General features: G+C 37.3%; 5 protein-coding genes across 13 annotated transcripts in view; 1 reads left to right on the top strand and 4 right to left on the bottom strand.

Moving 5' to 3' along the window:
- Window positions 1-6,319: 6,319 nt before the first annotated feature.
- On the bottom strand, window positions 6,320-7,959 carry twist1b (twist family bHLH transcription factor 1b). Of its 4 annotated transcripts, none has more exons than XM_079893655.1 (2): window positions 7,229-7,959; window positions 6,320-6,825 (listed from the first exon to the last, which is right to left on the bottom strand). In XM_079893655.1, exon 1 carries the CDS (start codon window positions 7,776-7,778, stop codon window positions 7,269-7,271), a length of 510 nt encoding a protein of 169 aa, XP_079749781.1. In that variant the 5' UTR covers window positions 7,779-7,959; the 3' UTR covers window positions 6,320-6,825; window positions 7,229-7,268. The 4 variants fall into 4 exon arrangements, with proteins under 4 accessions (XP_079749781.1, XP_079749782.1, XP_079749783.1 ...); XM_079893656.1 differs by having other exon boundaries at window positions 7,270-7,959; XM_079893657.1 differs by having other exon boundaries at window positions 6,321-6,825; window positions 7,362-7,959.
- A 16,988-nt stretch (window positions 7,960-24,947) lies between these two features.
- tmem196b (transmembrane protein 196b) lies at window positions 24,948-29,838 on the bottom strand. 5 transcript variants are annotated; one of them, XM_079893652.1, is made up of 4 exons: window positions 29,469-29,838; window positions 28,435-28,491; window positions 27,944-28,207; window positions 24,948-26,376 (listed from the first exon to the last, which is right to left on the bottom strand). In XM_079893652.1, the coding sequence occupies exons 1-4, from the start codon at window positions 29,631-29,633 to the stop codon at window positions 26,362-26,364; spliced, it is 501 nt and encodes a 166-aa protein (XP_079749778.1). In that variant the 5' UTR covers window positions 29,634-29,838; the 3' UTR covers window positions 24,948-26,361. The 5 variants fall into 5 exon arrangements, with proteins under 5 accessions (XP_079749778.1, XP_079749779.1, XP_079749776.1 ...); XM_079893653.1 differs by having other exon boundaries at window positions 27,953-28,207; XM_079893650.1 differs by having other exon boundaries at window positions 24,954-26,376; window positions 27,936-28,207.
- Window positions 29,839-38,083: 8,245 nt separating this feature from the next.
- Window positions 38,084-43,471, bottom strand: macc1 (MET transcriptional regulator MACC1). The gene is made up of 5 exons (XM_079894803.1): window positions 43,372-43,471; window positions 41,923-42,081; window positions 39,645-41,683; window positions 39,368-39,556; window positions 38,084-39,199 (listed from the first exon to the last, which is right to left on the bottom strand). The coding sequence occupies exons 2-5, from the start codon at window positions 42,038-42,040 to the stop codon at window positions 38,996-38,998; spliced, it is 2,550 nt and encodes an 849-aa protein (XP_079750929.1). The 5' UTR covers window positions 42,041-42,081; window positions 43,372-43,471; the 3' UTR covers window positions 38,084-38,995.
- Window positions 43,472-48,106: 4,635 nt separating this feature from the next.
- On the top strand, window positions 48,107-68,811 carry abcb5 (ATP-binding cassette, sub-family B (MDR/TAP), member 5). 2 transcript variants are annotated; one of them, XM_079894163.1, is made up of 29 exons: window positions 48,107-48,177; window positions 49,057-49,099; window positions 49,401-49,512; window positions 51,300-51,363; window positions 51,494-51,644; window positions 51,875-51,959; window positions 52,134-52,325; window positions 52,442-52,613; window positions 54,177-54,301; window positions 54,470-54,647; window positions 54,735-54,848; window positions 54,940-55,050; window positions 55,735-55,860; window positions 56,012-56,215; window positions 57,029-57,199; window positions 59,523-59,684; window positions 60,747-60,965; window positions 61,117-61,266; window positions 61,369-61,473; window positions 61,909-61,986; window positions 62,117-62,200; window positions 63,617-63,820; window positions 63,949-64,049; window positions 65,294-65,434; window positions 65,526-65,682; window positions 65,767-65,964; window positions 66,060-66,266; window positions 67,190-67,336; window positions 68,148-68,811. In XM_079894163.1, the coding sequence occupies exons 2-29, from the start codon at window positions 49,081-49,083 to the stop codon at window positions 68,346-68,348; spliced, it is 3,978 nt and encodes a 1,325-aa protein (XP_079750289.1). In that variant the 5' UTR covers window positions 48,107-48,177; window positions 49,057-49,080; the 3' UTR covers window positions 68,349-68,811. The 2 variants fall into 2 exon arrangements, with proteins under 2 accessions (XP_079750289.1, XP_079750288.1); XM_079894162.1 differs by having other exon boundaries at window positions 49,057-49,132.
- A 1,799-nt stretch (window positions 68,812-70,610) lies between these two features.
- sp8b (sp8 transcription factor b) overlaps window positions 70,611-71,867 on the bottom strand; it is a 2,390-nt gene continuing 1,133 nt past the window's right edge. The window contains exon 2 of the mRNA XM_079894164.1: window positions 70,611-71,867. This exon is cut by the window's right edge and continues 640 nt beyond it. Coding sequence (XP_079750290.1) covers window positions 71,161-71,867 — 707 coding nt within the window. The 3' untranslated portion in view covers window positions 70,611-71,160.

The following is a 71,867-nucleotide window of genomic DNA, read 5'->3' as shown; positions in this document are numbered from 1 at the left end:
AAATAAATGTTTGATATATTTACGGTAGGAAATTTACAAAATATCTTCATGGAACATGATCTTTACTTAATATCCTAACGATTTTTGGCATAAAAGAAAAATCGATAATTTTGACCCATACAACCTATTGTTGGCTATTGCCACAAATATATAGCCTGGTTCTACCAGACTCTCATACATTTCATTTGTACAGAGAGTCTGGCCTCTCTCCATTGACAAGCGTTAACTTCCTTGTAGGCCGGTACTCTGTTGAAGTTTAAAACTATTGGATCTGCCCAGAGTCACTCTGGATCTGCCATAACCAATCGCTAACGTTTGGTCGTGACGTAACCCTATACTCAAACTAGCGCAGGACCTCAACGTCATCGTTCTCAGCCACTCCCTCTGTTCGCTGATTGGGCCGGTAAAAAAATGATCGGAGAAAACCAAAGAATACACCACAATCCCAGACTAGTACTGAAGGGAAATAAAATTGAGCGGAAGTACACAGGAAGGCGGAGCCAGGCTAACAAATATACCCATGTGACTTGTGACTGGTTTTGTGGTCCAGGGTCACATATGATCAATAAGTTATGACAACATATGTTGTTGTCATCCAAGTATTTAAAGTACATTAAAAAGTTATACAAGATTCAACTCAAATTTTTAAGTACAATCAACTTGTATTGTTTAGGTCATTTCAACTTAAATTACATTAAACTGACTTTACTTTTATTTTACCATGTAGTCACAAGACATTTTCCTTCATAACAGGTTGGAGCCAGATGAGGCATTTACTGCCAAACAGAAGATATGGTGTTAAGTGATACAATATGAGCTGCTTGATAAAATTTCAGAATTTGATTACTTTGTCTTGGGGATACTTTGTTTACCATTTAACAAAGCTAAAGCACCAATTCACTGAAATAACAAAAGCGACGTAACAGTATGCTACAAATAAATGGATAATACAGTGATGTTATTAAAGGAGCAATTCACCCACAAATAAAAATTCTGTCATCATTTACTCACCCTCATTCCGTTCCTTTCTTCTGCGGGACATAAATGAAGATATTTTGACGAATGTTTCAGCTGATTTTGTCCATGCAAAGAAAGTCAATGGGGTCCAAAAGTCTGTCAAATGAAATCATTGATCAACTTGTTTGATGTTATTGGGTTGATGTTATTGACATTTAAATATGTTGCAATATTTGATTTGCGCTCTGTCATGAGTTAATCAATGTTTTTGGACCCCATTGACATATGGACAAAAACAACTGAGGCATATCAAATATCTTCTTTTGTCTTCCACAGAAGAAAATGATGTGATTTTGGAAAGGCACTAGTAAATCTTCATTTTTGGGAGAACTATTCCTTAATTCATAATGTGAATGTACTCGGTAAATACATATAATTATAGGATCATGTTAAATTATGGCAGCTTAAAATGATATTTTAGGTCCAGGATGTATTTCTTAAGCTCGTTTACGAATCCCATTTTTCGTATTCTTTTTCGTCTGAGCACCCAGTAAACACCACTAAACATTAACAGGAAAGTTTGAAAGCAGGACAAAAACGGCTTTAACTTCCACGTTCTGTTTATCCGTCCCGCAAAAGACAAGTCTATTTATGGACAAGCAGATTGCACAAATAAACAGTTCTCTAGATATGAAAACTCTGCCTTTATTATCCATGAAACATCACAATGGATTTGTGTACTTCTCGTGCAGTGTTCTGATTGCCTGTTTATTTTCGCAGCAGCCCTCCTGAGCCAGTGGATGCTGGGCCAACCACCGCGAGGTGCCAAGTCTCTCCAGCCATTTCCTGTGTGTGACATCATTGTGTATCCCCTAGCGGCAGCATGATGCGTGTCTTGTCTGCTCCCTGGGTGGCGTGTGCTAAGCATTGCGTAAACATCGGGGTTCAGCGCTCTCTTTGTTGAGTGAGTTTGAAAGGGGACTTTTGATGCTCTGTCACTCTTAATGCTACACTTGCAGCACTAGGCCAAAGGCAACCAAACGGTCAGTTTTTATCATTCCCAAAAAGCAAAAGGATGACAGTTTTCTCAGTGGTAGTGGTAGTATTCTTAAAGGCATTTTTCATTCCTGATTTCGGATTTTAACTGCACTATTTAGCTGAAAAGACCCATAATGTGCCTGTAGGTTTTTGTCTCCTATATGCGATCAACATTACAAAGCAACATTAGTGATAATAAATGTGAGCATATTCAGTTATATATATATATATATATCGCCACCTTGGAATTATACGGTCTGTCTGCATTCTGAGCAGTTTTGATATATTGAGCTTAAAGTTTTTGCATTTCATTCTCCTTTGTGGATAGATCCTTTTTGTTTTCTAAAAAAAAAGTCCCAAAATGTACGCAACTTATGTATATGTGAATAACTCAATTTTGACACAAATGCAGATGATATATATATACATATTAGGCCTACATCTTAAAACATCTTAAAACATCTTAACATCCGATTTCAAAACATCTGATAATATATATTTTTTCTCTATTCTTTTTCCTGATGGAGTTTGGGTTTCTTGCCACTGTCAAGGCTTGCTTAGTTGAGGATACTTAATATTCAACCATATTATTGATCTGACTGTTCTGATGCTGTTTAATGAGAACTGAACTGGATGATGACATCAGTTTGGCAAAACTGCATTATAGATGAAATTAACTAACTTAATAATTGATGATCTTCACAACGGAACTGAATCAACACTGAACTGACCTCAGCTGAACAACAGCCAAAATGCATCATTTTCCTGTTATCACTGTAAAGCTGCTTCAAAACAATCTGTAGTGTATAAAGCGCTATATAAGTGAAGGTGACTTGACTTAACTTTATACAGTAGGCCTATATATATATATATATATATACTACCATGAATTGTGCATTGCATATTTTTGGTATAAAATCGATTCAAAGTAAGGTTTGCTTTTTACAGAAGTAAGCAGCATTTTTGATTCATCTTACAATAAAATATGTATTATCAATAAAAATAAACTTAAAATAAGTATATTATAAGTTTCTAAAAGTTCACATTTTTGTTTGAACTTTTTTCACATGAATTATTAAATGATCTTGACATACAACATACAATTTGACCGCTTTTCTATATTTATTGTCAGATGTTTTGCTCTTCAATTATTATATTGAAATTTAATTGTGTGACTTAATTCACTTTGCTCAGATAGGAAATCGGAAGTTAAGGGATTTTAAGATGTAGGCCTACAGTTTCTGTTTTATATAACCCTAACTCTGATTCCAGGAACAAACCTTGACCTGAGCATAACTGTAACACTGCACCATCTCCAGATTGTTACTCTAATGTCCCTCGGTTAAAGAGCCTACGCCTTTAATGTCGAAATTGCAGCATGTCAGATGACAAATGTTTTTTTCAAAAGTACTTTTATTTGTTTATTTTATTTATTTACGATAAATGTGAACCACACATGTTTAAACGGTTAACAGTTAAAACAAATAAAACTATGGAAGGCTCAAAAGTTATCATTAATAGTGCTAACCGACAGGTGTTAGCATGTTAAATAAATGTACAACTCAAAACATAAAAGCTTAAAATCTTGCACATAAAAATATATAATGTTTGCGATACAGAAATTCAAGGGGGGAAAACCGTTAGCCTGTTTGGGAATGGTATAGGCTTAGTAATTTAGCTAAAAAAGAATTGATAAAACATGTTGCTGCACGGCCCACTTCCGTTAAATCACAACGCATGCATGAACACCGTGTCTTTTTTACCCTACAAAATTGAAAGATGAAGTAGGCCTATATCATCGCATCCAGTAAACATTAAATGGAGCATCAGTTTTCGCACGCTTAAAATGATTGCTGCAAGTTGCACCTGTTTCCAGGAGCAGAAGATCTGCTTGTCGTTTTAGTGGAAAATGATTTTCCTTCATAAAGTGAATTGCCAGCAGTTGTTGAGCTGTTGCTTTAGCGAGCCAGCTGTGCTCGCTTTGACTTCCATCTCCACTTTCTTTCTTTTTTACACTACATAAAGGTTCGTTTCGCTTTTTTAAAATACTTATTTTGATCATTTTGGTTTTCACGGAACAAAGAATCACTTTTTAATATAGATTATAGACTTTTAAGAACTCTGCAACCCACGAAAATGTTAAGTTATAATATGTAGCCTAAGACCCGAAATTCCATATTTGTTAGGCTAATATTAAAAATAACAGTAAAAATAATAGGCTACTGCATAACACTGGTCTGGTCTGTTATTTAGGCAGGTTTAGGAAAGCTGATTACTGACATCAGAGCAACTTTACGCGTCAAATATCATTATCGGGTCATAATAAAAGTAGTAATTATATGTGACACCACATCAGAATTATCATTTAGGGTGTAAAGTATAGCGAATCATTTATAGATATATTCTTATTTCTGGCGTTCAAGACAAGTAGGCCACAAACTCATTCACGTTTCGACCGAACGTAAAAACAAACAAACAAGCAAACAAACAAAAGTCAAACATATGCACAATGTTGGATAAGCAGCACCGTCATAGGCTACAGTACCTGTTGGAACAGCGATTCTACACGGGTTTCTTTATTTGGGAAACTCCCACTCGCGTTCTTCTCGACACTGGATCCCACGGGCCGTGATTTAGAGCAAAAGTCTGAAATCACCGTATAGACCGCGAATCTCCGAGGACAACGAGCGTCACTCCACGCGCGTCTATTCCTTCAAGAAAAGCCGACGCTTTGTTTCTAAGTTTTTCAGTATAGTCTATTTAAAGGCGGACCTCAACATCTGAACATCTGCTCAATTCACGTGACTCTAAAATGCTAACATCTGTTCAAAATAAGTTTCATTCGTGTGCCTCTAACATCCATCTGCCAAAAGCCTTACAAGTGGAAATGAACTCAAAACTTTTCTCCTGAAGTTCACTGGGAACTTTATGACGTTTATGTCAAAATGAGAACCAGTTAGGGCACTTAGAAATGTTGTCCACAATAAATTATTCCTAAATCATTTTTTTTTTTTTTTTTTGGATGTAATTCGTTTGTATGTCTCTCAAGGTTTTTTTTATTTTATTTAGGTTAACATTACAGTTGCTCAGCAAGCATACAGGCCAGCTTCATCCACCCCACCTTCCCATGTCCTGCTGAAGGCAGCTTAAATTTCATAGACATCTGGGAATTCCATACATGCCTCAAAATCCAATTACACACCTTCAAACGTGCACGTGCTTTTATTTCAAATATTCCATGTTTCCAAAATACTTTCCCAGACTTCATATAAAACCAAAGTCAACTGACAGTATACTACATATACCTTTATTTAACGCCATACACTGTAAAAAGAAAAAGGGAAACCGTTGCGTTAAAATTATCAAGAAAATAAAAAGCAAAATAAACTTCATGCGTAATTGAAAAAAAAAAAAATGTTATGTGAACTTGACAATTCCAAATAGCCTAACTTAATTTTTTATCATTTACGCACGAAGTTTGTTAAGCCTACTTAATATTTTTTAAGGCAACGTGTTTCCTAACTTTTTTTAAGTTATGTCAACTGATCACTTTTTGCAGTGCAAACCACAGATGTAACGAAAAATGTAACGAAGGCCTTTCGCAGTTATAGCAATTTAAGCATTTAATTAATCATTCGATTTCATCCAGTGAATTGAATTATACTTGGTGTACTTTTTATAAATTGCAATGCTCTTATTTTTTTTTTTTTTTTTTTACAAATGAATTAAACCGGACAATAACATCACAACACAGACAAAACTAATGAGTAGCTTGCTTTTTTTCCTGCACACAGTATTTCTGGAGCAGCCTCTGGCTATACATCCATTTCAGTCCCTGGGGATTTGACCCTATGACACACGTGCGTATTTGTGAAGCTCAAGCTTGATGAAACTGATGATATTTAGTGCAACTGTAAAAAAAAAAAAAAGTTTTTAGACTTAAATTTTAGTGGTACATGCCATGAATCCACCCCCCCCCCCCCCCCAGAAAAAGCATCTATGATGCGTTCTTACGTGATAATGCACCACTTTCTCTCCATTTTATAAGGAGATAATATAATCTATATTGTATTGATAAAAATTGTCACTTTTTTTTAAAACTAAAGATAAAAAATTAGGCTATACCTCATTGTTTTGATCAGAATTTTTTTTTTTTTTATTAACTTTTGTCTCTGATTTGCTTTTCATGTCAGTCAACCCGTGATAATAACACTAAAGGAATGGTAATAATGAGTATTTACTGTATTTCCCCTTTCTAAATGTTTCCTAAATTTTCCTGAATCGGACACACGAATGACGTGAATGAATTATTATACTATAACGTGAAATATTTCTTAAAGGTTCTTCATTTTTATTGCAGAAATACACATTTATTTACAGAAGTAACAAAAAAATAAGAATGCATTTCGACACAGGATACATTTGCCTTCATTTCAAATAGTGTGTCATCAATAAATAAATAGAATTGTACTAAAACTTTGCATTTTGCACAGGGTTCGAACTAGAGGCTTCATTCCGTCTTCTCATCAACAGTCCTTGTGATGCAATTTCACTTTCTCAAAGAAAGCTATGCACAACTGAATCTTCAAAAAACTAAAAATTAAAAAAATAAAAGACATGCATATGCACACATTTCCAACATTCGTCGTCAATAACACTCGCAAGGAAGTCCATATGCAGCGCACGCGCAACAAATCGCTGTCCGTGGCCTTCTCTCGATAATAGCCATGACCTCTGTTGGAACATTTGCCGTTTCCCCCAAGATTATGTAGAAATCTAGCATTGTGTTGACGCATTGGTCCTCGTGTTTTCCAAGTTCGTGGCTTTCACCTGCGAATAATAGCATGATTTAGGCGGGACAATATAAAACATTATTTACAGAAACCCCTTGTTCTGAGAAAATTCGAATCGATTGTGGAAATGATGTGCTACAATAGGCCGTACTGATAGTAAACAATGCATTAGCCTACATAATGCAATAGCTGTTTAGCAACTTTTTTAGATGTAAGCTACATTTTGACCAATCTTCATTGTTTATTTGCGCTATTACCATCTCTAAATAGAGAGGCAGTTTGTCTCAAAATAAAGCCTTACTGCAAGTAAACAAATCCGATCTGATTACATGCAACAGTTGTTGGCTTTGCAACGTGTGCCTAAACGTGTAGAATTTAGTTCAGGTTTAATCGTTTACAAAGCTACACCATTAAAGGCGATGGATATTGTGAAAGCGTACCATCTGAAAACAAAAACAAAAAAAAAAGTTTCCCTGCGCACTAGTGAGATGCAGACATGGACCAAGCGCCCTCCATCCTCCAAACCGAGAACGCGTAGCTCAAGCGCTCGTGAGCAACATAACTACAACTTGCCATCTTGGAGTCCAGCTCGTCACTCTGTAGAACCTGACAGAGAAAATCGATGTACCTGGCGGCGAGTTTCAGCGTCTGTATTTTGCTCAGTTTATCGGACGGTAAAGTTGGGATGATTTTGCGCAAAGACGCAAACGCTTCGTTGAGCGACTGCGTCCTCTGTCGCTCGCGCACGTTCGCCATCACGCGCTGTGTCTGCAGCTCCTCGAAAGACTGAGGGCTGTTGCTGCTGTTGCTAGACTTTTTCCCCCTTTTCCCAAGGGTCGAGCTATCGGAATCCTCCCCGTTTTTCCTGCTGGACCGTCTTTTCCTCGCGCTCCTCTTCGGTGGCCTGTCGGGCTCTCCGTCGCTGTTGCTGAGACTGTCCGCGAGAGACACTGGGGAGCTGGAGGAGTCTCGCGCGGGCTCTTCGGGCATCTCGCTCAAGTCTGCTGAAAGCGCGTGCGGATAGAGACGTTATTCCCTCATGAGGGTGAAATACAATTCCAAGCGTATGTTTCTTATTCTGGAGGAAATAACTAGGTATCCTGGATTCCAAGCAACTTTGAGTTAGGTTGAAAGGGAAAAAGTTGGGGAGTTCTTATAGTCTGGTGAAGTGTTTGTGAGAAGAGAGATGATTGGCCAAGAAGGTTTAAGACGTGAGAAGGAGGGTGGGGGGAACTTTTAAACTCAAGATATTTTCCTTGTCAAGTCTGACAGTTCTTTGGTGAACAGAAAAAAATAGCGATTGCACGCTCAACTAACCGAAATGATTCGTTGTGCTTTGATTCGATTTTAAAACAACGAACGCAAAGTCAGGACATTTTTTAATCAACTCGGTATTTCCTGTGAAATTATAACCTCCTACTCTTTAATTCGTTTATTGGGTCTTTCATCACACGAACATATTTTATTTGAACCAAAATCACAACGACCACAACATTTAGTTTCTGAGAATGTTTTATTTTTTTTATAATATAGTCCATTGAAACATTACACTTAGGCCTATCATGTCAACAATTTTCAATAACACTATCTGAAGAAACGTGTTTTTTTTACGAAGTAAACACGCATTAGACAAAAGTGTATCTTATTTGTGTTTAGAAATTAATGATTAATTATACATTTAGAACTATGTCTGAAAATATATTCAAATAAGTGGAATTTAGACTCAATGTAGTAATTTCCATGAAATATACATTACATAATCTGTCTTGATTGTGACAGCCTTTCACTTGGGAGAACAATTTGAAATCCAAAACCAAGACATAAAACCTAAACATGTTAAGTGTAAAGGATCAGAATCTATTTATTTTTAACACATAAATAAAATACTATCCACTGTAACACTGCACAGACTTGTAAGTTTATAGTTTTGTTTATATAAAGTGAACTGATAAATGTTCTCCACCAGGGGTCGTGATATTCTGGTTGATGTAGTAGTTTGTTCATTCCATAGTCATAATACTAGAGTTACAAGTGTTTGAATTTAATTGGCAGTGGACTCAATCATCAAAGACACAAAATTATCTTGAAATCATTCAGAAAAACATACTGATCTGGGAGGTAACTTTATGACATTTACAGTTTACACTTTCACAGCTCACCTGATAATAATGTCAAATCATCCAATTTTAAGGCAGAACGATCTCAAGACAGAAAGTAGAAACAAATACTCACTGTAAAAAATGATATGATCAATAAGTTATACAACATATGTTTTTAAATTGCTTTAAGTTAAACAAGATTCTTTTAAAGTCAGTTTAATGCAATTTAAGTTGGAATTACTAAAACATCCAAGGTGATTGTACTTAAAAATGTAAGGCAGCAATTTGTCTTACATTTCCACCCTGTGATGCTTCATATTCTAACCCAGGGACAACATTACAGAGTACACAACACACAGTATATCTGAAGATCTTTCAGCTACCAGCCGATAATAACCCTAACACTTATTACAGCCTTACCAAAGGGACATATATTATCTTGTTTATGTCCAATATTCACCTCTTGCATAATTTAAAGTTGTTGCACAATTTGTGCAGCCAGGGCGGGGGACTGATAAACACGGGGATTTTGGTTCGGCTCAGTCCAATGTTTGTGCAGTCCTGTTTCAGCTCCTTGGGTCTCTTAAAAGTCAGGTCCTGGATTTACATTATACATCTAACACCACACACGTGGCATATAATCGATTTCCCTGCACATGACTGCTGAGTGAGTGAGGATTTTGACTTGCACTAAGTATGTGATGATGATTCATGCTCTGACTCAAATATCGAGAAGTCCAAGAATCGGATATTTTACAGTTCCTCCCGTCAGGCCAGATCCAGCACTGCTCTGGAGCCAGACCAATGACTGCATTATCATGTATTAGCCGCAGTGTGAAAGGAACATCCTTGTCTCTTTGGGCCTTTACTCCTGTCAAGTGCTGAAACAAACCATCAACATTGTATGTCTGCGTGTTTTAATATATGTTTCGAATTCACCACAAAATCATCAGCAACTGGTCTTGAAGGGGAGGCATAAGCTTTGATTTTCAAAATGTTGAAGGCTCATTAGGGGTTCTGCTCAAGCATATCCATCCCTTTCTCAGGATATCCTAACCAAGTTGTTCTTCCATCTTCCACTGTATATTTGGTAGGCCAAACAAGCCTGTAAGTCATTTATAGATAGAAAAAGGAAACCTGTTGCCTTCATGAAATATACTTCATGCGTAATTGAAAAAATTAAGTTATGTGGAAGTTCACATAACTTTATTTTTTCAATTACGCACAAAGATTATTTACTTAAAGTCCCCCTGTGGTGAAATTCAAGTTTTTAATGTTGTTTATATGTCTATGTGGTGTTTTTAATATGCTTTAAGACAAACCATGTACAAATAAGTTATCACCATTCCTGAGTATTTTCTCCTTTAAACTGCAGTGAACCAAAGACAGTCTCGAAAACTCGGTTTGAAATCGCTGGTGCTTTTGACGTCACAAACTACCTTTGCCAATCACGTCAATGTGTGATCGTCAACGAGTGGATCTCTGAGCTGGTGTGAGTGAATGGAGGCGGGGATAATTTACATATTCATGTAATATTCATATTCATATTGCATATTCATAGAACTGCAAGCTATTTTAATGCATGAATAATTTATTTTCAAGAAAAAAACGTTAAAAGTAATTTTGGTGATCAAAGATGAGTTTTAAGGGATAAAATTCTTGACTACAGGGGGATTTTAATAATTTTAAGGCAACGGGTTTCCTCACTTTTTTAAGTAAATCAACTGATCACTTTTTACAGGTAGATGTTTGCTGGAGGGCTTGGGTTAGCAGTTTATTCTCATTATATTAAGGCCCTCAGTGAACTAACGCCATGATGAGAGGCAGACTCCAGACATCATATCGGCTCTTGATAGGACCTGTCTGGACCGAAAAAGAGAGCGGATATGGGTGAAGATTAGAGAGGTGAGGATGAATATAAACAGATCTAGTCTGTCTGGATCTGAGGACTGGACTATGAATGAGTGCTTTCAGTGAATAGGACTGTGCTGGTCTGGATGTAGCTAGTGTCAGACGTCACGCCCACAAACCGTTGGCTAAACGTCTGATATGCAAGGCACACAAATGGAAAACACTTTGGGAGTTTCAAAGTTGTCATCTGATTGGTCGCATCCTACAGGATTTCCAGGAGATGTGTGTGTCGTGTTCTTAGACAGTCCGCCTGGAAACAAAGCCTCATGGCCGTCATGCCAAGAGTGAGTCAACTGTGTGTATATATAAGCCTCCAATAATGCTGATAGGATAGACGTCTTAATTGCTGATGACGTTGATTGGATAGAATATTTGAACGTGCTTCTCCTGAACTTTGTTAATGAAACATCATTTCTACACGATTTTAGTCCTGATTTTCCACTCGCCAATGGAGATCACCCACAAAAACCTGAAATCGGAGTCAAATTTTTGCTCGTTCACATGGGTGACGATTGCTATGTTTGAATAGAAGCAGCAAAGACGCAATTTGAGAGAAGTGCCGATGTGTCGCAGATGCCCGTAAGATATTTAGCAGGTTAAATATCTATACCTGTCTTCAATGTGTGATATAAGTCCTGTGAAATGGGTATTGACTAAAACTAATTGGCGACAGATAGTTGTGTAGCAAGAAAAGAAAAGCAAACCAATGACTGTGAAAGTCATAAACCTTATGCGCCAGAGAAACGAGCGCACAGCCATCTTTAGAATTTTGCGTTTGAACTTCCGTTTTTGGGGTAGCTTAGTATATTTCTATGGCATCGCTTTCTGTTAGCTGGTGAGGTGGATTTATTTAGTGTAGAGTTAACGAAAGTTAGCATGATCATTGTATTGTTTGATGCGGGTTAGTCGTAACATATGTCAGTAGACTGGGAAGATTTTGAAAGGAGTGGTTCAGTAAGATGTTGTGGAAATACAAACCGGAAGACAACGAGCATAGTGCTGAAAAGGGGCGGGGCTACATAAGGTGTATAGTGCGTGGCATTAAAGGGGGGGTGAAAGTTTTTTACACTGTTAAAGAGTTGGATTCCCATGCTAAACATGGACAAAGTTTCAAAAATTAAATTGTACGTTTGAAGGAGTATTTCTGGGCAAAAATACTCCTTCCGGTTTGTCACAAGTTTCGGAAAGTTTTTTTCGAGTATGGGCCTGTGTGACGTCAGATGGGGCGGAATTTCCTTATACGGGTCCTAAGGGCACTTCTCCCAGAAGGGCGCGCGCGTACACCGCAAGGTAGTGTCTGCAGTCCAGTACTTTTTAACATAATGATAAATCACATTTTTGATCGAATTGATGGAAGTATAGGCAAGTCGTTATATGCAGATGACGGAGCCCTTTGGATGCGGGGACGTAATCTGAAGTACCTGGAAAAGAAGATGCAGGATGCAATTGTGGTGGTGGAGGAATGGGCTAATAAGTGGGGCTTTAGAATGTCTGTTGCTAAGACCCAAGTTATTTGCTTTTCAAGACGACATAAAGACATTACATTAAAACTTTACGAGCAAAAGTTGGAACAAGTAAGTGCTGTGAGGTTTTTGGGAGTTATATTTGACGAGAAACTTACATGGAAGCAGCATATAGAGTATGTTCAAATCAAATGTAAAAAAGTTAATAATTTGTTGAGGTGTTTGTCTGGTCAGGACTGGGGAGCTGCAAGAGGAGCATTGTTGAGGATTTACCAGACACTCATGAGGTCTTCCCTTGATTATGGCTGTTTATCATATATGGGAGCAGCTGAAAGTCATTTGATTAGGTTGGACAGAGAACAATCACAAGGGTTGCGTATTTGTTGTGGAGCTTTTAGATCGTCTCCTGTTGCTGCTTTGCAGGTTGAGTCTGGAGAACTTCCGATGCGGTTAAGGAGAGTTAAGCTAATGTATGCGTACTGGGTCAATCTCCAGGGTCATAGCTATGTTCACCCAGTAAAAGCTGTGTTGCAGGATTCTTGGGAACATCAAGAGTCTGTTTACTATAGCTTTGGGTGGATTGGGGATATTAAAGCTCAGAATGTAGGCCTGACACAATTTAAGTTCAGTTCGACTGTCCCATGTTCATCCATACTTCCATGGTTGTTTGTTATGCCAGTAGTGGACTTGCAGCTACAACTGGCATTGGAAAAGAAAAGTAGGGGTACCCCAGAATGGCTTGTTGTTCAAAATTATTTTGAGCAGTTTAAAGAGCACCTTGTACTGTATACTGATGGGTCTAAAGATCTCAACAATGGCAGAACAGGAGCGGCAGTGAGTATTCCACAATATAACATCAAAATTAAAAGAAGAACTTCTGATTATATTGCAGTGTATACTGTTGAACTCACTGCCATTGCTTTAGCTCTTAATTGGCTGCTTATGAATTGCATTGGGGGCATAAACAGAGCTGTAGTTGCCTCAGACAGTCAAGCTGCATTATTGAGCATAAAAACAGGAAAGTCATGCAGACTAGATCTAATATACAAAATTGACCATATATTGTTTCAGCTGCATAGTAAAGATGTTTGTGTTCAGTTTGTCTGCCCATGTAGGTGTTGATGGAAATGAAGAGGTGGATATTCTAGCTAAACAGGCCTTGAAATTGGATGTGGTTAACATCAATGTCCCTTTGTGCAAAGCTGAAGGGAAATCTATTATTCAGAATAAAGTGATGGGGATGTGGCAAGAACAGTGGGATAGTAATGACACTGGCAGACATCTTTACTGTGTGCAAAGAAATGTGGGAGTGGGTAGGTCTAGGGATGGAAGCCGGAGAGAAGAGGCAGTGATGACACGTTTGAGGATTGGCCATTCAGGTCTCAATAAATCTTTGTTCCATATAGGGAAACATCAGACAGGAGTCTGTGATTATTGCGGTCAGCCAGAAACAGCTGAACATGTCCTAATAGAGTGCAATAATTACATGGAAGAGCGTAGTTGTTTAACATCAGTCCTATATAAAGAAGGGAAAGCGCTTACTTTAGTTAATCTCTTAGGAGATGTATCTAAAAATGTTAAAAATCAAGTTATGAGGTTTCTTAAAAATACGGGGTTGTTTTACCGTATTTAATATGTACATATTTATATCATAGGAATAGATGCGCATAGGTGAATAATTCCCTCTGACTATTCTCGATGACCACACTCCTGTCCGGTAGTTGGCGGTAAATGCACCTTAAGTTGGTTTGCCAACCGCCAGTTAAACTCTAAAAGAAGAAGAAGAAGAAGAAGAAGGGCGCGCGCGCACCCGTAGACCAGAGCGAGAGAGCGGCCCTGTCCCAATATCCGCACTTCCGCCCTTGTGCCCCTCAATGCGCGTTCTCGCTAAGGGGTGCAAGACCGTAGGGTGTCCCGATCCTCTAATGGTGTTCTCCAGGGGTGATCATCAGTGCACTTAATGCACCCCTTTCGCAAGTGCGCATCAGAGCTCACTTTGCTATAGGCTATTACCCAGAATCCTTGTAGTGTCGTGACGTTTCGAACAGCTAACCAATGGGGGAGCAAAACGGTTGCGTCGGACGCCGGGAAAACTCAGAAGAAAAAGGAAGCCGGTGTTGATCTGTTCTCGCGATAACCTGTAGCTAACGTGAGCTGTTTTAGTGTTATTATGTGGTAGTTTTATGTAGAATGCTAAATCCCGCTGCTATATGCAAGGTAAGATTAAATTATATTGTATATGTACATTGTGTATATTCTATAGCTAATATTTAAAATCTCAAGTTGCTTCAATAGCAGAGAAAGACCGCGAAATTTAAAAATACTACTGTTATTGTGTCACGAAATGTAGTTTTAAGAGTTTTTCAGTCGAGAATGTAGTTGTTTCAATCTCAAATATGTTGTTTGTTTATACAGATAGCGCCTATTTAAAATTTTGATCTGACGTTTTCGGAGTTGTGAGATCCAAGGGATCACCGGGCGCTCAGCGCTCATGTATCCCGCCTGGAACAGCCTTACCTCGGCTAGTGCTCGTACCTCGGCTAGTGCTTCTGACGTGCTTCTGACGCTGGCTGATGTCTTTAGTCTAGTGGTTAACATGAGATATAATTCGTCTTGTGTATATCTAACGGACGATCTTTGATCTCATTAATATATCATTTGTTCCCTGGCAAATCGTTTTGGCTGAAGGCAAAGTTTAGTTTCATAACTTTATATAAATTATTTAGGCTATTTATCTTTAACGTTGTAGCCTGCTGACTTATGTTTGACTGTGAATCGTTTAAATTACTTTATTTCTTGACTTGTATAGCCATGTTTGCTCTCCTGATCACAACAGAAGTGACGTAGATAGTGACGTGTGCAAAACGGTCCCAATTCTGCTCTTCACAGCTTCGGGCCCTTGCGCACTTACTCCGCTAAGTGCACTTTCAGCAAGTGTCCACTTCGAGGAAGTCCTTAGGCCGTAGTGTGAATATTGGGACAGGGCCAGCGAAAGCAGTACGCCCATCAAAGCGCTGTGCTCGGCTTTAGGGAAGTTCAGTTCGACGCCGGATTTGCAGATCGTCTAATGTTTAAGGATGGAGCAGTCCCAACGATAAAGGTTCACGGTCGTGCGTTGTAACCGCAGGCGGTGAGTAAAACTGCTTCAAATGTCTGTGTGTTGTTAGCTATCGGCGCGTAAGCACCGCCCACACGGCACGCCTCCAGCCGCTCGTTTTTTTCCGGAAAGACTCGGTACAGCCTATCTTTCTTTTAGAAATATAATAAAACTAAAGACTTTTTGGAGATATGAAAGATGCAATACTACTCTATAGGTACTCAAGATTAACATGAGATTGAACGGAACCCCCCCCCCCCCCCCTTTAATGAACGGAATTCGGTCCTTCAGTCCTTTACTGAATCAACATTTGGCTTTTCCTCTTTTTACCAGAGATAAAGTTTAGCATGACAAGTCTGCTCTGACAGCATTCATTTTTCCAATTCAGAGCCATTTTCAATCAAATTTCAGTAAATTTGCTGAATTTATATTTAATAAATCTGTTTGAGGCCCATGATCTGCTTTATGCTTTTAGATTAGACACTGTTCCATTGTTTTAATGTTCTTGGGGCCACTGAGTTGCTCCACACCAGTCCAAATCATTACTCAGAATGTCATGGCAGACCACACACACACACACACACACACACACACACACACACACACACACACACTGTGGTATTTTTTGTGGGTAACTTTGATCAATTTTACCTTTTGTGTTATGACAAGTAATTTAGAAAATGTTTTTATTTCTCTTGAAGGGAGAGTTCACCCAAAAATGAAAATTCTGTCATCATTTACTCACCCTCATGTTTTCCAAATTTGTATGAGTTTCTTTCATCTGTTGAACACAAAATATATTTTGAAGAATGTTGGTAACCGAACAGTTGACGGTAGCTATTGACTACCATAATCATTTTTTCCCCATTCTAGATGTCAATGGCATTATCATCCCGCACATGCTAATCTTATATATAAATATCTTACAGTTTAAATGTAAATACATATTGTTCTTAATCTTCCCCCATCTTACCATAAATCGCAGGGCATCTGTGGCACAGTGACATCAATAGAAAATGCCAGATACATTGCCTATAGATCACTATATGATTATGCTTGAAGTAGATTAAAGGTTCTTTCAGCAGATCTGTTACTAACACAGTTCAATGATTCAGCGTTTCTTGAAACCATAGTTCCAATCAACGTTCGTAAACAGCATTGCAAACCTTTGTTTGTATAATTTTAGGAATTGATCGTGCTCTTGTCTTGGGCACATTAAGCAAGCTAACATGCAGTACAGGCCAACATATCTTTTATCCCATATATATATATATATATATATATATATATATATATATATATACACACATATATACATTTCAATCAATATATTTTAGCGTGTTAACAATGAAGAGGCAACATATAGCCTATGGTAGTAAAATGTACACCAATTACAATTATATACTGCACGACATGATTACGTGCTTGTTGTTGTTTTGAGTAAATTAACTATAAAAAATTGACATTAATTGCAATCTTGAATTGATTAATTAGCAGAAGTTATTACTCCATCACTTGCATGTGACGTCATTTACAACAGTCCTATATTAGGGGCTTTCGCACTGGATAGTTATAGGCACTCATTTATAGGAACCAGCCACCTAGGCGGTCCACTAAGAACTAAATTTTCCCCTAGGACCATTTTCCTGGTGCGCCAGTAGAAACTCTGAAGAGACGTAAGATGGCCGACAGCGACATCATTTAAGCACAGCATTTAACGTCAACTGGAGGATGGAGGATGCCATGATCTATTGAGAAGTGACTGGACTTTTGCGTCGGTCCATCCATCTTTTCATTGTTCGTGGACTATAGTATATGTAAACTGTGTGTCTTTTTAAAAATGGCAGGTGCTGGTGTTTTGTATGGCATGCGTTTGACCAATCAACATACACTTGCACCACTGCTAGTTCCTATTGTTCTGGGTTAGACCCTACTCTGAAGTAGGAGCTAATTTAGTGCCCCCAAAAGGCATTCCTATATTTAAGTTGTTCCCAGTTCCCGAACACTCCAAAAAGTGGGTACTTCTGCCAATAGTTATAGGCACTATGAAAATGTTCCTCAGGTGCGAAAGCCCTTATTGTTGAACCAATGTGGTTCGAACGATGGAGTTGCAACCATGTTATTGCAGTTTTGGGAAACAGTCGCAACTAGCTAGTTAATTTCTCCAACGACGCATCATAAGTTTAGTTAACTTACGTTGTTGTACAGGAAACGCACCCTTGGTGTGTTCCAGTATGCTATGAATCAAAGTGAAATACTTGGTTATCAACATACTTGACTATCTATTTAAACTTGAGTTATATTACTGCATGCCTGTTTGTTGGTGTGTGTGTGCGATGACAGTCAGGGTCACATAGAGTGCTACAGCTGTGTGTGGGGATGAATATGGGACGTTGGGGTAACAGGCAGAGGTTGAGGGTTGTAGGCTGAGGGAGTGCAAGCAGGGGAGGGACCAGGCGTCCCGTGCCAAAAACAACAGAGAAAGGGGACGGATGCTCCCGCTGGCTCTGCAGCCTGCACTCGAGGGAAGCATAGCCACAACGTCCTCCCACCAACACTCCTAAACTCTGCAGCTGGGGGAAGAGAGGGAGAGATGCAGAAAGGGAGAGATTGTGTTTAGGGGTCATGCACTGGTTGTCTGAGGTATTAAAATTTGTGTGACCCTTTCGATTCAAGTGGGGTAGTTAGAGCCACAGACGTCTGAATATTTTTCGTTTTGTCAGCTTTAAGGCCTCGCGTTACACTGACGATAATTTTTTTGGGAGGTTTTTAGAAACAGGAGATCTCCAAAAATGTGTGGGAGCAGCAACAATATCTCTCCTCTTGTCTGCACCATCACAATTTTTCCATCACACCAACCGTTCAATTCACCTACAAGCGTAGTTTTCCCAGGGAACTACTCCTGCCTGTCAGTACACAATCACTGGCCTGCTAAACAATGTTTTTCTTGGAACGATCCGCAGACAGCCACAGTTTCTTTATTATGCACTGGCAGAAATGTGTGGTGAAAACTCACTTTAGCCCAAAGAATAATCTGAATTCATGATATTGGGCTGAATATCACGTTACCTCTCGGAGCTTCTGGCGGCTTGTTTGTTTAACTTTAATGAAGTGACTTAACGGCACAACTATGAGGTTCCCATCTCAGCCAGTGCGAATTGCTCAAGGGAGACAGACGGATGGACAGAACGAGTAAGACAGAGTGTGAGAGGGAGAAAAGCAAAGAGTTTGCGAGACAGGCAACTAGAGTTGGAGAAAGTCAAATAGCTCACGGAAGGCAGAGCGTGAGAGTGAGACGAACAGCTTGAGAGATACAGTCGGTGAGCGAGAGGAACAGGCAGCGTGAGAGAGAAAGTCTGCGAGGAAAGAGGTGCAAAGTGAGCAGTGAGAACTCCACCACCCTTCAGCCCTTCCCTGCAGGACGCTGAAAGCTACACCCCTCCTGAGTGATCTCCAGGCCACGGTTCCTGGAAACGCCACTTTGAACTTAGTGCTGCCCTATAGACGCTTTCTCCTGAGATATGTAGGGTTCTGCTGAGATGGGGCTCAACGAAAAAGAGAGATTACTACAGCCACTGTATAAGAATGTTGGTGTGCGACGATACATATACGTGAAATAAGGCAGACAAATCATCAAGCACAAGTCTATAGTTGTGTCCCAAGAGATATACAATACACATTGCACTTATACTATGCACTATGTACTAAATTTTATAAGGCTATTGTGTAATCCAACATCAGAGCCTGATAGCTCCGGTTAATTAAGCGTATCATCATTTTGGAATTTTAATGTGAATGCACTCAATCTATTTATACTACAAAATGTAATAGAATAGTGCATAAGTATGTGAATTTAAATATGATTTACCAAATAAATAGGCATGAATAAAGGTGGTGTCCTCCATGATTCGTGTTGTTAATGCACTTATATTATGCACTGTGTACTCAGTTTTATAAGGATATTTTGTAATCCATTCCTGTTCTTTCCGACAACAAAGCACTTGAATGTGACAAGCTCGTAATCATGACTTCAAAAGTTGGCAGTATATATGTCCGACAGCACGTGAAGGCAGCATTAGTAGAGATTCCCTAAAAGGGATTTTAGTTATAGTTTGATTTTTTTTTTTTACCGTTTTCTTGAATTATTTTTCATTTGCAACTAAATTGTGAACTTTTATAAATATACAAATAGCACAACAGCAAAACAGATACAGCACATCTGGCAATTATTTAATGCATCATTATGCAAAAACCATGAGCGTTCTCAGCACGAAAGACCCACAACTGACAGATCAACAGGCCCCTTTTTTTTCCAATACAGGAAGAATTGTTTGAGAAACAGAAATTTAACCAATTACAATGTGGAGTGTGTAAATGATGGTGTTAACTGTGAGTGAATGTGATTTCACCAAGTACAACTTGTTCCTGGATCAACATCTTTGTTGAACCTGGAACAACATTCCAGTCAACCAGTCAGATTTGAGGGACAAGTTTACAGTTTATGTGAAATTTAGGCTTACAACCAGCGTTAGGTGCTTCTACATCAGTGTTATTCATCTGACATTTCCCTCTGATTTTAGGGATAAATTATGGGTAGGGTTCGGTCTAGGGGTAGGGATATGATTAGGATTACATTTTAAGACAGGGATGTTGTTCCAGGATCAACAAAATTATGTTGATCCAGGAACGTGTCTTGGCAAAATCACGGTGACCGTTAACTGTGACAGGTTAATTGACAGGCTGTTTTATGGTATTACGGCTTTATGACATGGTAGTTTGGTCAAAAAGCCTACTCAAAAGTATTTACTTTTTCTTTTCAAAAAGAATACTCACTTTTAGGGCATATAAGTAGGCAAACTAGTATGTAATATGGTGTTTTGGTCCATTCTAACATACTAACTGATGAGAGCATGCTTGGTACACATTATGTTTAACTGGCTATTTTAGTTATGCATGCATTTGCAGCGACTAATGTTATTGCATCCTGTAGATTTGAAAAATGTAATGCCTTAGTAAAATAAAATATTAAAAAGTTCACTTTAAGAGGTTAATATGCAGTTTCATGAATTTCAGTGAACATAATAAGTTATTTAATATACTCACTTAACCGAGTACACCTTTGCAACCACTTACCTTAAAAATGTGGACAAATCAAAAATCTGTTTTTTTTTTTTACATCATTTTCAGTAGCCACTGGAAACAGAATGAGTGAGGTCTGTGTAAAGCCTTTTTTGTACTTAAAAAGATTTAAGTACAAAAAAATGTGTGCACGTATGCATGTGTGTTAGAGCAGGTATTTGAATGTGCACCTGCAGTTCACGCCTATAACAGCCATCTGCTGGACATTAGAGAGGTGACGGCGGGTCACTGTTTGTCTGTTCAGGATTCGGCTGACTCTCAGCACCACACATGAGGGGCTGGTGTTTAACGGCGAACTAGGGAGAGGCTGCATGATTCACTTAGACAACAATAAACTAGCCTGAATCATACATATACAGTTATCAAAGAATACAAATATTTAGAAATTGTAGTATCTCCAAATGACGATTGTGAAAAATCAAAGGAAATTAATCTGATTAAAAAGGTCTATAATATTTACTTGAGAGGCAAGTGGAGATAATGAGATTTAGACGACAGCTTTTTGTTAATTATATGTCTAAATCAAGAGAAAAGAAAATCCAATTGTGTAAGAAAGATAAACTTAAAGATGTATTCTCTGAACAGGGCCATTGTTTTTTCTCAAGATGCACATCATTAACCTTTTATTGCAAGTTGCTTTCAGTTAAAATAGCTCAACTTGCATTTTAGTCTGATGGGAATACTTTAGTCTTTTCTGTGAAATCAGTTTATTATCTTGAATGTTATCAGGATTTTTTACTTTTTACTGGAAAACAAGACAAAAATACTCATTCTTTATAAAGTGTGAAACTATTTATAAATGGTGATATGCGTAAGGTTTCCCAGAACTTCCAAATTCCCAAACACACGCTTAATCAGTGAAAAAAATAACCCTCCGTCAAATTTCCACTCTGATCTAGGATCAGGCGGAGTGTACCAAAGGGTGTGCTATGGGAAATCACCTCTAACATTTACAGACAATTAATGAGTCATTAATAAAGTCGGTAAGCTTCGTCTCCCGCTGACCACATCCTTCACTGCACTTCTCCATGCCTGTGTTCTGCATTATAGGTGGGGGTTGGCAGACCTCAGCAAGCTGCAGCGTCAGTGATCTGTCACAAGAGAATTCCCTTCATCTTCTCCATCTAAAGCACTCACCACACACGCCGCTACCTGGTAGAGCCCTCTGTTCGAGTGGTCAAAACAACAAAAGCTGCTCTATGCATTGCGCTATAAATACGGTAATGTATCAGTTCAGCTCAACAGAGTGTGATAGCCAAGGGCAACAGTTATTTTTGAACTTCAGTCAGTAGAACTTTCTGCACTCAAAATCAACTCAGCGGCACCTCTGAAATGAACCACACAGTGACATTTAATTTTCCGAACGTCTTCTGCCAGAGTGATGAGCCAGCAAACGATACGAGAGGACTACTTCCTGTCTCCGCTAGTTTCCTCCAAATACTCACTCATATCGTGATTGCTGTGTGGTTTAATGCTCAGAGAGGCAATTATGGAGAGAACGTCCCACTGGTCCAGGTTACCCCAAGTTCTCGGTGGCTCTGGGAGGGGAGAAGAACAGAGATGATTTACACAGCTCATCCCTCAGACACCGCCAACTGTGAGTCACAAACTCTGCTCGTATGAGTCAGTGGAACAAGGTCGCCGCTCATCCAGACGAGCGAATGTGGAAAGCGACCAGCAAGAGAAACAAACTGACTGATTTAAAGAAACATTGTTCCAGCTGATTGAGCAAGTCGTCCTCTGATAACTATCCATAAAATAGTTTCCATCTAAACAGGGTGTGTTTATGTTTATCTAAGATAAAATGGGGGAAGTTTTAAAATGTTAGTGAGACGTAGGGAACAAAGTCAAATCGTCGGAAAATCCCATTCATTTTCTCTATGGAGAAATTGCTTTTTAATGATAATGTACAAACCTTTCGTACCATGAAAGATGGCATAAAAGTGACGATATATACTAGAAGCCAAGCGTCAGTTTGATTGCATTATATAAATAATCGCTGATTATGTCATTAATAAAAACGCAAGAGATGGGAATGCTTTGCAAGATGCCACAATTTGAGGCTAAAGTTTGTTCACAAACTGGCTTGACAAGCCTGAGACTCGAACTCGGGTGGCTTTGTGCAGAGCTGCAGTATATGTCACAGTGCTGCTCAAAAAGCTATTGCTCCTGCATAAATTATTATTTTTATCGGTTATTTTGTCTATGGGTCATTATATTTCTGTCATGACAACTTTCTGAGTGTTTGGCATGGTAATAGATATGACGATGTTGATATGTTCGGTCTTGATGGAATAGATCTGGTACGCTGCTGCTGCAGAGCAAGTTCGGGACTTGCTACTGCCAATACATACACCACACGCTGCTGTACAATATAGCGTACATGAATTACCCATAGCAGATCTATACAGGTGGAGCTGGGGGAGGTGGAGGGTTTCTGAAAGTGCGCTGTAACTGCTACAGCAAATGCTGACTAAGTATTTGAAGGTTGAGCAGTGAGCTCATTGTCTACTGATAAAGCAGGACCGTTTAAAACGGGCATTCACCCGATCTGGGATGCATTTACCGTATATGGTCATTTTAACTGAAGGAAACAGTGGACTTCAAAGATGCCTTAGAGCCAATATTTAAAGAGTTTTATGCAAAAAACAAAAAACATAAGTCCAATCAGTCAGAAAAGATATAGCACACTAAGTCACAACAGTCTGAGGGTCTCAAAAAGTGGGTGATCACTTTCAGAGAGAGGCAGTATTTTAATTAAATGTATTAAAAATGTGTATTTACTTTTGAGTATTTTGTTGGGACAAAACATAATCATATGTTATTTGTAATTAAATACTTTTAGAGACTATTTTGTATTGTCAGATAATACGAGAACATTCATCACGTTTAATAAGACAAATAGCCTATCACAGTTTTTGTCAAATGTCTGTCAAATGTCTTAAATGAACATACCATAACATAAAACGCATGAGTTACAGTATATTGGATATATGCAGCTCTTAAAGTGACAGCAGCCTTATATTCTGCTGTTGTCTGTGTCCTTAATTTTAATCAAACAACAAAAGAAAAAAAGAGAACCACTAACTGCTCTTGACTGAATAACTTTAGCAGCTTTAATAAAGAACAGACTATATTTAATCCATACAGTGAAGATATGCAGTGTTTTATTTTACCTTTGATTATTCAATTTCTGTATTATTTCTTACTTTAAAAAGCGACCAACTTTACCTGAAAAACCCTTGATGTCTAAATGAGCTTCAAAAACAATGCAGACATTTTATGGATGTGCTTATGGATGACCAAGATAGTCTAGGTCAAGGAAAAGGCAAGCCTTGCATTTGTTTTCTTATCTGTAGTCATGATTATACTTTCTTCCTTATTCACATCATCAGTCACAAAATTATTAGAGGGTATTCAAAGAGTAAAAAGGGAAGTGGAGAGACCACATATCTTTTACATGGGTTATAAATCAGGAAGGTAATAAATTGTGTGTTAAATGACTTCTTGCCCTCAGCATATATCATGGGAACGAACCAAATGAAGCCCTATATACCCAGAGGACAAAGGAATGCTTCTGTTCATAACCATGATTTGTGAATGGTTCACGAGCTGTCAGCTTCAGAGACACAAAGTGGAAGACGGGAGAAAGGGGGCAGCAGGGGTTGAGTTATAGGGAACAGCGCCCTCTAGGATCCTCACAGAGAAAGCATTCAGATATTTAACCTGTCATGGGGCCCATTGTTGAAAGGAGAAAGGATTTTATTGATATGTCCGGTAGTGTATCGCTGTTATGTGATGCATCTTAAAGGGACAGTTCAACCAAAAATTAAAATTCCTTGTCATTGTTGTTCCAAACCTCTATGAATTTCTTTCTTCTACTGAACACAGAAAGAAGATATTCCACTGCTCCGTGTGTGTGTGTGTGTGTGTGTGTGTGTGTGTGTGTGTGTGTGTGTGTGTGTGTGTGTGTGTGTGTGTGTGTGTGTTTTCAATAGCCTACTCACTGCTGTGTGTGTGTGTGCTTTCAATAGCCTACTCACTGCTGTGTGTGTGTGTGCTTTCAATAGCCTACTCACTGCTGTGTGTGTGTGCGCACTTGGATTGATGAAATACAGAGCACAAATTCCAAATATGGGACACCATACTTTGGCTACACGTCACTAAAAAAGAAAATATATTTAGAAGAAAATGGATTACCAAACAGTTGAAATTTTTTTGGGTGTACTAAATTAATGAATGATGTGTTTAAAAAAAATTAAAAAATAAAACATTCAAAAAATTATTAGGCTATAGTAATATATTATATAATAATAATGATCAGTGTTGTAACGGTCATCAGCTGGAGTGCTCTTGAGAGCCACCTGAGGGCACTCCACATCAGAATTCACTGCCTGGACTCATCATCCCTGATTATCTATGTAACGATGAGCAAGGAACGAAGAGGAGAGAGAATCCACTACTTTAATAAAACAAACAGGTAATCCAGGGCAAACACTGGAACATGGAACATTACAAAATCAAGAACTCACAGACACTGAAACAAGACACAGAGTTTAAAGCTACACTGTGTAACTTTTTTAGTTGATTCTTAGCAAAAAACACTTAGTTCTTATGCTGGGATAGCCGATTCCAAGGGTGACGTTTACCTCCTGACATCTGTCCTGTAGTTTTATTCATTTGAGACGTATTGTTTATTATTGTCATGGACGAAGTGATAACTGGAAGCCATGTTAATCTTGGAATAATACGGCCACCACCGCTAGATGGGGGTAAAAATCACACAGTGTAGCTTTAAATACAGAGACTAACAAGCTAAACAAGATAACAGGGCGTGGCTAATCAGAAACACCTGGGGAGCCTAATAAACAAGAAAAACTACAAGGGACTACAAAACATGGTACAGGACAGGAAATGACAAAATTCCACACAAGACAAGGGGAACATAAGACAAGAATCATAACAAGTGTGATCATTGATTTCAGTAAAGGTCATTGATTTGTAGGCCCTTACTATGTCAACACTCTTTAATTGAGAAATTACAAGGTTTCATGGGCAGAAAAAAAAACAACATTTTTTGTTTCAAAATATTTATTTGCATAGATATTTAGTATAGTATGTTGTATGCTTCGATTCACTTAGCCCTAATTTTATTTATCTCTGAGTCCATAAAACTAAAGCTAAACAGAAACACAGTAGCTAGGCTATAGGCTAAAGCCAATTATAAAGGTCAATTTCTTGATGATATTGGCAGGAAGGGAAATGGGTCAAAACAAAAGGTAAAAGCACATATTCCCTTTATATGGTTTAAACAGATATTTCAAACGTGTCAGTAATTATAAAAGTTCGATAAGTCGATGACACCAGAACGTAACAGTAGGCTAACGTTAGGCTACCTACGCTCGAGCGCTTTCCATTGCGGTAATAAGTTACCAAGAAAAGTCTTCTGCCCTGAAAGTCATTATGTAGTTCGAACACTGTCTGTAAATACCTGTAGATCTTCAGTAATCCCTGATTGCTTTCTTCTGCTGTTATTATAGGTACTTCGTGCTCCACTCGGGTGCTGACACACGTTTCACCAGCAGATGTCGCTGTTGTATTGTAAATTCCGAATATTAGCAGCCATTCACAGGGTCACTGGCCGGCATGCTTGCTTGTCCTCCTTAGTTATTAAGTAACAGGTTAACAGCATTTGGTTTTACCTCTGTGACTGCAATATTTTTGCTTTTTGGCATTCAGTAGCCTGAGTACCAAATCCTTGATTAGCGATTTTGCATGTGCTTTGAACACAGCCTGGTTATTGGATGCAGATCCGAAGGTTGGAAGCTTTATGGTAGTGAGGTGCTCCTGTTGTGCGTAGCATGCTACACTGGAACTTCCTGACAGGCCAGAGAAAACAGTCAGTGTGATCACTTCCTCTTTCTCTCCCTCCCACATATACACAAAGAGTTTGCCTATGCTGCAACCATATGAAGTCCATTGTATCCATACAAAAATTTCTCTAAATTAAAGACATGATAAAAACTGTGTTGTAGGCTACACAATCTACTATCTGTCTTCAGTTGTCTTATTGATAGTGTGTGCTTTTTTGCAAGTAAAATGCCTTTTATAAAAGGCATTTTACTTGCAAAAAAGCACACACTATCACTATAGTATATTTGAAACTAAGACATAGGCCTATAGAGATATAGTGTGACAATTAATATTTATATGCATTTATGGAAGTAAACGCTATATTGTTAAGATCTCATTGATTTCCATTACAAGCTATAAAAATTTCATCTCCATTTTTCGCCAAATAAATATTAGCAACTTTACTAAACTGCATATTTTTGCTCAGTTTGGGCAAAAGATTTCTCTAACTAGCCTATATCACATGTCATGTTTTACAAGGTTAACATTAAAATACCTAATACATGACCTTTTAACCTTTCGATGGTTTGACATATATTGAAGTCTTCAGCATTGCAAACTGACACCATCACGCCATGACACTGACACTGATCAGCAAACCAGGAATAAAGTAGACTGACTTACCAAAGATGCTACTAAACATTATGTTAATGTTATTCATGCCACAAAACCAAATCCTTAAAGGGATATTTCACCACTGGAAAGATGAATGTGTATTTAAATTGGGTCATTTATGTAGTAGAAATGTGAAATTATTTTAGAAATTGGTGCCTGCTAGACTGAGAAAAGCCAGAAAATGTATTTTTGGCTCATGTGGATTAAAAGACAACAACTCCCAGAATGCACTTGCTTCGCTGCATACGAGGCTACTCCCAAGCCACGCCTACCGGTTACAGAGGGCAGTATCGGAAGAAATGATACAACTAGGCAACTAGTTGACTCGAAACTGAAAAGACACCGTTTTATCGTGAGATCACCTGAGATGACCTACTACTTCCGGGGAGATTCTGAAGTGTGCATTCGATAGACACTTTATATCCCATGAGGCCACGGGAGAGGATTTATGACAGTGAAGCGACGCAACTGAATCTGGTGGTCACATGATAATGACAACATGGCAAATGTAGTACGCTCAAATTACATTCACACTACACACTCATACTGTATAGAACATACTTTTTTAGCGGTCGTGGAGTAATTACTCATTCAAAATAAGTGCCTACTCAAGAGAGTATGCGATTTCGGATGCAAACGCACTTATGACTGCACCTGAAATTTATTTATTTTTTTGTCATGATTTAAGCATTTAGGATTGTTGTCAGATTTCAAATGTGAAATTTAACCGTAAGTTTGGTGAACAACTTTGGAGAATTTGATGTTTCCCCATTCAAAGGGATCAAAGCTGCCCGAGAGACGTTTCAAAGATGGCCGCCGAGTGAAACGACTTGTTGTCTCTAAGGGTCATTGATTCTACAAACCAAATCTGCACTTTTTACATTTTCAATAAAAGCAAACTAGATCTCACAGGCACACCTCCTTCACCTTCTCGCCCATCTCCACGGAATGATGCAGGGACAGATCCCTTTCCAGAAACAGCCTTTTCTGTTCACTGCTGGCGAGTTTGCAGGTGAGCCAGGTGGAGAGAGTGCAGCTCAAGATGCCCAGGCTGGCCAGGCAGAGGAAGGACAGGTGCAGAGAGTACAGGCTGTCCGCCCGTTTCACCATCGCTCGCACAAACTGGACGTTGAGAATTCCCCCAATAAGTCCACAGATGCAACAGGCTGAAAACAGGATCATCTGTGATGTGAGGCGGAACAAAACAACAATGAGATAACAGTAATTACACAGCATTATAAAAGTTTTGTTTTACATGATAGTGTATCATGAGAGTGATAAAGCAGGGATTACAGACAATGTTTACAAGCTGATGTCGGCTTACAGTGGCTATCTCTGTCAATGTGTGTATACAGTAGATTAGATAAGAAGTGTTTCTTTTGTTGCGATGTGTGTCAACATCCTCTTACAGTTGGTCCAGTTCTCTTCTTCGCACACAGTATCCCACATAGTCCACAGACAAGAAACTGAAAAAAAACAGAGATCTGTTACTGAATCTAAATTAAATTCTAGTACACAATCATCTGGATATCATATTTTAGTTGCAAATTGGAAATTGTAAAGTAAAAAATCACTCTAGTTAACTCCATACTTAAAAATAAGAATAATTACAGAATTCAAAGTAAATAAAAAAAGAGAAAGGTGTTTAAATAAAATTCATAATGTAATATAATAAACTTTATTTAAAGTCCCCCTGCAGTCAATAATTGTATCCCTTAAAACTCATCGATAATCAAAATGACATATTTAAATGTTTATATTTCCTGTGAAAATCATTTATTCATGCCTTCAGTTTACTAGAACAAAACGTCAAAGTATCAAGTTCCCCCATCAATAGGGAAAATCCCGAGGGAACCAGTGGCGAATAAGTCTTCTGGTTTCTGACGTCATACCTGAACGACTCTATGGTGTTGACTGATGAATTTGCACATGATTTGTCTATATTAAAAACACCACATAGACATATAAACAACATTTTCACCACAGGGTGAAATACATCAATAAATTAATATAATAATCATGTGAATGATAATAATTGAATAAGTGATTAACAATAATTAAACAAATGTTAATAAATGTAAGTATTTGGCAGAAAAATATAACAATATAATATCCTTTCTGCAAACTGCTAATAATATAATATATGTTGATATGCAGTACTTCAAAGCAATAATAATATCAGGTTTAAGAGAAAAAAGTGGTAGAAATCACATTAATTGAGTAAAAATCAGCACACAAGATAAGAATTCACCATTTTATCTGCATTTACAGACATACACGTGAAATTTGTTTAAAAACTTTTTAAAAATGTGTGTGTGTATATATATATATATATATTTCATTTTATTATTCAGATTTATGTCCATTTTATTATTCAGATTCAAATATAGTCATATAGTATATTAATCCCATGCAGAAGATAAATGAACAATCTATAACTTACACACACGCCACTCCATACCGGTGTATAAAAGGAGGTTTGGCTCTTCTGCGGCCACAGGGCTTGTTTGATCCCCAGCACACCCAGAGAGATGCAGGACACCCCGAGTCCCATATGAAAGACAGAGAGGACCAGCAAACTCCAAAGATGCGCTTGCTTGGTGCACATGCTCCTCCGGGCATCATTCCTCAGACTGTGAGAAAAAGTCAGAGGGAGAAAATCCCTCTCTCACCTCGCCAACCAGCTATTACAGATCTTCTACTACACATTCCAGAAAACAGTTTCGTTTAAAGTTTTTAACTCAGGTGTCAGTTTTGTCTCCTAAAAAGCTCAAATCTGTGCGCTGCTCCTGCTTTTCACTGCATATAATTGCATGTTTCTCCGATTTCAGAACTCTTATAAGCAGTTGGACATGTTGGTCACATGACTGCCTGATCTTTAACACACATAAAGACACACAGCCTTATAGCAGCCTACTTCTTTGAAGACTTATTATTAAAAATAAGTACTTGAATGAAAATTCTGTCATTAATTACTCACCCTCATGTCGTTCCAAACCTGTGAGACCTTCGTTCATCTTCGGAACATGAAGATCTTTTTAATGAAATTTGAGAGCTTTCTGTCCCTCCATTGACAGCCTATGCAACTACCACTTTCAAGCCCCAGAAAGGTAGTAAAGACATCATTAAAGTAATCCATGTGACTCCAGTGGTTTAACCTCTATTTTATGAAGCGATGCAAGTGCTTTGTTCATGCAAAAAAACAACAAAAAACCCCCATAATTTACCACTTTATTTACCAAATATTAATCTCCAATGCGCGTTCACGCAACAACAACTGCTCTCGAATCAACACAACATGCATGTGTCGTGGTGCTCTCGTAAATGCTTGCTGGAGATTGAAATTTCGTAAAATAAAGTTATGTTTTTTTGCACAAACAAAGCAGCTCTGAAAGCTCTCAGATAAAAAAAGAATAAAAATAAAAAGATGAACAAAAGTCTTACGGGTTTGGAACTACTTAAGGGCGAGTAACAGAATTTTCATTTTTGTGTTAACTATGCCTTTAAAGGGTTAGTTCACCCAAAAATGAAAATTCTTTCATTAACTACTCACCCTCATGTCGTTCCAACAATTTTTGCCTATACAGTGAAAGTCAATGGGGTCCAAAACATCATTTTTTGGTTAACTTTTAAGTCTAAATATTTGAATAATTCAGTAACTTTACCTTCTTAGTCCCTTAATAGCAACATAACTGCTGGAAGTGACTTCCTCGCTGTTTCTATCTGACAAAATTAGTATAAATGTAGTTTAAGAAATGTATTATGACAGCCATGACTCTGAAATAGCTCGGTGAGGGGTGAAAAAGATCTATTTTTATCTTTCATCATTACATAAACTCCAGAGACATGGCCCACTATCTACGCTGATGTGTTCAGATGCCCCTCAGTGAGTGTAACACTGCTCGGCCACCCTCTCCATGTGAACCGGTGAAAGGGTCCTGCGATAAAGCCAGTCACATCCCATTAATCTCAGTTCGATGTGCCTCAGTGCTCATGAAAAAAGGGACTCTGACACTGCCGAGTATGGCCGCTCTGTGCTGATCTACCTCCAGGCATTTCTCACTCACTATCTGAGATCTGCAGCACAGGATGAGATCTCTCCGCCTGAAAACCTTCATTAAAATGTGTTAAATTGGTCCACTGTATTTTTAAGACCAAGCACGCAGGCTAAAAATGTAGCTGGTTAAATGATACAGTGCAGTTCATTCAGTGTTATTCAGCTTTTTAAATAACGGCATTATAAAAACATTTTAATTTTGCTTTATGGTGACCTTATAGCCACATTTCAGGAAAGAAACAATAACACTACACGGGAGGTCACTGTTTTGAAGCAGTGCAATGTGAAGCCTGTTTTCCCTGTTTGTGCCTCTGAAGTGTGAAGCCAGTATGTTTTCCGGTCATTACCCTTGTTTTTCCTCATTAACTTGCCTTGAAAGTTATACAGCACATCTTGCCCACACAATACTTAGAAACAGTTTTTGCTAGTAAATTTCACAAAAAATTACAAAGAAATGGCAAGTAACACATTGAATAAAACATGAAATTTTTAAGTATAATATTTTATATAGGCTAGTATTTTCTTGTAAAATGTTGGCTAATATTTGTTTTATTTACAACTTTGAATTTTTTTTTATAGTGGCATAACTATAATATATTCACTTTAAACATCTTCTTGAAGTTTTATGATTTTATTAATTTACATGACTTTTCAGGTCTAGAAATCAATCTTTCAAGCTCCCTAATATATCACTAAATTTTTTTCAATACCTCATTGTTGAGGGGGGGGGGGGGGGGGGTGAATTAAAATAAGAAATATTTTGATAGTTTTGGCTAGGAGCGTAGCCTTTCATCCATCCAATCCTGCAAACGATTTAGTGTGCAAGTGAATCAAACTGAATCACAAAAAAATCTGTCCCTTTTGCAAACCTGTTTGACCGATTAGATGAAAAGAGTGATTTATTTGCAAACCTGGCTTCACTACAGTTCTGATTCTAAACATCTGAGAAAACACAGCTAACTTGACTGCTTAAATATTCCCTAGTGAAAAATAAATATACCCAAATGTATTTGAAATACATTTATTTTATGCTAAGTATACTTTCAGATACATTTACATATTTATGTGGGCTACTTAATATAAATACCCTGCAACTGATATACTAAATTGATATACTTAAAGTCTTCTAAATTGGAACAACTAATTTTGTACTTAATGCACTTTAATTATCCAGAAGTAGTGCTGAGGTCCAACTAAATATATATTTAAGTATATTTGATTGTGCTAAAGTGGAACTATTGCAAGTATACTTTAATAAATATCTTGCATTTAAAGGCTGATTTTGCAATCATACTTACTTAATTCTTACTAATAGTGATATTAAAACACATTTTAGGCTTAATATTAAGAAATGTGCAATAATGAAGTACACCAAATCAATTTATTTATAATGTTTATATCAGTAAGTCTCAGGTGATATGTCAGTAAATATGTTAATGGTTTGTAGTATACTTGATATGAAATAAACTTATTTTAAATACATTTTTGTATACTTTTTTTTTTTTTTTTTTCACTTGGGTTGTCAGAGAAAATGATTGTCAGATCACTGTACAGTAATTTCCATTGACACAAAGCCTAATGATTTGAGCACAAGCCCCAGTGAAATACTGTTGTGCCCCAGTAAAATATTACTACGGGGATAATTATGACCGCCGCTAGCATAGCTAGCGAAAGCGGTCATATAGGGATTGTCAAAGTGTTTTTTTTTTTTTTTTTCGTCATCTACTGAATTTTTCGTCAACGATACCAGGGACACCGAAACACGGGGGAACATGAAATTTGGTGGGCATGTAGCCCCACTAGACTTTTACGGAAAAATTTCGTTTGGTCCCCGGGGGCCACTCCCCCCCCCCCCCCCCCCCCCGCGCTGGGCCCCCCCAAACCCAAAAAATGCAGTTTTCCTAAATAACTACCTGAACCGTGGCACAGAGGATGAAGAAATTTGTATGGTATGTTGGTCTTAAGGGCCCATCAACCTAGCCCATAATCGATTGTCAAAGTTTTTTTTTTTTTTCGTCATCTACTGAATTTTTCGTCAACGATACCAGGGACACCGAAACACCGGGGAACATGAAATTTGGTGGGCATGTAGCCCCACTAGACTTTTACGGAAAAATTTCGTTTGGTCCCCGGGGGCCACTCCCCCCCCCCCCGCGCTGGGCCCCCCCAAACCCAAAAAATGCAGTTTTTCCTAAATAACTACCTGAACCGTGGCACCGAGGATGAAGAAATTTTTATGGTATGTTGGTCTCAAGGGCCCACATCAACCTAGCCCATAATCACTCATTTGTGATTTGCGCCCCTTCCCATAAAAAATGAAAATGCAATATTATTCTGCTTTAATCGCCCCTATCTTCAGTTGAGAGGTTCAGAACTGCACCATATTTCATGTGTAAGATTAACTTGACATCCTCTGGGGGTATGCTAAGTTTCGTAGAATTTCATCCATGGGGGGGTATAAAATAAATTCATTTATGTGCACATTTAGTGACTGTACACTCATCGGCCTGTAGATGGTGCTGTTGAGCGAAGGGTTGCTGGTTTAGGATGATACTGTCACACACACACATGCAGGAATACAAACAAACGCAAGCATGCACACTGACATCCACACGCACAGACACACACCCATACACACACATACAAATCCACATGCACAGACACACACACACAAACACACACACGCACACACATGTACGCACGCATACATACACGCACAGACACACACACACACACACACACACACAGACACACACTATGAATACATTTTATCAGCGTTATGGACATAACATGAAATACACACACTTTACAAGTGTCCTACAAACTCTGTGAATTATTAAACAAACTGCCGATGTAGCATGAAAAAGACTTGCTTGAACACAATAAGTGTGTTTTTGAAACTCATTTTTGTAATACATTATGTAGGGAAAACCACTGTTATGGATGTGACGTTTTCACATTATGGATGTTAAGTGTCTAAACTAATGACTTTTGATATAAAACTTAAATAGTAATGGCAAATAATTACAAAACTCTAAATTATCCATGATCCACAGGAATACTCCAGACAGTCTTTTAAAATATACAACTTATATACATAAACACGCAATACAGCCAAATTGCTCCACGTCATTTATTTTTGTGGAAAGCCAGAGCAGGCCTGAGCGGCGGTCATATTTTGTACCGCCATGCGGTACATCTAGTTTTCAAAAGTGTCTAGCACCACCATTGGTTTTGGATTATTTGGATGGTTGTTTTGTCTATTGTTAAATAATTTAAAGTCTCCCTGCATGTATTCATTAATTTTATCCCTTAAAACTCATCTTTGATCACAAAAATTACATATTTAAAAGTTTTTTTCCTTGAAAAAAAAAATCTTCATGCCTTAAATAGCTTAAATGTAACTCTACACCCTTGCCTCATTTAGTAGCCTACCAACAATCTATATCACGGTTCCAAGTAATATGCAAATAAGAATGGAAATTGTCCACTCACTCACATCAGCTCAAGAGATTAGGCTTGGGGTCCATGGCCCCCTGTTTAAGAACCATTGATTTTTACTTTTTTTTTCTTTGTCTGATCAAAACTCCTAATACAAAATGATACAGATGAATATGAACATGTCTGTTTTTGACTGAAAAGCTTAAAGTAACATAAACAATAAGTCTCAAAAACTCTTAAGATTAATGACAACCAAGAAATCCCTCCAGTTGATGTTATGAATACACTGCATAATAGGGTTGCTTTTGGTTGGCAAGTATAATGAAAAGTTTTCAGCCATAATATGATGGTCTTTTAATTTTGATTCTTAGGGAGAACTGAAAACTCTTAATGGAGCTTATTGGATCATGTGCTTATAAAATAATATTCATCTTAGCCTTTAGATCTAATGAACACCTAACTAGCCAAAACTCCATAAAAGACTTTTATTCTACCCCATTTCATTGTAGGTAATGACCTTAATTCTTAAAGCTGAATTGGCTTTGCTCTATTGCTCAATGGATGCCAAAGGTGAGCTGCTTGCAGAATGGAACAAATCAGTTCTTGCAAATTTCTTTCTTGCAAAGCTGCTTTGTGAGGCACAACGTACCATTTCCTCACATACCAGACAATATGATGTAACTCCATACAATGTGAAAACAACAGCTAAGGCTTCTCACCAAAAATTCAAAGGGCAGTTAATGATGTTTTGGCAAGGCACAGTAAGGCACAGTTTCTACTGTATGTTACTGGCTGTTTTCCACTGCTCTGGAACGCTCTATTATCCCCAGCTTCATCAAGCCTTAACCAGGCCTCCCACTCTTTTAGTAGACCTGCTGAAGTACAATTGCATAGAACCAAACGTTAAAGGATGAAAAAAAGAGTAAATTTAGACCATCATTGAGGTTTTTGACAATGTTAGTGTCCTAATATATGTAACTTGTAGTTACATACCAGTCAGTATTGGGGGTAACAACGCAAGTTACGTAATCAGAGCATATTTTCTAGTAAAGTACAGAACAAATCTACCATGCTGAACAAAGCTAAACTAATTTACCATGTCTACCTCCTGATTCACTGGGTACCAAAGCACCGCTCTGCCATCCTTACGGCAGAAAAACAAGAACCTCTGGTGAAATTTGAATAAACTGATCGACCAACTTGGGAGGGCCTGAAATATTTCCACCTTAGACCTCCCAAAGGGGTACTGGCAGGTCTACTTTCCCCTCAAGCTAAGGACAAAATGGCCTTCAATGCTCCGTAGAAACATTGGCAGTACTGGGTCCTTCCCTTTGGGCTTCATGGGCCCCCAGCAACATTCCAGAGGCTTATAGATGTGATCATACAACCATTAACAGTACACTGCGGCTTACTTGAATTACGTCATAGTCCACTCAGAGAGCTGGGAGGAACATCTATCTCGATTACGAGAAGTGCTGTCTGCGCTACGTCCGGCTGGACTAACTTCCAACCCCCACAAATGTCACCTGTGCCTCTCCAAGACATGGTACCTGGTTTACCACATCGGCCGGGACGTTTTTGGACACCATAAAAAAAAAGCTGTTTGAGACTGCCCTCAACCCACCACCAAAAAACATATATGTGCCTTTCTGAGGTTGGCAGGGTCTCAAGCACTGGCTTGCCCCTTTACAGACTTGACCATGAAGGGACAGCCAGATAATGTGCAGTGGATCCCATGGCAGAAAGATAAAAATCTTATGTCTTCCCCTGTACTCCATGCTACGGACTTCTTGTTGAACTTCACCCAGCAGATAGATGCTTCTGATATGGAGCGGGGAGCTGTCCTGTCTCAAACCATCAAAGGGGAAAAACATCCAGTGACCTATATCAGCTGAAAGTTATTATCAGCAGAGACAAGGTATGCTGAGGTGAAAAAAAAAGCGCTGATCATGAAGTTAAGATACTACCTCCTCAGCCGGCCCTTTACTCTGGGGACCGCTCACGCACCCCCTCCAATGGATCTCAAAGGCAAAGGATGCAAGGGTCACCAGATAGTTCCTATACAGCCCTTTTGTGGCTCCTTTAAAGGTAATGCTGATGGTTTGTCCCAGATGTTCTCTGGCTGGTCAGGTCTGGTAAGGGTCATTCCTGCCCCCTATCCAAACAGTAGCCACCTCTCCCACCAAGAAGAACCACGTGCAGGCATGAAACTAGGTGAAAGATGTAATAAATTAAAAGTTGTGATAAATGACAGTGACAGTAAGAACATCATGCAAATGAAGCATGTTTGTTATGCATCAGTTGCATAACTATGATTCAGTTATTCAGTTGTTGAGTATTCATAATGAAAAGAGTATGTAAATGTATGTAATTATGAAAAGTGAACTACAATGTTTTCTATGTAATCTATGAAAAATGTAAACATTTATGGTGAAACATTAATACACAGAACTTTCCTCAAGAAACCTCTGTCTTTTATTTGGGTCAGTGCTGCTTAGACCTTAATTTGGTCTTCAGTTTGCAAACTTCTCTCTATATAACCAATCAGAGAGCTCTAGGCCCTCCTCATCGCATGCTGAGATTTGTAGTGGGTCAGTGTTATCTAAAATAACACACTAACAGCCCCCGTGGGCTGTAAGACAGAAGACCATTCAATTAAGTCCAGAGTTTTGGACATCAATCACATTAATATCATGTAGATGTGAGATGGTTTGTAATTGTCCATTCATAATCAAAGAGATTGTTCATCCATCCAAAAATGAAAACTCTGTCATCGATTACTCACCCTCATGTCGATTCAAACGTGAATGAGAACACAAAGAAGAATGTTACAACTGTTTTTGTCCATACAATGAATGCCAATGGGAACGTCCAGCGTTTTTTACGTCAGCATCAGTCATTCAGGTCTGGAATAGCAATGATTGATGATTTTTTTGATGAACCATCCCTTAGTTCAAAAAGCATCTATTTCTCAAAGATTGACTTTATGGTAGCCCATTCCTTTAGCATACTTGACTTTCTCCTGGGCTTTTCTGCCGTAATTTTTTAGTACATAAATCATGACTTGGTAAAAGGCCAATACAGCTTAGCTGAGCTGAACATTTAGAGGGTGACACTGAACAATGAAGCTCTTAGCAGGATAAGGCCTTGGTAAACAAGCAAGTTAAATATGCAACAGATACCACAGAAAAGGGTGAAGTACACTTTGGTGAGCTAACATGTTTAGGAAAGGTTGGGAATTTTAAGAGACTTTGCTGATGTGTGAGTGAGAACGCCCGAGATCTCTAAGCAACGGACCGTGCTTCCTTTTGAAATAGTTCAGAGAGGCTAGTATGACTGAAGGCTAATGAGCTTTATAAGTATCTTGTACTGTAAATGAAGCTGTGACATTGAGGTCACTGGAGAACCCATTGGTGTCAAAATAATGGCATCATCTTTAAATCAGTGAAAGGAAGTGAGGCTGAGCTGCACCTCGCTACACTAGCCAGAATGCAATCCAGTTATGATATGCTGCCCATTGTGCATTTCCCATTAAATTAAATGAGGAGATATAAGTAATTGAGAGTAAAATACTTAAAACCGTTTTTTTTATTTATTATCTTTGCCTGTTATTACAGAGCTCCTTCATGACATAAGTGGTTATATTTTAATTATTATAACATTTCTCAAAGTGTATTAGCATTAAAAAAATACAACAATACAAAATAGATTTAAGACTGTTCTAACACAAGAAAAGTTTGCAATTATACAAGGAGGACCCTCACTCTTAAACACTGTAGTTAGTACACTTAAAAAAGACAACTAGAAAAACACAAAATACAAAAATAGATAAATACAATTTGCCAGAATCATGCAATATACTTAAGTGTAACAAATATATGATGTTAGATCTTATACCTAGTATAACGGTATATCCTGGGATAGTGAAATTATCGATATGATGATACACTGAGTCACATTCCAGGAGAGCCAAAATGCATGTAACACTTACCAGACATTCCACATACAGCTTCAAATATTAAAACATACTCATTTAGACACTTACAATTCAAGCAAAATTGTTAAAGTAAAACAAAGAAAACTGATGACCTTGAGGCAGTTCATCTAGTATGAAAATATATTTCAGATGTCATCTCAATCATAATTAACAAACAAACTTCCTATTTCTTTTTCCACCAACAACCCTTTAAAACATTAATATTGCATAAGGGACTTAGTAGCAACTCAAGATTATTTTAAGAATCAGACAAAGGTTTTCACAAGTTTCTCAGTAAATTCAACATGAAATAAAGTGTCTATAAAATAAAACACATATAATATACAGACATGCATATGCAGTAACAAATGTTCAGTACTTTTCAAAGAATGGATGTATGTAGATATTTATGACGTCTAAAAATATGGCACAGCTATCAGCATGAACTCAACATGATCACCTCAATATGAAGTGCAGGTGCTTCAAGAGTTGTCCCCTAACCTCTGAGGAAGGCAGATGCCCTTAGGACCTCCATGCAGTTGACAGTGATGAGAGCTCCAGTAATCTGTCTCCACTGCTTGGTCACTGGGCTCTTCATCTTATCCAGGGCCAGGTGAAGGTCCTGAATCATATCCCTGTAGCCGTCCCCGTACCGCTTACTCCAGGCATAAAGGAAGTCATACGCAGGCTTCCACATTGACTATTGAATAAAGAACAATAAATCAAATATATGACATGGCAAATGATTGACTAGGACTGTATAAATAATAATATAATAATTAAATATTGATATGACATGGCATGACATGACTAGAATTGGGTTAGAGCTTATTCTGAAGATTTCTAAGATTTAAGAGTTTTAGCTCACCTGTGCACTAACTTCTCCATTTTTCCCTTTGTGTGGTGCCTCATAGGCAGCAATCTGGGCACTGGAGAGCTTCCCTAGTCGCTCGGCTAGTTCCCGCCATCGCACTCCAAGCTCCACTGCTGTGGACAGAATCACTATATCCTGGATGAGATGGGCTACTACGCCTTGAACATCCATCTTTAACAACCCCTGTGGAGAATATAAATAATTACTAAAACCCTTGTTTTCCTCAAAATATTGTTGTGATCAAATGTATGTCAGAATAAACCATACATACAGTGATAAGCTCATGCTGGAACTTTTTCTTAATCTTCTCTGCATGACAGTCTTCCTTGAGCTTTTCTAGAACACAGGCCACCTTCTCTGCCTCAGTTTCAGCATGTCTCCTAGAGATGGCGTCAACCGAGACCTCGGAGTAACCAAGAGCCTCAGCAAATGTTCTCCAGCCTTTGACGTGCTCCGTGACCAAGGTCTGAATAGCAGAGTACATGTAGGTGAGTTTTTTAAAAGGAATTGTCATATTATCCAAGAGGACAGGCGTGGTGAGCTTAATTCCAGTGAAGTCGATGACTTGGTCCTTGGTTATGAGCTTTAGGTTCTTACAGTGCACCAAGCCGACTCTTCCTCGAAGAAAGCCGATGTACCATTCCTTAACCTTCATCTGTCCTATAGATCTAACGGTTTCCTTAGAAAGCAAAGCAATTGTATCACCTTTAAAGTATTCTAGGAGATATTCCACTCTCGGTTGTCTGAGAATCGATTTTATCGCTACCCCATACCAATGTAAATCTACAGGTCTGTCCTGAAACTTCTGAGTGAGGATTTCTGGGATTGATTCCTCTGGAATGGGCGTCACTTCCCTCTGGCGATCTGCCTGCCTTTGGCTGTGTTTTTCCGACCGCAGAGGGGCAGCCTCAGGGGATGTGACATAGAAGTCTCCCAAAGTGAGACTATTGGCATCCTTCATCTCAATGCTGAGTTTGAAGGGACTCAATTCACCTCCACCAACCTTGACCAGATCTAACGGTAGATGGAGCACTTTTCCATCTTTAAGCTGCTCCTGCTTAACCTCTTTATTCCGATCCACCGGTTTCACCTCGAAGTTTGGATCCAACACTCTAGAATCAATGTGAAGATCTTGAAGACCCTGTGGGTTGAACTGATGCTTTCCCCAAAGCTCCAAGACAACAGGGGGCAGATTCCTGTTACCCCTCTGGATATCAGAGAAAGGGAGCCTGGGTGGAATATTATTATGGTTCAATATGACTAGGACTACTTTGAGCGATGGGTGTATGTGCTTGGGACCATAGACAGCCACCGTCATTTGGCGATCCAAGTAATCCCATACTGATGTTGCAGGTTGCTCCAGAACAGTGGCCTCAGCAGCAGTTATGACATACATGTGTGGTTTTAAATCAAAGAGCTTCATCTGTAACACATCATTGTATATGTAACAGTCATTTACTTTCTGATAAGGTCCCTCTTTCCTTTGAGAGACTAGACCCACAAAAGAGGTCAAGACTTGGCTTGTAGGGTCATTTTTTACTTTAGCAGCCATTCTCATTTCCAGTGAAATGCCCCCCGAAACATTGTGGTTACTGAGGTTGACCTCTAAAAGAGGGCTCAGAGTTGTGGTGTAGTTGTTGTTTATTCCTGTGGGAGGATCAAGGAGAACTTTGAGGCCAACTTCTTGGATCTCACCTGGTGGGACGTGTCCCTGGGGAACATGAGCAGTGATATCGGAGTCTGGCAACTGCACAGAGCCTCCAGCGTGGTCAATCTTGCAGCAGATTTGAATGTCTGTGGCCTGAGTCTGGGCCCATCCAAGACTTTGTTTCATTAGACTAAGATCCAAACAGGACCTGGTTAGCTGCCTATGACTTAACCAAGCCATTTTGTAAGCTTCTCTGTCATTCTTCAACCACTCAAAGTCAGGATTCAGGAATGGTTCTTGAGAGCTGAGTCTCATTGACCTCTTGTCCTCCTCCTTCTCAAGGCTGTCAAGTATATCCGAGGCACTTCTCCACCTCCCAGATCGATTTAAATTGTTTTGTCTGGGTGCTAAAAGATGGGCAAAGTTTGTTTCATCTGATGATGTGCTGAGAGAGTCCTCGTTAATACTGTCGAAGAGAGATAAGGGATCCTCTTTCATGGACACTCCAGAATCGTAGGTGCTGGTGTGGACGATATCATTTAAGAATGGATTTGACTTGCCCATCTGATTCCAGAAGGGGTTGGTAGTTTGTTTTGAATTTTCCATTTCTTTCGGTATGACAGGCCACTCAGAGGTTTTTCCAATCTCATAAGCATAACCCCCTAAGAAAAGAGAAGATTTCAAATGTCACAGGAGAGCTGAGAAACTCTCCAGTGTTCAAAAAATCCTAATACATGTATTTGTTATGAGTTACATTAGTTTGCATAGTAGCTTATATTTGTGAAGCAAATAAAATATTTTGAAAATGTCATTCACGTTTAACAAATTCAATGGAAATACAGTGACTGAATAAAATAGTGGAGAGAGAGATAGAGATAGATAGAGAGAACTTCATAATTACCATGAAGGTTGTTGTTGTTGATGGTCACATTCTCATCTATATCTATCAGCGTCCCCTCCGATCTACTCCGAAGCAGATTTCCTGAACGACTGTTTGACTTTATCTTTGCGGCTGCCATTTTGTATAACCAAGATCAAATGTCTGTCTCTAATGTCAAAGCTATTGAAAAAGAACAAACAAATTAAGAGAACAAGGAAAAAAATATAAATGATTCTATCTTACAAAGGTCATCCACTACACTGTACTTTTAGTGGACTTAAAAGTTAATTTAGTGGAAGATTAGTGATGCCTCAGTCTACAGAGCGATTTAGAAGGTACTTTATTCATACTGCAGTTAGGTTTTTTTAATGAAGTTTTGCAAGGACTGATTGTGTTGTTGATTTTAATGTTTAATTGTCTATTTGTGTTGTTTGTAATGTACAATGGTGGCAAATGAGTTTCCCCTTACGGGAATTAATAGAGTTTTCTAATCTAATCCAACATAAAAATATCTGATATACAAATTTTTTTTTTTTTTTTTCAATTGCAGCAGCTTGGGCTCAGTAAGGACCTCGGTTATCAAGGTCATTTTTGCTGTATAGTGTCCTTGAGTTGCCTGCCCTATATGGTTATTGGAAATTAATTGCTTGATGTTTTATTACACGGAAAGTGTTGATCTGAACCATATAAGTCTTTGTAAAGAGCTAGAGAATTCAATCGTCTTCTAACTGAAACCTATATCATTCTATTGCAGTCAGTAAATAAATTGACATTAAACTTTTTGAATATAATAACATATAATTTGTTTTCACACAAAAAATCATATTAATAATTTGAATTATGCAGTTTATTCAAACAGTAAACATTCAACAATTTACGTTTACAAATAAATGACTCAAACTTTATTCATAAAGAGTCTCATTGAGTCCGTCAGCGAAACTTCTCTTGTTGTTTTGAATCATTTCTTCTGTCATGAGTCTCTGAATCACTGTCCAGTCTCCTCTCTGTCCTGTCTCCGGGAATGACTCATTAAATGCGTATTATGCAGTGGCAATGCATAGAAACAGGTCTGTCTTGTCTCAGTATAGTAAAGGGCTGAGTTCTCTATTCAAATCAACACGCGCTAACACGCCCTGCAGCATCAGCCACGTCACAATACACCTGTTTGTCCAGTATAACGCATGCAAACGTCATCCCACATTAAAAACATAAGCGTTCTATTCTTCTCCAAGTTTCTCTATTAAATAAATAGCTTACATGTAATAATTTAAGGATTAATAAAACGCCAGGACGACACACAAGACACGCTGTCCTCCAATATGCATGCACATCAAATCAAAACACGTGAAAGACTTGATGTCGACTAAATAAATACGCCTCTCTTTTTTACTTATTAGTGCAGTCTTGGTGGACAAGTTTAGCCTATATACTAAAAAATATTTTAAAACTGCTGAAACGTAAAACACTTACCTGAACCATGGTAGTTTCCCCACTCAGTCCTTACGCGAACTTTTTAATCAGCGGGGAGTGACACCAACTGTACACCTTACACTTCTGTGTGCCTCTCTCTGCTTGAATAGTGGATAAGTGCATACTGGGATACGTAGTACCAAACAGTCAAGCGTAGTGTATTGAACGTCATTCTCAAACTCCACCACCCACAAGCCTCCACTTTATGTACACACACAGAGCGTTGCAACACCTGAAACTACATGGAAAAAGTGGTTTCGGTATGCAAATTCATGAGAGGAAAAAATGTGTCTCTGTTTGAAAATAAAACAAACTACAGCAGCAGCACTTCAAATTCCAAATATGAAATGTCAAAATTTTAATAGTCTTAACAAAGCAAACACAAAAAATGTTTTCCATAAACTTCCTAAATTTGCTTCTGTAAGTAGGCCTATAAATTCACCAAATAAGACTATATGGTTTAAAATAAACAATGTTTTATTTTTTATTTCGATCAACCTACAATTTTAAGGCAACCAGGTTACTTAAAAAAAAAAAAAAAAAAAGTTAAACCAACAATTTTTTTTTTCAGATTTCCTCTTTGGCAACACTAATAAAATTGAGAGGTATTTTTTTTTTTTCTTGAAAAAATAAACATATAACATAGTTAACTACTTATTTTTTATTATTATTTTTCATTTATTTATTAGATTATGAATTTTTAATGTCATGTTGAAAGGGCAGTTTATCCAAAAATCTGTGTGCTCAAACATCAAGTTTTTAGCCATACTAATATCTCATTAATAAGTACTGTAACATAAAAAATTACTTCAGCAGGTCTGCTATTGACTCATTAACTAAAGGAATAGTTCACTTAAAAATGAAAATTTTGTAAATTTTTACTCACCCTCAGGTTGTTTCAAACCTGTATGAATTTCTTCCTTCTTGAGGGTGAGTAAATGTTGCCAAAATTTTAATTTTGAAGTGATCTATTCCTTTAACTGTCAGTGACCACCCTCTAGTGGTTAACTTTAGCTAGTCCAGCTATGAATTCAATGTAACCATTTCGTAACAATGCTTTTCTAAAGCATGTATTAGGTTCATGTTCATTTACAAATTTTATTGTAATTAATGTTAAGTGTTAATTCATGATCGTTCATAAGACAAATGCATTCAAATGTTTTATAGAAATTAACCTTTTAATAAATGTTTATAAATAAATGTCAGTTCATTATTTCAAAATATTTTATTTCAACACATTTAACCTAAACCAAACATTTGCATTTTATTTTGACCCATCTGAAATTTTTAGCGTTTAACAGTACGCTAAACAGCTTTATCATTCCATCCTGATGAAAATCATTGTTCTGATTATTTGCATATCCTGTTGAACACTCCCTGCATGGGGAAAAGACGGAATCCTTGCAAAACTATCACATACTAACACAACTTGGATACATTTATTCCATGAAAATAAGATAAAAGACAACATTTTCAAAAATCACATGCTTCCAGGCGACCAATCTTTACATTTTAAGATCTACACTGATAATGCAATCCTAATGCTTAAAATGAACATCTGTGGCCATTTGAGTTCATGCCCCCATCACCCAGAGCTTCAGGTGATCAGATGAGCCGGAATGTCCTGAGAAAGAATGCCTTTATTTCTTGAGCACTGGCACCTGATGTTGATCAAAAAATAGATATCTTTACATAACATTAAAAACAGTCAAAGGTGACATTGTGTTGTTTCTTTAAAGTGGGAATCCAAGTTGCATTTATTCTGTACAATCTGCAGTATATATTTACTGCCACTTGAAACAAAAATAAATCTCAGAACAAAATGTTCATAATGTTTTGTCTGAGCAATATCTGAATGTAAAGTATGAAGGACAAAGGTAAAACCCTTTCCTTAAATACCATTAGTCTTGTATGTAACCCTGCATAGAAGTCAACTTTCTTCTTATCAAAACATAAATGTACGGTTATTGCATTGTGAAAAACGTTTGTGTTTAATGAGAAACCTGCTGTACAGGTTCATTGGGAGGAATTTTCCCCAGAGAATTTTTTCTTATGCGGGTTCACTAATAATCTTGAGAAGATCACCAAACCAGTATGCTGACTTGCTATCTGAGGAGACAAATATTCAAATTATTTCTTAGATCATGTACTATAGTTCAGTAGTTCAACCAAGTTTATTCATAAAACCATTGTTATATAAATATGACTGGTTGCACGCAGCGCCAAAATATGGACTGAGTCATGCTAAGACTGGGTTGACATGTTTTTGTTAATATGTGTTAGAGGTCGACACAGCTCTAAAAGCAACACTCTGACAAGATCTTAGATATTGTCTAAGCAGTAAGAACAACAAGCTGTATGTTTGTTCTCAGAAACTTATTATGTTAATGTGATAATTCACACATTTTATGCGTGAATTATGGTAAATGTTCTTAATTCAAAACCTGTAGGCCTACATTGAAAGATTTCTAATAATCCTTTTTAAAGATTGGATTTTTGTTCAAATCTTGTGGTGAAATTTAAGGTCCAGTTTGTCTATGTTATATATAAAAATATGTATCTCTTATTTTATTTGATTGACAAAGACATACTGATATTCTGCAGGTGTTTTTTTTTTTTTGTTTGTTTTTTTTTTGCGACCACAGATTTCTCACACATCTACATCCACTCAGCTCAATTCAGTCAAGCTGCAGTCCTTCAATCATTTTGACTTGGTGTGCTATATATTTGAATCAGTTTTTGAGTAGCCTATTGCAGATTAAACACCCTAAAACACTACAATACAATACAAACAATACAAGCACTAAATACTGGTAGGGGAGAGCAGGGCACAAAGTTTGTGTAAATCTGCTTAGAGTTCAGAGTATTTATTTTTTCCCACATGTCTAGTACGATTATGCGGTTTTGTTTTATTAATACAATATATAGGCTACTTTTTTCTTGATATACCACAAAAGAAGGGTGTGACAACATTTCCCATAGCGGTGCATACATGCACATGATCTTATCTAATTAAACAAACATACAAGACAAACTAAAATATATTCTCTATAAAATACAATTATTAACTTTTTCATATAAAATAATAGCATTTTTAAATAATTAAATATAAACATTTTTGAGTTTTGACTACGAACGAAGGAAAACACAGCTATACAACATAGTTCAAAACATATTAATTAGTCATTTATGAACATTGACTCTCAGTCTTTATTCACCTTTTTCTCAATAGAATTCATAAAAGTATAGAATAGAATAGCATATTTCTAATAGGGGCTGGTGCGTTCAAGTCATCTCGTATAGATCGTATTTACGAGTTGAACGCACATGAACGCCACCACAATGTCGTAAATACCAGTGGGGAGCTCGGGATTTTCTTTAAGCCCCGATCTGTACGAGTTGGGGGCGTGTCAGTGATTAACATGGCGGAATACACAATACGTAAAGGTATTTAGCTGTGATATTGTCAGGCTTTTCTATTTACAGAGCAGTTAGCTAATCGCCAACACAGAATATGATAGTATTATAATATAACAATGCAACATATAACGATGAGCTGGCAGTGGCTTCATAAATTAATTAAAAACATAAGAATACAAAGTACACCTGATGCACATTTCTTTGTTCTTCATTTTCTAGAACAAGAGTTTAAGAATCTTACTGTATTTTTGTGTAATTAATTAAGAGAAAGTACTCCGCCATCTTGCTCCGACGAAAGTGACTTGAACGCACATGCCGTTATAAGCACGACTTCCCACCTCGTACGTACGAACTTCCCAGGAGGACTTGAACGCACCATCATTGTAACGCAGTGTGACAACATGCCCCGCCTGCACAACTGGGATTCAAACCCTGCTTGTGTCTTCTGCAAGTTAGCGAAGCATTAAAGACATATTGGAGATTAAAATAATATCAGATTTGTCTAATTTATATAAACACAAAAAATAGAGATGAAAAATTAACTTAAGTAAGAAATTTACTTTTGCTATGGTTTAATAAATGTATCAGCTGAATGTTCACAATCTGAATCGGAACGTTGATGACAACAGACACACCTGCCATTAATTATTATTAATTATACTACTAAACTGCTGAGTAACAACATGAAATTTGTGCTGACGAACTTTTCCCCAATTACACCAATGAAGTGTGACATTGCAGCGAACAGAATTGCAAGAATTATGACAGTATTCGAACAGGTTTGACGAACTCTACTCTCGTCTAACCCTCCTCTACCATTGGTCGATCAAACAGTAAATCCCGCCCACAGACTCACGCCATTGGTTGCTATGGTGGAGATGCTCCAACCAGCAGAACAATTGTTTGAAAACGCTCACAACGTTAGAGCGTTTACATTGTTCTCTGTTATTAACTATCCTATAAATGTCTTGTTTGTAGAGCCGATAAATAGCATATAAAACGTGGATAGGAAAAAGTAATTCGTCGAAAAAAATAACTCTTTTTATGAACACTGATGAACGCGCACCATAGCAGAAATCATTGATGGCAACTGAGAAATATAGCCTACAAAAAACAGTTTTTTTGCACCCCCATCTTTAAATCTTATGAGGAACAAAGTTCGTATCTTTTTATCAGTTCTTAATTTTTCATATGACCTTATAGGCTAACCCAGATTGTCCGCTATAAGGGCAAAAGTCACAGTTTTTCCTTCTTTGCACGCCCACATTTGCCTTAAGGAAGAGGTGTGTCCAGGTAGCACACCGCGCTATATAACATCATGTCACAGGAGTCTTCGTTACCTTCATATTGTATGTCCGCTTAGAACATTTGCGATCACCACATGGGGTAAGCCAAAAGAATATAAAAAAATAAAAATGATTTATATATTAATGACTTGTTTGCGTACTACGTAGGGTTAGTCTTAGTCTTAGGGTTACTTCTTAGTCTGTGCTTTCTGGTAAATATTACAAACCATCAAAATATTATATTTTCTATATAGAAATGTGAATATGGGTGACAGTTTTTTTTGTAGTTTTTAAAAAATGTAGGCTATTTTATTTGATCCATTTCTGATCATAGCATGTCATATTTTAATTGGTGCCTACTACACTTACGTTTATAACTGGTTAGGTAACGTGGAGGCGGGATGAATGATGACTTATGTAATAACACCAACATGCTAGATAATAAGAGTAAAGAAAAAGTCTTTTTATGAGTATTTACAGGTGCTATAGCCTATTTATAAGAATATATGAGTGCAATAATATAATTTTCCTGTAATTAATCTGTTATTTGCACCATTACCATATTTTTCATCCTCTCTCCGCATTGAATAAAAGACATTATTACATTTCTGAAAATAGGTTCTTCAGTTTTTTTTTTTTTTTTTTTTTTGTTGTTGCTATATATTGTGTTGCCTTTAAGGTTCTTTGCACTCTCAGAAAAAATAATATCCATATAAAAAAATCCATAAAATGATCCCATGGGAATCCACCTGACAGAACCATTTTAGGTTCTATATAATCTTTTCTTCTAAGAGTGTGGAGATTTAAAAACCTTTAGATTCTTCAGATGAGGTTTTGATTTTGAGGTTCTTAAAGCAACAGTACAATGATTGTTTAAAAAAAAAAAAAAAAAAAATCAATTATTTTAAAAGATTGTAATTGTAAACTTTATTTTTTAAATGTGTACCTCCTTATGAACCAGACTGTTCTCTTTATCTAGCAACACAAACACTGCGCTATCACAATGAAAGAAGAGCCAAACGGTCAATCGACAGACCCTCCACCTTACTTGCATGGTGTGTTCTCTGTATTCACCACACACTTATATTTACATTAATTAAGTTGGCAAACACGTTTTTTTTCCATAGCGACATACAATTGTGAAAACCTAACTTGTTATAAGAGCCAACGATATTTGTAGTAAGCAATGTCAGTACTAAAATTCTACATAGATAGTCTAATTTGTAAAGTGCTGGATCATTTAGAATGAATTATTTAGATTCTGCAGACACCTTAGACTTGCCCTGCCTGTTCCTTAAGTAAACATAAACCCCTTTTCCACAGAGGTGATACCTGAGGGCTTCGTCAACCTAGCTTACACCCAGGATGAGAAACCTCAGGAAGACACACCAAAGGAGGAGTCCTCTGCCAAATCAAAGGGCAAAGGCCTGTTCAGGTAGAAACAGATTTTTGTTGTTGTTGTTGTTGTTGTTGTGAGAAAGCATTTGTCTAAAAAAGAAAAACTGGGCGTGTTTGATTTGCATTGGGTTTTGTAATTTGTCTTTGCAAGTAGATTAATTGATAAAATAAAGAAAAATGTAATACGGTTTCAGAATTTAATCAGATCCAGGGGCAAAAATTCCACAAAAAGTGTCAAAATATCAGCGACATTTACAATGTTCTTAAAGGGATAGTTCACCCCCAAATGAAAATTAGCCCATGATTTACTCACCCTCAAGTCATAGGTGTATATGACATTCTTCTTTCAGACAAATACAATCGGAGTTGTATTAAAATATTTCCTGGCTCTTCCAAGATTTATAATGGCAGTCAATGGCTGTTTCTGTTTTGAAGTCCATAAAAGCTCATCCATCCATGATAAAAGTGCTCCACACTGCTCCGGGGGGTTAATAAAGGCCTTCTGAAGCGAAGCGCTGCGTTTGTGTAAGAAAATATCCATATTTAAAACTTTATAAAGTAAAATAACTTTTTAAACGTTTAATGTTTAGAACAAACGCATCGCTTCACTTCAGAAGGCTGGACATTTTTTAATATAACTCCGATTGTATTCGTCTGAAAGAAGAATGTCATATACACCTAGGATGACTTGAGGGTGAGACAGGTTATTATTATAATTTATTTATTAATTTTTATTTTATTATTTTTTGAGAATTTATTGTCATATGCATGTGTTACACAAAAGAAAAGCTTACTTTGCATCAGTTAAAAGAAACCTGCCCAATATATAATTACAAAATTTACAATAAAAAGTCAAATATAAGTATAAATCAGATGCAGCATGAATGAATGTATGTATATATGTCTTTGTTTAAGATTTGTACTGTATTAGTAAAAGAGTATCCTTGAGTAGTATGCATAAGTCCTTCACTCTCCATAAAAACTAGATTTAGCCTGAGGACACCGCCTGTAATGATTAAACTGTCCTTAGTTGGTTTAATTTTTCACATTTTGATACCATCTACTGGACGACAGAAGCGTAAAGACACCATACATGGGCACAATTATCAATTCTTCAGTAGTTGGAGGAGGAGCACCAGTGATTTTCTCTGCACTCCTTATAAGTCTTGGCAATTATTTTTGGTCCTGTTTCCATACCACACAGACAAGCTTGTTAACATGCTTTCAATAGTACACTTACAGTATAGAAGTTCATAAGGATTTTAGATGGCATATTGAACTTCATCAGTTTTCTAAGGAAGTATTGCTGTTGTGCCTTCTTGACCATTTGAGTGGTATTAAATGTCCAATAGTAATGGTAAAATAACAAAAATAAAAGTTTTTATAAGCGTTCTTTGGTATATACAAAATGTTCAAGAAAAGTTTGTGCTTGTGTTGTATCCTTCCAATTTCTCTTTGCCATTGTCAGTATTCTCTGTGAAACCAAAGTATTTAAATGAATATAATTAAATACATCTAACAGTCAGATAATATTTTAATCAGTTCTTTTGGCGATATATTTTAGGAAGGAGGCATCAAGTTTGCAAACCCATGGTCTAACATTTTATTTAATATACTATATTCAAAATATTCTGTTTATGGTTTAGACACCGTTTTGACTGTATTAATTAATGAATTCAGTTAAAGTATTTGACATAAATGGATGACTATGCCCCTCAATATGGCTTTTTATAAAGGTAAAAAATGGCCAGAATGAAAAAAAAAGGTGCTGTAAAACTAGATGTCTTTTTCTCATTTGTACTATTTTTTGTTCTGTTTAAATAGCAAAAAGGAAAAAAAGCCCAAAACGAAGAAAGAACCTGTGAAAACAGTTGGATTTTTTCAGCTGGTAAGAATGTGCATCTCTTCTACATCACATAATTAATTTGTAGCTTTTGTAAGCAGTGATGTAACATGCGATAACACACCTGAGGGCAGAAGTCATGCGTTTGACTCACATGTTTGTCGTTGGCTTGCAGTTTCGGTATGCCACCTGTCCGGAGGTTCTGCTAATGCTGATCGGCCTGCTGTGCGCAGCTGCACATGGCGTTGCATTGCCTCTCATGTGCGTGGTGTTCGGACAAATGACTGACAGCTTTGTGATGAGTGGGCAGCAATATAATATGACAGGTAGCCTATATTTAATAGTACAACAACAAAAATAAGGAAACATCCATGTGATCTAATGACATAAGTCCTTCTCAAATATCTGAAAGTCTGTCAGTACTGGACTGATTTGAGTTGCTAATGTAAACTTTACCCTTAGTGTTACAGTTCAGCAATTTATTCATAAATATTTACTTAAATGAGGTGGTCTGGAACTACTGGTTTCAAGAAATGCTTCTGCTAAATGTTTGCAGGCAACTCTACTGGAAACTTCACCTTCAGCAACACAACGTGTTTGGCAGGTTCCCCTGAAATAGGCATTGAAGATAACATGACAAGGTGAGGAGCCGTCTAGTGTCAGATTCATTGTCATTTAGTTGACTCATTAATAATTTATAGAAGTTTCTTAATTATTTTTTTACATCAGTCTCTAAGTTTTGACTGTCCGAATCTTCTACCTTTGGTTCATTTCTTTGTTGATCTTTAACGTAAGCCGGTGGTTTGTTTACACAGATATGCTTATTACTTTGTTGCGATCGGTGCTGCGGTTTTGCTCCTGGGAACATTCCAGGTAATGCTTTTCCTGCTAACTGCTGCGAAGCAAACAAAGAGGATCCGGGAGAAGTACTTTCATGCCATCCTCCACCAGCAGATGTCATGGTTCGACACGCATCCGATCGGAGAGCTGAACATTAGGCTTACAGAGTAAGTGAATTGCAGCATTGTTCCAGACTCTTGTTTCTGTCACCTGATATGCTCTTGGGTTACATTTCAGGTGTTTAATCTGGTGTATGGATCTCCTTTTTTCCCTCCCAACGCAGTGATATAAACACAATCAACGATGGCCTCGGGGACAAGATCTGTGTGTTTGTCCAGTTCTTCTGCACATTTCTTACTGGTTTCATCATTGGTTTTATCTACGGTTGGAAGCTGACGCTGGTCATTCTTGCCGTCAGTCCCCTCTTAGCAGGATCGGCTGCTGTTTGGTCTAAAGTATGTATAAACTCCTTGTTTTGTTTTTTTTAGATCAAATGGTTTCATGAATAAACCTATACACAATGTATATTATACCCTACACAATATATTGTATACAAACTTTATGATATATACATATATCCTCATGTGTGTGTCATAATAATTTGGTTTGGCTTCAGTACACCACTAACATACTGTATATATGTTAGTACACAAAAACTAAACATAAAATGGCCTTTTCTACTTTTTTAAAACAGTGTTTACTGAAAAAATTGTGTCTCTGTCTTTAAATGCATTCAATTATAAAAGCTTTTCTTAAAGCTGCAGTCCGTAACTTTTTTGGGTTAAAAATGATCCCGAATAAAATTGAGCAAGTTCATAACCAGCCAACTATCAATGCTTGCCTTAGCTCGATTCAAAACGGTAAGCTTGTAATAATGTTTTTAATTCCAGTGGTACTGGTGGATTTCCGTGGGAAATTCGAGCATGTCATTACGACACATCTGTACACATAAAGAAGGAGTCTCGGCTAGTAGGCTATATTGCGTGTGAGGATGTTGGAGGTGGAGATTTTCTCGCAGCACTTGATATAATTAAACTTGTCAATTATTAACCTTTAATTAGGTTAAAGGTTACAATTAACAGAGGCCAAACTATTGAATTCAGTTGCTGTTTATTTTTAGATATAATAATTAACGATATAACAAATTGTATGCAATCATGTAAACTGCACATACAGCAGTTTTTGCATTAACTTCTCAATCTAATTCTAAAATTATGTTTCTACTCCAATTCGTTGATGAAATACGTAATCATTTATTTTACACAGTGGCTGTCATAACTTGTTTTCATGACAGACTTAATTAAACATAGGCCTACATTAAATAAGATAATAGATAATGAATATTTATGCTAAAATAGCGCATAATTCTCCTCTCCAGTTCGTTTCTCTGTGAGTGTGGACACTGAATGACTCGCCTGACACTGATTTAGCGATTACACGAGATATGATCAGTAAGGTATACTGTGTATCAGTGTATCTTTCAACATACTTTCAGATGTTCATTCATGTCTATTTTGATCACATTCACTCGCGCTCCGTTCTGCCACTTGAACTGACTGAGGCGCCTATAGCGATCTGTCGCGCGCCACACCCAAAGAGCGACAAAACAGCATTTATTGTTTGAATTTCGTGATCAAATTGACAGAATTTGAAAAAGATGATACTTTGTTTCTTACCGAAAGTAACAAAACACAGAGAGTATTGCTAGTATTGGTGGTTAATGGTTGTTAAAATGGTTAATAGGCTAACGCTGTATTGATCGTGTGCACGTACCACCGAAGCGAAAGACATGTACCAAAAAGTCGTGTAGGCTATAATAGTTTATTTCAATAATTCATATTTCATAAATGTAATTATTTGATTTGCCTTCAGTACAAATACAAATGTAGGTCTATGTAAGTTAAAGGGATAGTTCCCCCAAAAATGAAACTTTTTGAGTGAACTATCCCTTTAAGTTGTAGGGCCCAAAATAATATCTTACTTTTCTGTCATATCTTACTGAATCTGTTTTCCTACAGATTCTTGCCACCTTGACCAGTAAGGAGCTTTCAGCGTATGCTAAAGCAGGAGCAGTAGCTGAAGAGATTCTGGTCGCTATCAGGACTGTTGTGGCTTTTAATGGACAGAAGAAAGCAGTGGAAAAGTGAGCACATTCTGTACCTTTCACTCATTAAGTTCACAATAAATTTGTCACTTAAATGTGAGAGATAAGATTGGGTCTTCTAAAAATGTGAAGAATGCGACCGAACTGTTTTGAGTGTGTGTGTACAGAGTGACAGTTTTCTGTGACAAACTATTTACTGTATTTTAGGTATGAGAAAAACTTGGTGGATGCAAAGAACTTTGGGGTAAAGAAAGCTATAACCACTAATGTGGCCATGGGGTTTACACAGTTTGTTATATTTGGCACCTATGCACTGGCATTTTGGTATGGAACAAAACTGTCTGTGGACGAACCAGAGAATTACACCATCGGAAGGGTCATCACTGTAAGTTTTTTAAGACTTGATCTGTTTCTGAATAAAGATACAGCAGGAGACACTTTTTTAATAACCTCTGACTTTGTTACTTTTCAGGTTTTCTTCTCTGTGATGATTGGCTCGTTCTCTTTAGGTCAGGGAGCTCCAAACCTGGAGAGCATCGCCAAGGCCCGGGGTGCGGCCTATGAGGTCTACAAAACAATTGACATGGTACAAACTTTCAGTCTGTGTTCATTCTTCATAATAAAGTTATTTTGTATTATATGTATGCCCATATTGTTATTCTGGATGACTGTTGCAGCCTCGTCCCATTGACAGCAGTTCAAAAGAAGGTCACAAACCAGACCATGTGAAAGGAGATATTGAATTCAAGAACATCAACTTCAGCTATCCCTCCAGAAAAGATGTGAAGGTACAGCAGAAAATTTTCCCTCCTGTTAGGAATTGTATCATTCATATTATTAGGGATGCAATGAGATTATCTTTTTTTTTTTTGGATTAATTCGAATTAGTGATTTTATAATTATGTTATGGCTGATAACCAATAAATTAGATACTATTTTTGTCTACATAAAAATAAAATGTTATAATTCAAAATTCAGCATTTAAATAATAAAAGATAAGTAGGAAATTGGATATTCATTTTAAGATTTGCTAAAGATTACTTTTAAAGTGTTAATAAATTACTTATTTTAATAATTTTAGTAACACTTTGGTTTAGGGTCCGTTTCTTATTAGCATGTATACTACTAGTATATTGGCTGTTTATTAGTACTTATAAAGCACATGTTAATGCCTTATTTTGCATGACCATATTCTACATCCCATAATCCTAACCCAATACCTAAACTTAACAACTACCAAACTATTAATAAGCAGTAATTAGGAGTTAATTGAGGAAAAAGTAATGGTTAATAGGTACTTAATAGTAAGAATTGGACCATAAATTAAAGCGTGACCATCATTGTTTTCTATCGACCAAAACTGATACATTTTATGTCTGTAAAATTGGCGTATTATCGATATGGTGATGATATATTGTCCAGCTGTAAAAATGGTGACATACTGATGACTGATACAATGTGTCCCATCGCAGATTCTACAGGGAGTGAATCTGAAAGTGCCTCATGGAAAGACCATTGCTTTGGTTGGAGCCAGTGGCTGTGGGAAAAGCACAACAATTCAGCTTCTGCAGCGGTTCTATGACCCGGATTCAGGAGAGGTAACGCTCATATGCCCAAAGAATCTTCTAATGAGCAACCATAAATCATTTCACCTCTCAGTGAAAGCTGCATTCCTTCAATACTTCACGTCATTCAAAATATGTTGTCATGAAGAACTGAGTAGTTTATGAAATGTGTACGGTTGTGCAGGTGACTCTGGATGGTCATGATATCCGTTCTCTAAATGTGTGCTGGCTGAGGGAGAACATGGGTATCGTGAGTCAGGAGCCTATTCTTTTCGGAACCACCATCGCAGAGAATATACGCTACGGCAGAGAAGACGCCACTGATGAGGATATTGAACGAGCCATTAGAGAGGCCAATGCCTACGATTTCATTTCCAAACTACCAGATGTGAGTAGTGTCAAATTTAATTTTTTTGACTCGGTTCTACCCCTAAAGCTATTGTATATTGCAGAACCAAAGATTTCATTATGATATCAATAAATTACAGTGTCTAAGAAATGGAAATGCATAATATATCAGCACCATATTTGTTAATATAAAAATGAAATGATATGGATGTTTATTTTTGCATACACATTTCCCCTATTTTTACATTTAGATGACCTTTTCCATCATCTAATGCTCCCTCAAAGTTAATCTTTACTTATAATAATAATTTAATAACACATATAATCTACAAATGTACATTTGTCATATGGTGGGATGCCTACATTTAGTGTTTACTTTTTTTTTTTATTTAGACAAAATAGACTTTTTATATCACCCATTTATCAGTTATCGGCCATAACATGAAATTAATTATCTACTTCCCTTAGGTGAACCTGATTTCACCAAGTAGAACAGGTTTCTGGATCAACATCTTTGTTGATCCTGGAACAACATTCCAAACAACCAATCAGATTAGAGGGACAAGTTTACACCGGTCATTTCCCTCTGATTTTAGGGATAACTTATGGGTAGGGTTAGGTTTACAGGTAGGGATAGGGTTAGGACTACATTTTCGGACAGGAACGTTGTTCCAGGACACAACAAAATGTGTTGATCCAGGAACATGTCTTGCTTGGCAAGATATAGGCCAGAATTTTAAATGGGTGGATCTCTATTTACAAATGAGCATTTTTAGACTGTATGTGTACTACACTACACTGTTTAGTCTGAAAAGGGGTTAAATGTTTTAAAATTTGTTTTTCTCTGAGATAGAAGCTAAACACTATGGTTGGCGAGAGGGGGGCTCAACTGAGCGGGGGCCAAAAGCAGAGGATCGCTATTGCTCGAGCTCTCGTCAAAAACCCCAAAATCCTCCTGCTGGACGAAGCCACATCAGCCCTGGACACGCAGAGCGAGTCCATCGTTCAGGCAGCTTTAGATAAGGTAATGCAAAACAATGTTCTCTCTGTGACATGCAGGAAGGACATTTGCATGAGTACTGGAAAATATATAGTTACAGTTGCAGTTGCGAACACGAATATCTTTTATAACAGTTTTTGGTATGGTAACAAAGTTGGGTAACGCTTTATTTTACAATGTCCTTGTTACATATGTTACATGTACTTACCATAGTAAAAAGAGTAAATTATGCATAATTATATGTAACTAACCCTAAACCAAATCCTAATCCTACCTTAAATCTATAGTAAGTACATGTAGTTAATTAATATTACTCAGTACTTAAATGCATCATTACACTGTCACCTTAAAGGGGACATATCATGCTAAATCCACTTTTTTAGCCCTTAAATGCATTTTGTTGTATATTTGGAGTGTTTAGAAGTACAGAAAAGTTGAAATTATTCTCTTCAGGTGCTTCGTTGATATCTTTATATTCTGTTTTGGCTTTATTTTTCAACCTGTTCCGATTTTTCTGTTATCTATGACGTTTTGTGAACTATTACGTCACAGTATTTGCAGCAGAACTGCCAAATAAGGACATTGACTTCCAGCCCAACACTTCCAGCAATCCGCCATTTTTATTTCTCGCTGCAATTTTGTAGTCCAAGCTAAAAGATGCAGAAGTTACGAGAGGGTAAATTAAAATGTTCGGTTGTTGGATGTAGTAACCCACACGCTTCACTACACCGTCTAATGTAGATGAACTGCCGCGCTTGTGACAGGGCGCATGTTTAACTGAAAGAACGAGCAGAGAGAGAGAGACCCGGTCGCGCGCACGCACTCTCTCTCTCTTCGGAGCCAGGCGAAAATGTAAACAAGACACCGTCTCCAAACTGTCTTGCTCTCTCTCCCTCGCACATATTAATCAAAATAAATCGACACGGTGGTAAACAAGGTCGGAAGACCAAAGTTTCATGTGTAAATACAGTAACACACCATTGCGATACATCCATATGAAGACGTTGTTCTGCAGGTTCGTCGTCTTCATTTTCATCTCGCTCCGGCTCCGACTCTGGCTCGAACATGTAAGGCTGGCTGGACAAGTCTTCCGTTGTTGACATTTTGTTAATAACGTGTGAATAAAAAGTTTCTGTGCCGCTAGATAATCGTATCTCTGCTATCAAACTACAAAAATGGCCGAACGGGGTGGAGTTGAACCGAGTGTAACCTCTGCATCCTGGAGAGGGGGCGGGGTATGAAGTGTCTCAATTGTATTTAAAGAGACCGCACCAAAACGAGTTGCTTTCAGACGCACATCAGAAAAGGGGTAGAAAAGGGGCCTGTGGAGCTATAGAAGCAGGAGAGCAGGAGCAGGAGCAGGAGAAACCCCCCTGCACTCCCTTCACTCACCATCATGGACAGCACTGTGACTGCAGTAGAGTCATTCAGGTTCCTGGGCACCACCATCTCTCAGGATCTGAAGTGGGACACTCACATAGACTCTATTGTGAAGAAAGGCCAACAGAGACTGTACTTCCTGCGTCAGCTGAGGAAATTCAACCTGCCACAGGAGCTGCTCGTACAGTTCTACTCAGCTGTCATCCAGTCCATCCTCTGCACTTCCATCACCGTCTGGTTCGGCTCTGCTACCAAAACCGACCTCCGTAGACTACAGCGGATAGTTCGGACTGCTGAGCGAATCACTGGCACTACCCTTCCCACACTCAAAGAACTGTACTCATCCAGAGTGAGTAAAAGGGCTCGCAAAATCACTCTGGACCCGTCACACCCAGCACACTTTCTGTTTGAACTGTTACCGTCTGGTCGACGCTACAGAGCACCGAGCACAAAAACAACCAGACACAGGAAAAGTTTCTTTCCCCAGGCCATCTACCTCATGAACACTTAAATGTTCCCCTACTGTGGAACAAACATGTGCAATACTTCCCTCCGACATTTCATTATAGCACCTTATAACTTTACTTTATATATATTTATAATTTATAATCTTTTATTTTAATTTTTTTATTTATACCTATGTTACTTGTCACTTGTCTTGTCACTTTATATTGTATGTGTACTGGAAGCTACTGTCACCAAGACAAATTCCTTGTATGCGCAAGCATACTTGGCAATAAAGCTCTTTCTGATTCTGATTCTGATTCTGATAATAATGAGGAATTCAGACCCAAGCATTGCAGTTCCGCTTTATATAGACTACAAATGTATGATTTATATGTAAAAAGGAACGATTTAAAAGCATGATATGTCTCCTTTAAAATAAAGTGTAACCCAAAGTTATAACCAACAAAACTGCAACACTGCGGTAAACAAGCGATAAATAATTGTGTGTGTTGTTTCTTAGGCCAGAGCAGGACGCACTACCATTGTGATTGCACACCGCCTGTCAACTATTCGTTCAGCAGATATAATTGCAGGATTCAATGACGGCAAAGTGGTGGAACAGGGAAGCCACAGAGAACTCATGGCCAAAAAAGGAGTGTACTATTCTCTCGTAATGCAACAGGTACATGTACGTCTCTCTACATGGGAGCTATCTGATAGTGGGACAGGACAGAACTGACTTTATGAATTTCTCTGCGGTTGTTGCCGAAATCTGTTTTTTCAAACTTAATACTTTTAGCAATATTCTTACTCTTTTATTTTGCTTGCTAAACTAGAAACCATGAAATTAATCACCTTTTATTTTATTCTATTGACAGCCGGTATTTTTAACAGTAACACCAGTAAGAAATAATACACTCTTTTTTTTTTAATATATATTACTTGAAAGGTTTATACATCTTATAATATTCTTATAGTTAGTAGAAAAAAATTGTCAACAAATATTAATTATATATTTATTTAATAATTATATATGATGATAATATAAAATGATATAAGATGTAACTACCTTTCAGAAGTTTGTGGTCAGTAAGTCTCTTCTGCTCACCGAGGCTGCATTTATTTGATCAAAAAACACTGTCCAAACAGGAATATTGTGAAGTAATTTGGCAGTTTAAACATTCAAAATTTATATTTTCAGCAGCCATTACTCCAGTTTTAAGTGTCACATGATCCTTCAGAAAGCTTTTGGAATATTTTTTTTCTTCAGGATTCTCTGATGAATAGACAGTTGAAAACCAGCAATGATTTGAAATAGAAACCTTTGGTAACATTATGAATGTCTTTACTTTCACTTTTGATCAATTTAATGCAACCTTTCTGAATACATTTTTACTTTCTTTAAAAAACATTTTTACAGATCCCAAACTTTTGAATAATAGTGTGTGTGTGTGTGTATTGTTTGCAGTGCCATGACAATATAAAAGTGTGTGTGTGTGTATTGTTTGCAGTGCCATGACAATATAAAAGATGATTATAATGGAAACAATATTCCCATTATAATATCACACATAATATCCTATGCTACACAGTATACACAAGTCTTTATATATTAAAAAAATTGAAAACAATTATCCCTGAAACCTCCCTTAATCCTTTACGAGAAGGTCTCTCACAAGAAAGCATCATATTTGGGTTTCTTTGGCATAAAGTCTTTTTTTTTTCTATTCGTTTAATTTAACAGACCTCAGATAGACCAAGTGATGATCTTGATGCCAATGAAGATGATATTCAGGATGTTTCTGAGGGAGACACCGGTGAGGAATTTTCTGACACAGAGACTCCCGAAGGAGGAGAGGAAATGAAAATGGAGAGTGGATCCCTTAGAAGAAGCTTAAGACGTGCCAGTGAGAGACGGTCCTCGAGAAAGAAGAAGAGCAAGAAATCCAAAAAAGACAAAAAGGTACATACTCCACAATCTCCACTGCTTTGATGCTAGGATATTGAATGTTCATGTTGATGTTCATATTTATATGTAGGATATGTTTCATTTTGATGCTCAATTGAGAGTTCATAAATGGAGTAATTGGATGAATTTAAAAATTCTCTTGTAGGAAACGGAAAACGTTCCAGAAATTCCTTTCACTAAAATTCTGGCTCTGAACAAGCCGGAATGGCCTTACCTGATGGTGGGCATTCTGGCCAGCCTTGTGGGTGGAGCTGTTTATCCCTGTGTGGCCATTCTGTTTGCCAAAATTATTGGTGTGAGTGTCCTTTGTCTTTATTCATACATCTGAATAAAAATCTCTATTGTGTAAATTTTTGCTTCCTGCTCATCTCCCCATGATATAATCGTCTGTTTTTAGGTGTTTGCAGAGGTCGACCCTGACGTAAAGCGACAGAAGACCATGATGTTCTCGCTCTTATTTCTGCTAGTTGGAGCAGTGGCCTTTATCACTTATTTCTTCCAGGTGAGATTTTTGTTGGGTTTTTAGTGGCGTTCGCTAGCATTTCCATTGCTTTATACTTGTGGTTAGTGGTTAGCTTAGTACTAAACTTAGGCATCCTTCATATTAGTATTAACCAACCAGAAAACCTAACAACCAAACATTTTTGCACAGGCACAACATTTAAATCTAGTGTGCATATGGGTTCAGCAAGATTTTGACGAAAGAAGTCTCTCGTGCTCATCAAGGCTGCGTTTATTAGATCTAAAATAGTTGATGATGTCTAAATATAAATGCGAATGTAGTGTAGAATAAAAGCAAATTATTGTACTTTAAAACACTGTTTCAAAAAATGATACTGTTTTACGATTTCTTCCAATAAATGCAAACACACACATATATATACTTGTATGCGTTGCTGTATGTAAGTTTCACATCTGTTGCTCTTTCCTCTTCTAGGGCTTCATGTTTGGTAAATCTGGGGAGCTTCTAACCATGAGGTTGAGAAGGCAGGCTTTCAACGCCATGATAAGACAGGTACGGCACATTTCCTGCATCTATCACTCATCACTATATAGTAGTAATGCAGTTGAGAGCTAATCTGGCAAACAACAAATGGCTATTGAAATGATGGGTGCTTCATCCTCAAGCCTGTTTCTCTTAACAGGAGATTGCCTGGTTTGATGACAACAACAATGCAGTGGGAGTCCTGACCACTAAATTAGCCACAGATGCGTCTCTGGTTAAAGGGGTGAGTGGAACACAGTGATTTGCCATCAGAACCAGTAATTAAGCTTTCACTGTGGATGCAGCCTGTGTTTTTGGCTCTGGTTCATTACATCCATCTCTTTAAACCGTTATAGGCCTGACTGAATCTGTTTCTCAGTCGTATTTATGTGAGAGCTAATCCATTTGACTACAGCTTCTGGTATTAATAGTGCAACTTTATTTGAATTCACAGGTACTCTGCCATTCTAAAGTTTAGGGTATATATATACACTCTAAAAAATACTGGGTTGTGTTAACTCAATTTTGGGTCAAATATGGACTAACCCAACGTTGGGTTAAAAAATTCAATTTAAAAATGGACAAACCCAGCCGTTGGTTTACATTTTTAATGTAACCAATGCAATTTGTCCATTTTTAAATTGCATTTTTTAACCCAACGTTGGGTTAGTCCATATTTGACCCAAAATTGGGTTAACACAACCCAGCAGTTTTTAGAGTGTATATATATATATATATGAAGAGTTCAGATGCAAAAGCATCTAAGTGTCATCTGAAATTTTCTTCTAGAATGATCATTTTTATCAAACTCGTATATTTAAGTTCAGTAATTTCACTTAAGTGACAATGAAAATGACCTATTAATTGTCATTTAAGTGAAATTACTGAACTTAAATATACAAAATTCATAAAAATGATCATTCTAGAAAAAAAATTCAGATGCCACTTAGAGGCTTTTGCATCTGAACTCTATATAATTTTTTAAAGAAGTCTTACCAAGGCTACATTTATTTGATCAAAAACACAGTAAAAACAGTTCTAATATGATGATTTGGTGCTCAACACTGTAAAAAGTGAATAGTTGGATCAACTTTAAAAAATTACTTCAATTGGTAACACCTAAAGAAATTAAGTTTTCTCAACTTAAATTATCATGTTTTATCATGAAAAACGTGATCATTTAAGTTGAGAAAACTTAATTTCTAATATGATGATTTGGTGCTCAAGAAACCTTTCTTCGGTTACACTTTATTGAACTGGTCCACTTTAGACATTCTACAAACTACAAGTAACTTACTGTAAGAGTAAGAATGACATTGAGTTGACATGTAGTTGCTTATAAGTTGATTGTAAGTTACTTCCAATCAACTTATAAGCAACAACATGTCAACTAACTCTCACTAGAGTATTAGTAGGTTAGGTTTCGGGTTAGTAGAATAAGTTGAGTAGCTGCAAAGTTACTTATAGTCAGTAGAATGTCTAAAGTTGACCATTGGAATAAAGTGTTACCATTTCTTCTTCTTCTAAACGTCTAAAACAGATGTGCTGCTTTATATTTGCGTGGAAACCAGATTCTTTAATGAATAGAAAGAACATATGCTGTACAATAAGATCCGTTGTCCAAATAGCTTGTTTAGTTGTGTCTTTTTCTCATTTCTAGGCAGCAGGATCCAGATTAGGACTAGCCACAAACACTATCTGTGCTCTTGGCATCGCTGTCATTGTGGCGTTTATCCATAGCTGGCAGCTCACCTTGCTCATCCTTGCCTGTGTCCCCTTCCTCACGGGGGCAAATTTCATCCAGATGAGAGCCATGGCAGGACACACCACCAAAGACCAGAGTGCGCTGGAGATGTCTGGCAAGGTACGGTACTCTGGTCATTGACCCTTTTTTTGATTTTGTTTGAGAACAGTGTGATTCAGTTTATTCTGTAAATGATTACGTAAGATTAATTGGTTGCTGATGGTATCATTTCCAACTCTTCTGCTCAGATATCCACAGAAACTGTTGAGAACTTCAAGACGGTCGTCGCATTAACCCGTGAAGAGGTCTTCTTCCGAAAGTTTATTGACAGCCTGCGCGAGCCATATAAGTAAATCATTTTTAAGACTAAAATACTAAAACCCCTTAATACAGGGGTTTTCAAACTGAAGTCCAGGGACCACAAGGAGGTGCTAGAGGGCAAAAGATAAAATGTTTTACAAGCAGTGTTGTTTTACCCTAGTTTTATTCATATTTATAATTAATATTATTAATTTTAAGTTCTCATGTTCATTTTAGTTTCATTTTTTGTAATTTCCTTATGAGTTTTTATTTATTTAAAGTTAATAACTTTAGTATTTCATCTAGTGCTTTGCAAAGATTAATCGCATCCAAAATAAAAGTTTGTGTTTGCATAATATATGTGTGTGTACTACTGTGTATAATTATTTTGTATATATAAATACACACATATGCATGTATTTATTTAAGAAATATTTGCACGTATATACTATATGTATTTATACATAATTTATATTATATATAAATATAAATAATTTATATATAAATAAAAAAAAATATATATATACATGCATATGTGTGTATTTATATATACAAAATAATTATACACAGTACACACACATATATTATGCAAACACAAACTTTCATTTTGGATGCGATTAATCGCGATTAATCTTTGCCCAGCACTAGTTTCAGATTATTCCCAAGGCAACATTTCAAATAATCCCATTTTCAACTAATATTTATATTTTATTGTATTTCAGCTTTATTTCAATTAACAGAAAGGCTTTAATAGATTTAGTTTTAGTTAACGATAATAACTGTGATAATAGGGTTAACTAAAACATTTTAATTACATTTTTTTTTTTTTTTTGAAAATATTTGTGTGAAAAGATACATGTATATTTAATAAAATGTAATATATAATTTATTTTAAAAATATTTTTATATTTATTAAATATAAATATATTTAATAGTTTGCTTTGACTTCAGTAAAGTATATCTGATTATTTAATTTTGGAAGTCTTAATATTTAACTCATGCATTATAAATTAGTCTTTGTACATGAAAATACACACACACACACACACACATATATACAATAATTGACTAAAATAGATAAATAATACTAAAATAATACTGCTCACAAGAGTAGGCCTATCATTATTATATTTGTGGGTCATAAGCAAAAACAATTTTTTTAAATCTGGCTAATGGCAAATGGCTAATTTTACGTGATGGCAAAACTTTGAAAATCCCTGCCTTAACACATGCTCAGTTAACATCAAATCTGATTCAGCCAAATCTTACAGAAAGCAATATGTGATATTTCAGATCTAGCTTGTGTAAAGCACCCATCTACGGAGTCACATTTGCCCTCGCACAAGCCATTCCTTACCTGGTCAATGCTGCAATCTTCCGCTTCGGAGCCTGGCTTATTGCACGCTGTTACACGGAATATGAAAATGTTTTCCTGTAAGTACAGTTTGAATGAAGGATTTATCAATGTTTTTTTGAAAATCTCATACACACTCTATACCGTGTTAATGTGTTGGTTCCTCTCCAGGGTATTTTCTGTGATTGTCTTTGCTGCAATGAACATTGGCCAGTCCTCATCATTCGCTCCTGACTTTGCCAAAGCCAAAGCAGCGGCTGGGCGGATCTTACTGCTGTTAGAGAAGAAACCAGCCATTGATATCTATGATGAGTCTGGAGACCGACCGGTGAGTGTGACGTTTAGAGCATGAAGCTCTCAGAAGAAATTCAATTAAATAAAAATGAAATAATATTCTTTGTCCTTTTTTCAGACAAATTATTCAGGGCATGTTGAATTCCGAGATGTCCAATTCTCCTATCCAACCCGTCAGAATGTGAAAGTCCTTCAGGGCCTGAATGTATCAGTGTCTCAGGGACAGACTCTGGCCCTGGTGGGCAGCAGTGGCTGTGGGAAGAGCACCACCATTCAGCTTCTAGAACGTTTCTACGACCCTGCGGCAGGCCAAGTGGTGAGTTCACCGGGTGGTTTTTGTGTGCCTGGAGGTCTAACCCATTATTTTGGGTCAAGTGATCATGCCTGATTTTGTTTTTGCATGTTGCACAGTTTGTAGACGGTAATGACACCAAAACTGTGAACCTGGCATGGCTGCGCAATCAGATGGGGCTGGTGTCTCAGGAGCCCATCCTGTTTGACTGCACCATTGCTGAGAACATTCAGTATGGAGACAACAGCCGTGACGTCACCCAGGAGGAGATCGAGGACGCTGCGAAGAAGGCCAACATACATAATTTTATCCTTGGCCTTCCAGAGGTATGCATGATGTCTCCATTAATGTGTGTGTTTATGTGTATGTGTATGTGTGTGTGTACACATTTAGCTTTACAAACAAGTACACTACAATTTATTTGATCAAAATATAGTAAAACAGTAATATTGAGAAATATTATTAATATTTAAAATAACTGTTTTATATTTTAAAATGTAATTTATCAGTAATAATGAATTTTCAGCATCATTACTCCAGTCTTCAGTGTCACATGATCCTTCAGAAATCATTCTAATATGATGATTTTGCTGCTTTTTGATAATTATCAATGTTGAAAACAGTTGTGCTGCTTAATATTTTTATGGACATTGTTTGAATAGAAATGTCAAGAATAGGATTTAGAATATTATTATTGCAACATTATACATGTCTTTACTTTCACTTTTGATCAGTTTAATGCATTCTTGCTGAACAAAAGTAATAATTTCTTTTAAAAAATGAATGGTATTATATATTGGCAACACTTTACAATAAAGTTCCATTTGATAATTTTAGTTAACTTGAGCTTAAAAAAAAAAAGCTTGAGCATTTATTAATTTGAAATATTTCAACATTTACTAATACATTATTAAAAATCAAAGGTTGCATTTGTTAATATTGTTTAATGGACTTAAACTTACATGACCTAACAATGAATGATTAATAAATTCTATAAAAAAAATTGTTAGTTAATTTTAGTTAATGCCAGTTAATGCAATGCTAGTTAATTTTAGTGAGTGCATTAACTAAAGTTAAATATTGGGACCTTATTGTAAAGTGTTACTATACTATTATATTATATTATATTATATTATATTATATTATATTATATTATATTATATTATATTATATTATATTATATTATGCTCAAGGCCATCAATAAAAACTGTGTTTTCATCATCTATATACACATGTAATATCCCTTCAGAAATACAACACTCGAGTTGGAGATAAAGGCGCTCAGCTGTCAGGAGGACAGAAGCAAAGGATAGCGATCGCTCGAGCTCTGGTCCGCAAGCCCAAAGTTCTGCTGCTGGACGAGGCCACGTCAGCCCTCGACACAGAGAGCGAGAAGGTTTGTAACTCATGTAAAGGCTGTCGCAAAGATATTTAAGAGTATGTCATCATCAAGTTCATGTGATTTGGTCAAAACTGTTCCCTTTTTGACGCTGTTCGGACAATATGTGACCCTGGACCACAAAACCAGTCACATGTCGCACGGATGTATTTGTGGCAATAGCCAACAATAGGTTGTATGGGTCAAAATTATCGATTTTTCTTTTATGCCAAAAATCATTAGGGTATTAAGTAAAGATCATGTTCCATGAAGATATTTAGTCAATTTCCTACCGTAAATATATCAAAAATATATTTTTGTGAGTGAATGCAGCAAAATCGCAAACATAAATGGACAACTTTAAAGGAGATTTTTCTGAATGTTTCGGATTTTCAAATAGTTGCATCTCGACCAAATATTGTCCTATCCTAACAAACCACGCATCAATGGAAAGCTTATTTATTGAGCTTTCAGATGATGTATAAATCTCAATTTCAGAAAATTGACCCATGTGACTGGTTTTGTGGTCCAGGGTCACATATGAACTTCTGTCTTCAACCAGCAGATGGCACTTTTGCTAGTTTGAACTTGTGATTCTGTTGCTTTAAGGGAATGCCTTGAAAATCATAGATTTACACTGTACACAACCTGCCTTATCACATTTAGAAATGGAAACAAAAGAAGATCAAACCTATGAATCAAGTCAAGAGATTTCATTTATAAAGTGCTGCTTTAAATATGCATTTACTGTTATGTGCTCTTCATAGTAAATTTATGTGGACCAAAAAAAACGAAAGTTTTGACCACTTCTTTCTTTCCTGCTATACAGATTGTGCAGAAGGCTCTTGATGACGCTCGGCTTGGCCGCACATGTATCGTCATTGCCCACCGCTTGACCACCATTCAGAACGCTGACTTGATTGTGGTGGTTCAGAATGGCAAGGTGACTGAGCAGGGAACACATGCCCAACTCATGAGCAAGCAAGGGGCCTACCATGCTCTGGTGAATGCACAAGTATCTGCTCACTAACTTCAACTCCCTTTGATTGAATCTAGTGTTTGAATGAAAGGCACTTGAATGGTTGCATTTAAATTTAAATGACAGTTTATGTCACAAAATGCTTCTGTTTTAGGATGTCGCGTGAGTTCATTTTAAGAAGCTTACCATCAATATCTGCACAATATTAGTTGAAAAACAGCATTTAAATATTGAACCTCTTTTTCTTTGTTCTGTGTTGCTTGCTTTTTGTTACTTTGTTACAGCTCATTGAAAAGATACTATTCTTATATAAACCGAGAAAGATGTTGTATATCTATAGATTTATTTTTCTCAAATTTTATATACAAATATTTTGTATTGTAAATGTAAAAGTAGCCTAGTGTTAATTTATTGTACATAAAACAATGCACAGTAAAACTCCCTTGACACTTTTCCCCCAACAGGCAATTACCCATGTTTTGCAGGTTGTATGAGTTTGTACAGTAGGCATAAACCCTTTGAATGTGAATATTGGTTTTCTGCGCATTGCACAAGTGTTTTGTTCATGACCTCATGAGCGCGTGGGGGCGCTCGTGCTCGTGGTTTGAGCCTCCAACATGTTGGACCTTTTTCCCCACACACACCGGCTAACTTTACTGTCTCTCCGAGTCGGACAGAAACGGCTACTTTATTCTTGTATTGTGTCTGATATGTACTGTTTATTGTTAAGATGATTTTTTCCCGATATTTTAATAAAATGAATTATCAATAATTATCTGCTGTCGTTCCTTCCTCTGATTTAAAAAAAAAATGAAATTATTCATAAAAAGTAAAAAAAATCTTGTTTAATGTAAACTCTTGTCTGGGTCAGCCTGTTTTTACTTTTTGTGCATTTTTTGTTCTTTGTACATTTTCATCTGTTCATACACATATGCGCTGATAATAAACTTTAATTTATTTTCGAAAGACACTCAGAAAAACACAAAAATCCCACTGAATGGCTAGCCTACTAAATAACGCAATATTTTTTGTTATTTGGTTCTGAGATTTATTGAAAAAAACTCTAAGTAGGCTATATCTTCCGTGAAGTAGCTAATAAAACAACCTACACTGTAAAAAGTGATCAGCTGACTTAAAGAAATTGAGGAAACCCGTTGCCTTAAAACTATTTAGTAAATAAACTTCATGCTTAATCAAAAAATAAAGTTCACATAACGTATTTTTTTCAATTAAGCATTACATGTATTTATTTAATTTTAAGGCAACGGGTTTACTATTTTTTTTTTTAAGTGTACAATTTTACATGCCACAGACTTTAAGATTAAATTATATCAGAAACACAGGTTTACGTTTATTGTATATTCTTAGGAAGGAATGTGTACGTTAGAATTAAATGTGTACTATGTAGTAGCCTAAATAGTAAACGTCAATTTACTAAAGTTGCTTCATTTCGTGGGTTTCACAACAACTGCAGTTTTTAACATTTTAACACATTTTATTTATTTTTTCAATTGGTAATGAGATGGCGTAACAGGTCCTGCACTTGACAGATTCATTTATAGAAGTTGGACATTGCAGTAATAATATCAACGGCAAATCGTTCACTGTGGCTGAATCCATGTTGATTTTATTGAGTGGCTTAAATTAGAAAGCCAATTTCTCAAATAAATGATGTGAAATAAACGCTCACCTTACATGTGCATGCTTACATAAATTAGAAAACGTGATTAAACACTGAATTCTGAATTGAAAATCTTACAAATCATTTCAAAAGTGCGTCTAAGACAGACCTCCAAAAAGAAAATCAAAAAAAAAAAAAAAATCAAGTCCAACTCGTGGATAAATATGACGTTTTTCTTCACAAAAAACACTCCCGTATACAGTTTTGGATATTTACTAGAGTCAGTATATATGCAACTAAAAAATACTATTCAAAATTTGCGTCTTGAACAAACACATACCCAACTTTTACACCAGTGTGGAATAACCTTCTAGTCTATTCTTTTTTTATTTTCAATATGTACAGTTTTTTTTTTTTGCAGCAACAGGAAATAAGTACAATTCATACAACTTAGGATTTGTAGTCTGTAGTTTCGACAAAGACCAATGTGCGATATATAGACTATTTTTCCCCCCGGGCCCGAATATAAAAAAAATGAATTTGTAAATGACAGAACGAAGTCTATTCAACACTACGGCAATTTATCCTTACGAAATTGGATTTTAGTAGTGTTCATGAATAAAGTGCCACAGTTTGGTTTTGAGAAAAAAAAAGTTAGCAATGACAGGCCACTTCACTGATGGGTAAAATACTTTGTTTTTGTTTTTTCTGTTTCATAACAACAGTAAGTAAAATAAGACTATTCGACAAAACCCTCATCAGAATGCACATATCAGATTATGTCCTTTTTAATATTCACCATTTTACCAAATTCATGTCGCGTAGTATCTGTGCAGACCAAAACATTACTTCATTGTAAATTACATTTTAATCGTAAATTAAATCACTTTACAACATCCAAGTGAAATGGCCACACGGTTATTTCTCACCAGTAACACTTTATAATAACTTTTACTGTTAACCTTAACAAATAGGAGCTATTAAGCTGAACAGAAAATTAGTTAATGTACATTCAACTAGCTAAAAAGGAATGAAACTTTGGTTTATATTGTTTCACACATGATATTGATAATTGAATGTGTATTATTTATCGATCTGTTCACCGTTTTACCACGTTCGTTAACAACTTGAATTGTTGGAAGTTTTTATAAAGTGTTACCGACCGAACAGCACAACCTTTTGTGAGCCGTCAAATAAGTTTAGTCCATTCGAGAAATTGTGTCACGTGCATTTTGAATGGGATTAATCGATGGAGTTCGCTCGGCCGTTCATGCCCGTGGTCGGGACAGACTCGGAAGGTTGCAACAGGTCAGGTGAGTGGCACGAGGGGCTACCGGGCACACTGTGCTCGCTGTCGGTGTCACTCCCTCGTTTCCCTCCACTCGCCCCAGACCCCGACCCTGACGAGCCTCCGGCACTGTGCGTTTTGACATGTTTACTGAGGTGGTCGCTCCGCATGAACCTCTTGTTACACACGGGACAAGCGAAGCGCTTCTCTCCGGTGTGCGTGCGTAAATGTCGCTGGAGCTCGTCGGAGCGCGTGAACCTCTTCCCACAGAACAACCAGTTACACACAAACGGCCTTTCTCCGGTGTGCCACCTCAAATGAGCCTTGAGGTGCGACGTTTTGCCGTACACTTTCCCACAACCGGGAATGTGACAGCTGTGTAACCCCTTTCTGCGGAGGCTCGCGCCAGCTGGACCCAGCCGCTCCGCCTCTTGACAGTTCGGGCAGTCGCACGTCGCTCTGCCCGAGTAGCGCCGCGCTGAGGACCGCGGAGATCCCGCCAGCGAGGCCGTCGGACCCCCTGTCAACATTGAGCCTCCCGCTCCACCCAGGGGAGAGGGACTGGAGTCCGGGTACGAGGAGAGCACGGGTTTGAATCCGTCCATGAGGTGCTGACCGGTGGTCAGGAGATGCGGGGACGCACTGGTACTAAAGGCAGAGT

Source organism: Squalius cephalus, assembly GCF_949319135.1.
Source record: "Squalius cephalus genome assembly, chromosome: 15".
Classification (NCBI taxonomy): domain Eukaryota; kingdom Metazoa; phylum Chordata; class Actinopteri; order Cypriniformes; family Leuciscidae; genus Squalius; species Squalius cephalus.
This window is presented reverse-complemented; position numbering and strand designations above follow the sequence as displayed.

Excerpts from the sequence above, each read along its gene's own strand:
- twist1b (XM_079893655.1), bottom strand. The coding sequence starts at position 7,778 with ATGCCCGAAGAGCCCGCGCGAGACTCCTCCAGCTCCCCAGTGTCTCTC.
- tmem196b (XM_079893650.1), bottom strand. The coding sequence starts at position 29,633 with ATGTGCACCAAGCAAGCGCATCTTTGGAGTTTGCTGGTCCTCTCTGTC. Across the intron at positions 28,492-29,468 it reads CGGTATGGAGTGGCGTGTGT|TTTCTTGTCTGTGGACTATG; the intron begins GTAAGTTATAGA and ends GTTTTTTTTCAG. Across the intron at positions 26,377-27,935 it reads AAGGTGAAGGAGGTGTGCCT|GAAGTTCCAGTGTAGCATGC; the intron begins GTGAGATCTAGT and ends CTGGCCTGTCAG.
- macc1 (XM_079894803.1), bottom strand. The coding sequence starts at position 42,040 with ATGGCAGCCGCAAAGATAAAGTCAAACAGTCGTTCAGGAAATCTGCTT. Across the intron at positions 41,684-41,922 it reads CAACAACAACAACCTTCATG|GGGGTTATGCTTATGAGATT; the intron begins GTAATTATGAAG and ends CTCTTTTCTTAG. Across the intron at positions 39,200-39,367 it reads ATGGAGAAGTTAGTGCACAG|TCAATGTGGAAGCCTGCGTA; the intron begins GTGAGCTAAAAC and ends TTTATTCAATAG.
- abcb5 (XM_079894162.1), top strand. The coding sequence starts at position 49,081 with ATGAAAGAAGAGCCAAACGGTCAATCGACAGACCCTCCACCTTACTTG. Across the intron at positions 56,216-57,028 it reads TCATTTCCAAACTACCAGAT|AAGCTAAACACTATGGTTGG; the intron begins GTGAGTAGTGTC and ends TCTCTGAGATAG. Across the intron at positions 61,987-62,116 it reads TCAACGCCATGATAAGACAG|GAGATTGCCTGGTTTGATGA; the intron begins GTACGGCACATT and ends TTCTCTTAACAG.